The sequence below is a fragment of the Nicotiana tomentosiformis genome, chromosome 9, assembly GCF_000390325.3.
Source record: "Nicotiana tomentosiformis chromosome 9, ASM39032v3, whole genome shotgun sequence".
NCBI lineage: Eukaryota > Viridiplantae > Streptophyta > Magnoliopsida > Solanales > Solanaceae > Nicotiana > Nicotiana tomentosiformis.
Window position 1 is genome coordinate 65267316 of NC_090820.1, and position 72089 is coordinate 65339404.

General features: G+C 39.0%; 1 protein-coding gene and 1 long non-coding RNA gene across 2 annotated transcripts; both read right to left on the reverse strand.

The window, feature by feature from the left end:
• Positions 1-9811: 9811 nt before the first annotated feature.
• LOC138899388 (uncharacterized) lies at positions 9812-33593 on the reverse strand. The gene is made up of 2 exons (XR_011410871.1): positions 29176-33593; positions 9812-10081 (listed from the first exon to the last, which is right to left on the reverse strand). It is a non-coding gene; the product is annotated as an uncharacterized lncRNA (long non-coding RNA).
• Positions 33594-67458: 33865 nt separating this feature from the next.
• On the reverse strand, positions 67459-67971 carry LOC138898905 (uncharacterized). The gene has a single exon (XM_070185013.1). It carries the CDS (start codon positions 67969-67971, stop codon positions 67459-67461), a length of 513 nt encoding a protein of 170 aa, XP_070041114.1.
• Between the last annotated feature and the right edge of the window lie 4118 nt (positions 67972-72089).

Genomic DNA, 72089 nt, shown 5'->3' on the forward strand with positions numbered 1-72089 from the left:
AGTTTTGTGTTCTTTTAGAAGATCAACTAGTTTCCAAACTTGATTGATTCTTTTAAACTCCTTTTATTCTTTCATTACACCTATCCATTTATCCTTTGAAGGGAAAGAAAGAGCCTTTTTAAATTTCTCATTTCCATATTTAAGGGTACCACATTTTGGTAGAGATTCATTTAATCTCTTATTGTTCCCGTTTGAATCAATTTTCCTCTTACTCGGACCAGAATTTTTCATTTTCTCCCTCTTGGAACAGGAAAAAAAGATTTATATTTTCTCCCACTTGGAGTAGGATCACTTTCATTCGCATCCAGTAATGAAGGTGGATCTTGATGTGAAACTAATTCATCATCACTAAAAATTCTCCCACTCGATTGAAGGGATCTTATTTTATCCGGGTCCTTAATTTCATAAGGAGATAAGTCTTAACTTATCTCGCTCTTCTTAGAAAATTCATTCTCTAAGAATGTGACATCTTTATTCGATTTAGTTACGCTCCTAGTGTCTTGCAACCCCATGAACACGTAACCTTTTTCAGGCTTTAGAGTATCTCATATAGACACCCTTGATTCCTCTCTGGCCTAATATTTCATGAGATGAGTGTCCACATATGCTGCATATCTCAAAGTCTCAAAACACTTTGAGCTGGATTTCCTACAAGTCCATAACTGATTATGTTGGCACATGGTTATGAACATAGGCATCAATCATTAATGCATCTCCACAATGGGAAATTAGCAACTTTGCTTGAACCATCATCGATCATACCTTTTCGAAGAGCGTCTTATTTCTTCTCTCTATAACACTATTTTGGTGTAGGGTATTAGAAATGGAACTGATGAATAATTCCTTTTACATCATAAAAACTCGTTTAATAGGGCCAAAACGTATTCATGGATTTGATTGGTTCTCAATACGTTTATTGATTCTCAGTCATGTTCACATATTTCTTAAAGCAAGTCATTGCCTCAGATTTATGTGACGTCAAATAGACATAACTAAAACAAGTAATTTTATCAATTTAGAAGCTCAGTTTCATATGTTCACATTCATCGGAAAACAAACATCCGAATAAATCAATTGCAATGGAAATTCAGTCCTATATTATTGTCAAATGATTTTCTATTAGATTTTTCCTAACGAGCTTATGTTCACAAGTATACTTATCTACATGGTCAAAGTTAGCCAACAAAACTTTTTCTAGCATTTGCATATCCATAGGCTCATACTAACCAAGTCTAGCATGCCAAATTTCACATTATCCTCGTGATTCTGTGACAAGACAAATATGAAAAGCTAACATGTGGATCAAAGGAACTAATATATCCAAATTCATTTAAAATAAATTCATTTATGATAAGACTAGAACAAAGTACTTCTTTAGACTCATTGCGAGGAGCTTTCTTAGGCGTAGTGCAATCACTAGCACAGTGACCCAGGTGATCACAAATAAAGCATTTCACGTTGGTCATAATTTTTCTTTCTTTCTCACTTTTTATCTTTTGTTGGTTATCATTTTAGGATTTTATTGGTTGAGCCTTCATTTTTTAGTTTTGTCGCAACCCTAAAATCCTATCAAGTCGTGACGATACCTAACCCGACCCCTTGAGTAAGCCAAGCAGTATAAGTTACAACTATAACGAGAAATCATCAATATTAATAATAAAGACTGAAAAAGAGTTCAAGACAATTATCCCAAGCACTGGTAGTACAAGTCATGAACCACAAAAATTTAGATTTACAATTGATGTGAAGAATAAATACAATATCTGTTGAAGCTTACATAAACAAAAATGAAGTCCTTAACTACATGAACAAAAAGGTAGCTAGAATTCTGTCACGACCCAAATCTCACATGTCGTGATAACGTCTATCGCAATACTAGGCAAGCCGACAATCACAATAAATCACACATCTTTAAATTTGAAAACATAGTAAAATAAGCTCAAGAGTAAAAATCTCATAAATATTGATAAGAAAATACCGCGACTCAATACAATATCCCCCAAAATTCGGGTGTCACTGAGTACATGAGCATCTAAATGACAACATAGTCTGACTGCTAAAAATATTGTCTAGAAAGATAGAACAATACAAATAAATGAAAAGAAGGAGGATGCAAAGGCAGCTACCTCGATAGTCTCCAACAGAAAGCTAGCAGCCATCGTACCCGAAATTACATGAATTTGCACACGAATTGCATAGTGTGGTATGAGTACAACCGACCCAATGTACTTAATAAGTAACAAGACTAACCTTGGGCTGAAAGCAGTGACGAGCTCAACAAGTACAGTCCAAATACAGAAATTTAACAGTACAGAAATATAGACATGCTTTCAAGTTTAACAATTTACGTTCAATACGGATAAATATGCCAAGTGTGACTGAAATGAGGAATGATACATCACTATATCTACATGTCAATTATGCATGACAACTGTAATACAACATAGTGATAAAATCATATGCATACTCTCGGAGCATCAATTCACTTAGTCCTCCTAGTGACTCAGTCCTCACAGTCACTCAGTCCTCCCAATCGCTCAGTACTCGCATTCAGTATGTACTTGTGCTCACTGCTGGTAAGTCAGGCTCCGGTGGGGCGAATCCTGCCCAAGCGCTAAAATAAGTCAATCATGGCATGAATTAATAAAGCATGTTGCGGCGTGCAGCCCGATCCCATAAACATCCTCAGCATCAGGACCGCGGCCTCACTCAGTCATCAATCTCTCCAGTCTATCGGGCTCACGAATATCATGACAATCAGCCCAAACAATGATGATATGATGTATCAATATATGGCAATAAAGACTGAGATATGATATGCAAATGATAGGTATGTATGAGTACATAATTGTAAATTAACTAGTAATTCAACAACAACATGACCTCTGTGGGTCCCAACAGTACCAGTATATAGCCTAAGCATGATTTCTAACATGAATCACAGCTCAATTCCTCTAACACATGGAAAATATATGGATAATAACAAGATTATTTGACTACACAGTTCCACAGAATCGACCGAGTCACAATTCCTATAGTGAACGCCCACACGCCCGTCACCTAGCATGTACGTCACCTCAACACCAACCACATAACACACAATTCAGGGATTCATACCCTCAGAACAAAGTTTAGAAGTGTTACTTATATCAAATCGTGCAAATCTCTACTCCAACAAGCCCTTGCCTCGCGAATCGGCCTCTGAACGACTCGAATCTAGCCACAAACAACACAAGCTATAGGAATCTATTCCATATGATAAAGCTAAGTTCTTAAGCAAAAGTCAAAAATTCAACCTCAGGCCCACGTCTCGGAATCCGACAAAATTAACAAAATACGAACACCCATTCAACCACGAGTCCAACCATACTAAAATTATTCAATGTATGATTCCATTCAACCACGAGTCCAAACATTCGTTCTCGAACGGGTCTAGAATCATACTTAGAGTCTTAAATAGGCATGGATATCTGCTCCGCATCTCCCGCCCGGTCTCCTAAGTAGACTCCTCGACTGGCTGACCTCTCCACTGCACCTTCATTGAAGCTATGTTCTTTGACCTCAACTTTCGAACCTGCCGATCCAAAATGGCCACCGGCTCCACATCATAAGTCAAATCACCATCCAACTGAACTGTGTTGAAGTCCAAAACATGAGACAGATCGCCGACATACTTCCGGAGAATGGAAACATGAAACACTAGATAAACACTCGATAGACTAGGCGACAATGCATTCTTTTAAGCCACCTCTCCAATCCTCTCAAACACCTTAAAAGGCCCAATATACCGAGGGCTCAACTTTCCCTTCTTCCCAAACCTCATAACACCCTTCATGGGTGAAACCCTGAGTAGTACCTTCTCTCCCACCATGTAAGCAACATCACGAACATTCCGATCGGCATAGCTCTTCTATCTAAACTGCGTCATGTGAAGCGGATCCTGAATCAACTTAACCTTGTCCAAAGCATCCTGAACCACGTCAGTACCCAATAGCCTAGCCTCACCCGGCTCGAACCAACCCGCCGGAGACCGATACTGTATCCCATACAAAGCCTCATACGGAGCCATCTGAATGCTCGATTGGTAGATGTTATAGTAGGCAAACTCTGCAAGCGGCAGAAACTTATCCCAAGAACCCCCAAAATCCATGACACAAGTGCGCAACATATCCTCTAATATCTGAATAGTGCGCTCGGACTGTCCGTCCATCTGAGGGTGGAATGTTGTGCTCAACTCAACTCGTGTGCCTAACTCTCGCTGCACTGCTCTCCAAAACTGCAATGTAAATTGCGTGCCCCGATTTGAAATGATGGACACCGACAGACCGTGAAGGCGAACAATCTCGCGAATGTAGATCTCAGCCAACCGCTCCAAAGAATAGGTAGTCCCAACTGGAATGAAATGCGCGAACTTAGTCAACCGATCCACAATCACCCAACTAGCATCAAACTTCCTCGAAGCCCGTGGAAGCCCAACTACAAAGTCCATGGTGATACGCTCCCACTTCCACTCCGGAATCTCAAGCCTCTGAAGCAAGTCGCCCGGTCTCTGATGCTCGTACTTCACCTGCTGACAATTTAGGCACCGAGCTACAAACCCCACTATAACTTTCTTCATCCTCCTCCATCAATCGTGCTGCCTCAAGTCCTGATACATCTTTGCGGCACCCGGATGAATGAAATACCGCGAACTATGGGCCTTCTCAAGAATCAGCTCACGTAGCCCATTCACATTGGCCACACAAATCCGACCCTGTATCCTCAACAACCCATCATCCCCAATAGTAACCTCCTTGGCATCACCGTGCTGAATAGTGTCCTTGAGGACAAGTAAATGGGGGTCATCATACTGACGCTCTCTGATGCGATCATATAAGGAAGACCGATAAACCACACAAGCTAGAACTTGATTGGGCTCCGAAACATCTAATCTCACGAGTTGATTGGCCAAGGACTGAGGATCTAACGCAAGCGGTCTCTCACCTACCGGAATAAATGCAAGGCTACCCATACTCACTGCCTTTCTACTCAAGGAATTGGCCACCACATTGGCCTTCCTGGGATGATACAAAATGGTAATATCATAGTCCTTTAGCAACTCCAACCATCTCCGCTGCCTCAAATTTAGATCCTTTTGTTTGAACAAGTGTTGGAGACTCTGGTGATTCATAAATACCTCACAAGACAAATCATAGAGATAATGCCTCCAAATCTTCAATGCATGAACGATGGCTGCCAACTCCAAATCATGAATAGGGTAGTTCTTCTCATGAGGCTTCAATTGGCGGGAAGCATAAGCTATCACTCAACCAATCCGAGAAGCATCAGAACACATTGTATAAGAGCCTGACGCTGAAGCCAAAACTAGAATTGGAGTTGTGGTCAAGGCAGTCTTGAGCTTCTGAAAGCTCTCCTCACACTCATCCGACCACCTAAATGGAGCAACCTTCTGGGTCAACCTGGTCAAAGGCGCTGGAATGGACAAGAAACCCTCCACGAAGCGACAATAATACCCAGCCAAGCCGAGAAAACTCCAAATCTCAATAGCTGAAGACATTCTAGGCCAACTCTGAACCGCCTCTATCTTCTTTGGATCCACCCCAATCCCCTCACTGGACACCACGTGCCCCAAGAACGCTACTGAACTGATCTAAAACTCATACTTGGAGAACTTGGCATAAAGTTTCTCCTCCCTCAACCTCTGTAGTACAATCCCCAAATGTTATGCATGCTCCTCCTGGATGTGTGAGTACACCAGGATATCATCAATAAATACTATGACAAACGAATTAAGATATGGATGGAATACATTGTTCATCAGATGCATGAATACTACTGGGGCATTGGTTAGCCCAAAAGACATCACAAGGAACTTATAGTGACCATAGCGGGTCTTGAATGCCATCTTCAGAATATCCGAGTCTCGAATCTTCAACTGGTGATACCCAAACCTCAAATTAATCTTAGAGAACACCCTCGCTCCCCGAAGCTGGTCAAATAAATCATTAATGCACGACAAAGGATACTTGTTCTTGATTGTAACTTTGTTCAACTGCCTATTGTCGATGCATATCCGGATAGTACCATCCTTCTTCTTCACAAACAAAACCGGTGCACCCTAAGATGACACACTAGGCCTAATGAACCCCTTATCAAGAAGCTCCTGAAGTCGCTCTTTCAATTACTTCAACTCTGCTGGTGCCATACGATATTGAGGAATAGAAATGGGCTGAGTGCCCAGCACCAAGTCAATACCAAAATCAATATCCCTGTCGTGTGGCATGCCCGGCAGGTCTGCAGGAAACACATCCGGAAAATCTTGCACCACCGGAACAGAATCAATAGTAGGAGTATCCGCACCAACATCTCTCACAAAGGCCAAATATGACAAACACCCCTTCCCAACCATCCGTTGGGCCTTCAAATATGAAATCCCCCTGTTGGGAGCATAATCCAAAGAACCTCTCTACTCGATCCTCGGCAACCTCGACATCGCCAACGTCACGGTCTTAGCGTGACAATCCAGAATAGTATGACATGAAGACACCCAATCCATACCCAAAATCCTGTCGAAATAAATCATACTAAGTAATAAAAGATCAACTCTAGTCTCCAATCCTCCAATGGTCACCACACATGACCAATACACACGGTTCACAACAATAGTATCGTCCACTGCGTAAATACATGAACAGATAAAACTAAGGACTCACGGGGCATATCCAAATAACAAGTAAAATAGGATGATACATAGGAATAAGTGGAGCCAGGGTCAAATAATGTGGAAGCATCTCTGTGGCACACTTAAACAATATATGTGATCACTGCGTCTAAAGCAACGGCCTCTGGTCTAGCAGGGATAACATAGAATCGAGCATGACCGCCACCGAATCGGCCTCCCCCTCTAGGGCGACCTCTAACTACCCGAGCCCCACCCCGAGCTGGCTAGGAGGATGGTGATGTAACTGGTGCGGAAGTCATAGCTTGACCCCTCTGTTGAACTGGACCTCCCAAGCGAGGGGGACACTATCTCCACACATGCCCAAATCCCCCGCACTCGAAGAAACTCCCCACTGGTGGTGGGGACTGAATCGGGCCCCGAGAACCAGAATAACTGCTAGAAGGACCTGGCACAGATAAACCTTGAATCAATGGAGAACAGGATGAACTATGAGCTGGGAGAGCACTGAGAGATGACTGACCCGGACGAGCACTGTATGAACTATGGTTAGCTGATGCACCACGATGAACTAGACGAGCCATCTGAGCGAGCTTGTAAGGACGACCCATATTGTGGTAGGACTGTCCCCCAGAAGGAACACCGTTGAAATTGCCCGAACCACGAGGCCTCTTAGCCTCCCTCTCCTCACACTCCTGACTACAGACCAATTCTAACCGTCGAGCAATATCAACCACCTCGTCGAACCTAGCACCTGATGCAATCTCCCGAGTCATAACAAAACGCAGTCTATAACTGAGGCCATCAATGCACCTCTTAATCCTCTACCTCTCTGTGGGAACCAACCAGATCTCGTGACGAGCCAACTCTAAAAATCTCATCTCATATTAGGTCACGAACATACCCTCCTGGCCTAGCTGCTAAAACTGTCTGCGCAACTCCTCCCTGCGGATCGGTGGCACAAACTTCTCCAAGAAGAGAATGGAGAACTCGTGTCAGGAAAGTGGTGCAGCATCTGCTGGCCTGCTCCGCTCATAGGCCTCCCACCATCTGAAGGCTGCCCCCGCCAGCTGAAAAGTAGTAAATGAGACCCCACTAGTCTCCAGAATACTTGCCGTGCGAAGAATCCGCTAGCACCCATCCAAGAAGTCTTGAGCATCATCTGACTCCACCCCACTGAATGATGGAGTCTTGAGCCTCCCAAACCTCTCTAGTCTCTTCTGCTCCTCATCACTCATATTGGGACACACCTGGGCCTGAGCAACTGCAACCGGCTAGGCTGGTAGTACCCCCGATGTCTGAAGTCCCTGCACCATCTTCTCTAGAGTACGGGTGGCAAGAGTCTGAGCACCCCCCTCCCCGGCCTGAGAAGTGGCTGGCGCGGTCAAAACTGAAGCCGCCTGAGCAAGGCTTGCAAGCAGTCAATATCTGGGCCAGAGTCTCCTGAAGACCTGGAATCACAATGGGTACAGCTGGTACCTGAGCTGGTCCCACCGGCTCAACCACATCTGGAATCTGCACCTGAGCTAGAGCAATAGGTGGGTTTACAGATGCTGCTCTAGCTATTGCACGAGCTGCACCTCGCCCTCTAGCACGGCCTCGGCCTCTACCGCGGCCCTAACTGGTGGTACTGGTAGCCGTCCGCCCGATCCGGTAACATGTTTCCTCACCATCTGTGAGAGAATGGAATAACATATGTTTAGTTTCTAGAATCAACAAATTCGCACGACAAGAACACAAGAAAGTGAAGCTTTCCTAATGGTTCGGCAGCCTCTCGAATATAAGTACAGACGTCTCCGTACCGATCCGCAAGACTCTACGAAACCTGCTCATGACTCGTGAGACCTATATAACCTAGGCTCTGATACCAACTTGTCGCGACCCAAATCTCACATGTCGTGATGGCGTCTATCACAATACTAGGCAAGTCGATAATCACAATAAACCATGCATCTTTAAATTTGGAAACATAGTAAAATATCTCAAGAGTAAAAATTTCATAAATACTGATAAGAAAATACTGTGACTCAATACAATATCCCCCAAAATCCGGGTGTCACTAAGTACATGAGCATCTAAATGATAACATAGTCTGACTGCTAAAAACACTGTCTAGAAAGATAGAACAATACAGATAAATGAAAAGAAGGAGAGTCAAGGTCTGCGGACGCCAAGGCAGCTAACTCGATAGTCTCCAACATATAAAAGTTCCAAAGCTAGATGTCGTCGTACCCAATAGTACTTGGATCTGCACACAAAGTGCAGAGTGTAGTATGAGTACAACCGACCTAATGTGCTCAATAAGTAACAAGACTAACCTTGGGCTGAAAGCAGTAGCGAGCTCAACATGTACAGTCCAAATAATAGTTGAGTTTCAGAAATGAATATAATTTCGGGTTGTTTTTGAATTTTTGTGAGTGATCAGAAGTAACAATTTTGTAAAATAGCGTTTTGGAGTTTTTCAAATTTTCGAAAAATTCGAAATTCATCTTAAGTGAAAATCAAAAATTTCATGGCCAAACAGTGATTTCGAAAAAAGTGAAAAAGAAATTTTTAAAAAAATGAATTTTTCTTTATGGCCAAACGGGCCCTTAAACCCTACATTTAAAGTCCGGTTGGATTAACTGATTGTAAATAGCTGATAAGCATGAAGTGTTGAAGAGCTTTTGTTGAAACTGATTTTTAAAATAAGCATTTACGTGTTTGGATATAAGTGCTGAAATTGATAATTAGCAGTTGATTTGTTTGATAAAAAAATATTAATAAGCTATTCTTTTATTAAAATGACTAAAATACCGCCCGATCCGGTAGCATGTTTCCTCACCATCTGTGAGAGAATGGAATAACAGATGTTTAGTTTCTGAAATCAACAAATTCGCACGACAAGAATACAAGAAAGTGAAGTTTTCCTAATGGTTCGGCAGCCTCTCGAAGATAAGTACAAACGTCTCCATACCGATCCGCAAGACTCTACGAAACCTGCTCATGACTCGTGAGACCTATGTAACATAAGTTCTGATACCAACTTGTCACGACCCAAATCTCACATGTCGTGATGGCGTCTATCACAATACTAGGCAAGCTGATAATCCCAATAGACCATGCATCTTTAAATTTGGAAACATAGTAAAATATCTCAAGAGTAAAAATCTCATAAATACTGATAAGAAAATATTGCGACTCAATACAATATCTCCCAAAATCCGGGTGTCACCGAGTACATGATCATCTAAATGACAACATAGTCTGACTGCTAAAAACACTGTCTAGAAAGTTAGAACAGTACAGATAAATGAAAAGAAGGAGAGTCAAGGTCTGCGGACGCCAAGGCAGCTACCTCGATAGTCTCCAACAGATAAATGTTCCAAAGCTAGCAGTCGTCGTACCCAATTGTACCTGGATCTGCACACAAAGTGCAGAATATAGTATGAGTACAACCGACCCAATGTACTCAATAAGTAACAAGACTAACCTTGGGTTGAAAGCAGTAGCGAGCTCAACATGTACAGTATACATAAATTTAAATATAGACATGCTTTCAAGTTTAACAGTTTACGTTCAATACAGATAAATATGCCAAGTGTGACTGAAATGAGGAATGATACATCACTATATCTACATGTTAATTATGCATGCCAACTGTAATGCAACACAGTGATAAAATCATATGCATACTCTCGGAGCATCAATTCACTCAGACCTGCATCAATTCACTCAAACCTCCTAGTCAATCAATCCTCATAGTCACTCAGTCCTCACAGTCACTCAGTACTCCCAATCGCTCGGCACTCGCGCTTAGTAGGTACATGCACTCACTGCTGGTAAGTCAGACTCCGGAGTAGCGGATCCTGCCCAAGCGCTAAAATAAGCCAATCATGGCATGAATCAATAAAGCTCGTTGCGGTGTGCAGCCCGATCTCATAAACATTCTCACAATCAGGCCCTCAACCTCACCCAGTCATCAATCTCTCTGGTCTCTCGGGCTCACGAATATCATGACAATCAGCCCAAACAATGATGATATGATGTATCAATATATGGCAACAGAGATTGAGATATGATAAACAAATGATAGATATGACTGAGCACATAATTGAAAATTAAGCTAGTAATTCAACAGCAACGACGACCTCTATGGGTCCCAACAGTACCAGCATATAGCCTAAGCATGATTTCTAACATAAATCGCAGGTCAATTCCTCTAACACATTGATAATATATGGATAATAACAAGATTATTTTACTACACAGTTCCACGGAATTGACCGAGTCACAATTCCTACGGTGCACGCCTACACGCCCGTCACTTAGCATGTGCTTCACCTCAACACCAACCACATATTACGTAATTCAGGGATTCATTCCCTCGGAACCAAGTTTAGAAGTGTTACTTGCCTCAAAACGTGCAAATCTCTACTCCAACAAGCCCTTGCCCCACGAATCGGCCTTCGAACGACTCAAATCTAGCCACAAACAACTCGATACAATCAACACAAGCAATAGGAATCAATTCCATATGATAAAGCTAAGTTCTTAAGTAAAAGTCAAAACATCAACTCAAAAAGTCAACCCCGGACCCACATCTTGGAATCCGACAAAATTAATAAAATCCAAACACTCATTCAACCACGAGTTCAACCATACCAAAATTACTCAATTCCGATCACAACTCGACCTTCAAATCCTCAAATTAAAGCCTATGAAGTTTTTACACTTTTTTCCAATTTTTCCAACCCAAAATACTAATTAAATGGTAAAAAAATTATAGATTCATGTATATTAACTAAATCCGAGTTAGAATCACTTACCCCAATCACTTCCTTGAAACTCTCTCCAAGAATCGCCTTAATCTGAGCTCCCAAAATCAAATTATGAAATATAACTCTGACCCTCATTGTTGAATCTTTTATTCTGCCCAGGTGCCCTTCTTCGCGATCGCAGGAAATGTTTCGCGATTGCGGGAAATGCTTAGCGATCACAAAGTACAAATCCACAAGCTGCCAAAATTACTCTCCGCGAACGCGGAACTCCACACGTGAATGCGGCACACAGATTCCTCAACCTACACGATCGCGGTCCTCTTCACGCGATCGCGAAGCACAAGTTGCGTGGACTTCCAGCCCCCTCCTTTCTTCTTCGCGGACGCGACCACACAGACGCGTTCGCGATTCACTGAATGTCAAAGCCCCACGATCGCAGATCTCTTCTCGCGATCGCATAGAACAATCCTCCACCAGTCCCAAATAACCCTTCGCGATCACGATCTCCCACTCACGATCACGTATAAGGAAACCAACAACAGAAAATCAACAGTCTTCCAAGTTTCAAAATGCCCCGAACATGATCCGAATCACACCCGAGCCCCCCGGGACGTCAACCAAACATACCAACAAGTACTAAAATATCATACGAACTTGCTCGAAGCGTCAAACTACATCAAACAATACTAAAACCACGAATCGCACATCGAATCAAGCAAAATGAACTTATAAACTTCTAACTTTCAAAACTAATGTCGAAACATACCAAACCAACTCCGATTAACCTCAAATTTTATACACAAGTCATAAATGACACAACGAACCTATTCTAACTTCCGTCTTCAATTATACCATGTTTTCGTTTATTACATGTTTATACTCGTTGCATGCTTTACTTGCTACATGTCATTAATTTGTTAAATGTATGACTTCGCATGTTACATGCCTCTATTTGCTACATGTTTCCATGTATCCATGCCTTAATTATTGTCCGCATTTACTTGTTCTCTACTCTTGCATGTTAATAGATGTTTTTACTTGTCTCATGCCTTTACTTATTTATCCACCTCACTCGCTTTTTATTTCACCATGCCATGTTATACTGGATTGTTTTAGAGAATTTATACGTTTTGGTGTCCTTTTACGTTACGTTATGAGATACGCCGTAGATGGTAGTTATTATTATTATATATGTGGATCGGATTGCACGCCACAATAGTAATATATATATATATATATATATATATATATATATATATATATATATATGTGTGTGTGTGTGTGTGTGTGTGTGTGTATGTGTGGATCGGGTTGCACGCCGCAAAAATATATTATAAATGTGAAAAAGGTTGTACGCCGCAAAAGCATATTATATATATGCAGATCGGGTCGTACGCCGCATTAGTATAATATATATGTATATATATATATATGGGGGGTGGGGATCATGTTGTGTGCCGCGAGGAATATGTTATATTGTGGTTAATCTTGGCTGTTGATTTCCGTTACCGTATTGTGTTGCGAGACTGATAAGTGATGATATTCTCGAGCTCTCTGTCTTTTATTCTTATTTCGGTTTCCATGTTAATTAGTTGTTTCTCTACTTCTTTATTGATTTTCTACTTATACTCACACAAGTTTATAGTGAGTGTCTGGTCATAGCCTTGTCATTACTTCGTCGAGGTTAGACTCGGCACTTTCAGAGTACATGGGTTCGGTTGTACTCATACTACACGTGTGCACTTCTTGTGCAGATCGAGATGTTGGTCCCAACGGCCCGTAGCGGATATTTCTTGGACCCATCCTTCTAGGAGACTTACGGTAGAGCTGCACAGCGTTCGCAGACCTTGAAGTCCCCTTCCTATCTATATTACTGTTTATTTCATTTCAGGCATTTGTATTTCATTTCATACTCTGTTTGTAGTAATCTAGTAGCTCATGTACTTGTGGATTTATTATATATTTCAGAGTGTTGTGTATGGATTTATTATATATTTCAAAGTGTTTCCGTCATATTTTCCTTAAAATGTTGCTTTTAAATTGTAAAATTGATTAATTGCTTAACTAATGTTGGTTTTCCTAGCAAGTGGATATTAGGCGCCATCACGTCCCCGTGGTTGGGATTTTTGGTCGTGACAGACAGCTAAGAGTTGCATGTTTTAGGGTTAAGGTTGCAAATGGCACTGTGAGTGGGGATCTGAGTGGAAAAAGAAGGAGAGCGGCGAGATTCGTGGCCTAGTTAGACTGAGAGAAATGAGTGATATGAGAGAAAAAACGACAGTCAACATAACATTATTTGTGCTAGGGTTTGGTTGCTGACAACAGTGATAGAAAAGATGAGAAAAAAAGGAATGACCGGTGAGACTCGCAGCTATGAGGGTCTGCCATTGAATGGGACAAAGAAAAGAGGAACGATAGTCGATGTAGCATCGTTTGGTGCTAGGTTTCAGGCGAGTACATAGGTGTGAGAGACAAAAGAGATGAGAGAATTGGGAAAGTGGGGGCGGCTAGTTTAGGGTGAAATGATTAGGTTTTGGGGGTGTTTGGTCAATTAAAAAGGTGGGGTGAATCTGAGTCGTTGGATGGGTTTGATCAACGGCTCAGGGATTTTCGGACAAAATAGATTTTTGTTGATCCAATGGTTAGGATAAAAGCTTGGAGGAATTAAAATTATAATAAGAAAGGGCGACTAATCTCGACCGTTGATGAATTTGATCAACAGTGACCGATGGGTGTGTTTCATTTGTGAGGGATTTGAACGGCTGACGTAATGCAATGCCATTGGCGGAGATAAAGTGACATAGATTGCCATGTAGATTGGGGGGAGGTGGATTTGATCTTGGGCCTAGATGGGTGAGGCGTGTATTGGGCCATTTTATTGGGCTTGTTAGAGATGGTTTGGCTGGAATATGGCTATTGCACACATAGCCACTTTGATTAAGGTTGACAATTGCAAGCATAGCGTATTGAATATTTTTGCCCCTTTTTAAAATCAATTTAACTAAGCTTCCATAATTTTAATAATTAATAAATTAACTAACATATATATACGTACTTATGTACTAATTTTATATATTGAGGAAGTTAAAGCTTGTACACATATTAGAAATTACGCAAATGACCAATTGATTAATCTATTTGAAATTAAAGGTTCTATAACCATAATATTTATGATTAGCTGCTTTTTAATAATAATAATAATAATTATTATTATTATTATTATTCTATTATATATATTTTAGCTAAATGTGTAATAAATACTTCAAATAATTCTTCTAAAGATAATTAAAAAAATCTACTTTGTTAAACTATTATTGATCAGGGAGCTTAGTAAATTAATTGTAAAAAGGATGGGCCAAAATTGGTCGTCAATAGCTGCCCCTCTTTGACCAGAGGTGATGAAAGAGTCTGCGGGCAAAGAAATTGACTCAGTGGCTAATTTTGGCCCAACTTCAGGCCTACACTGTGAAGAGGTATATGGATTTATGAAATAGGGAACCCTAAAGTTATGGCCGAATTCGGGTTTTGAATCGCCTACATACCTCGGGCTAAACGAAGATCAGACCATATGTAGTTCTGGAATAATGTTTGAAAATAATTAACTTTGCAGGGATTGCTCCAGTGTCGTGTTATGATGATTATGCAAGACGCAAAGATTATGAGATTTATGGGATGATCACTGAGTCGGATCTAGATGAAGATTTTGAGAGATTTTGATGATTCAGAATTTTGCTGGTCGAGTTGAGTTGGAGACCGGACCCTTGACTCGCTTATGAGTTTGATGTCCCTCATTAGCAACATGCCCCAGTTTGCTGCCTAGAGATAGTTCCACATTGTAGCATTTGACCTGCAAAATAAAAACACAAATATACCCAATATATTGTTTAAGGCATAATGCATAAAGCATTAAATAAGTGGAAGGACTTGCTTGGCTGCCGGTAAACCTTTATTTGGGGAACTCTATGGGTGATGGGATGTTTGAGTTTGAAGTCTCCGAGCTGCGGAGCATTATTTGGGATTCTCCAAGGATGGGGGTGTTTGAATTTGAGGCCTCCGAATGGTGGAGTGTTTGACTTTGAATCTCCTAGCGACCGAGTGTTTGACTTTGAATCTCCAGACGACGGAGTGTTTGACTTTGAACATCCAGATGACGGAGTGTTTGACTTTGAATCTTCGAGTGACCGAGTATTTGACTTTGAATCTCCGAGTGACGGAGTATTTGACTTTGAATATCCAAATGACAGAGTGTTTGACTTTGAATCTCTAGGTTGCAGAATTTTGACTTTGAAATCTCGAATTACGAAGTGCTTGAATTTGAAGTAAGCGAGAGCATAAATGCGTTTGTACGCTGCACAATAAAAACGTCAAAACATCAAAGTAAACTAAGGATAAAAGAGAGGATGCCCAAGAATATTCTTGACTGCAAAACCACTTTCTGGGCTTGACTCCTTTGGTTGGTGGAACCAAATTGCGGTCGTCGATCAGCAAAATGTATGGTGTAGTTTGAACAAACAGCCTCTGATTGGTGGAGTTAGCGACGAAATTCTGCAACGATCTAATTTGAAATCTCGGATTGGCGGAGCGACGTGGTAATTATGTAACCGATGGTGCATTTGAGTGATGTGTTCCGACATGACGGGGGGATGGTGCGACTGTACAATAGCTCCGATTGGTAGAGCGAACAACGCGATCTGTACAATAGACTCTGGTTAGCGGAGCTTATGGAGTGACTGTACAAGGTGTTCCGCTTGGCGGAACCGTTGGATGAGTCCAATTGTATTAGAGGAGTCATCCTTTCGGGTAGCCAGCTTGGCTTTAGCTTCGAAGTACCTACAAAGACTGAAGGTTAGTATTTAATCTTGTAAGGGCAAGATAAATGGTGTGATGAAATAGAGAGGGGTCGAAAGCTCATGATGTTATGGTGAATCTTGTAGCGCCACTTATTTTGACTATAAGCTTGGCATAATGTTGTTTTATTTTCCGTCAATCCTGCCGTCAAAGCAAGATTTTTAGTTTGGAGGGGCATTAATTTGTGTTGATTGTGAATATATCCTTGATGACGAAGTCTCTTTAATGTAGAGGTCACTTCCTAATATAAGCAATACATTACATTTGAACGGCTTTCCTAGGGTTCGACCGAACCCTTTTAGATTACCTGCGTATCCCAAAGGAATCATGTCAAAACATAGTTCGAGGGTGTGAATGAAGAAAAATATCAAAGTGACCGGGCCTGACTCAAGCTTCCTACATTTCCAAATGGAATCAAGTCAAAACGTAGTTCGATTACAATAAGTGCAAAATGAAGAGATAAAATTTAAATATAATGCGACTGAGCCCGACTTAGACTGCCCTACCTGTCCAAATATAGAATCAGGTCAAAACATAGTTCGATTAAAATAAGTGACTGAACCCGACGTGGATTCCCTACGTATTCCCACCGAGGGAAATCAAGTCATAGCGTAGTTCCATGTAAATGAAAATGATATTTGGATTTTCTATTACAAATGAGACCAAACCGTATGTGGGTTGCCTACGTACCCCGCCGTGGGAAGTCAGGTTGAGCATAGTTCTGTGTACATAAGAGTGTAACAAAATCTAACTTGATTATCTTCAAATGTAGTACTTCTTGATTGCGTATGAATTTATGGGCTTCGTGCTTACTCTGCCATCCATTTCTGCTAGAATCAATGCTCCTTTTGAAAGAACCCGATGGACCATATACGGACCTTGCCAATTTGGTAGGAACTTTTCCTTGGCTTCGTCGTGATGGGAAAATATCTTCTTTAACACAAACTGCCCTGGTGCAAATTGCTGAGGTTTCACATTTTTGTTGAATGCCTTGGTCATCCTATTCTTATAAAGTTGACCATGAAAAATTGCATCCGTTCTCTTTTCATCAATGAGCATCAGTTGTTCCTGCCAAATGCGTATCCACTATGCATTGTCTAGCCTGGTTTCCTGGATAATCCTCAAGGAGGGTATTTCGACCTCTGCATGTATTACAACTTCCGCACCATATACCAATATGTATGGCATTGCCCCAGTAGATATTCTCATTGTAGTGAGATAGCCAAGTAACGCAAATGACAGTTTCTCGTGCCATTGTCTATGATTGTATATCTTTCGAAAGATCCTCTTGATATTTTTGTTGGCTGCTTCAACTACTCCATTCATCTGCGGTCTGTATGACATGGAATTGCAATGAATGACTATGAACTTTTCAAAGATTTCCTTCATGAGGTCACTATTAAGGTTGGCTGCATTGTCGGTTATGACTGACCCTAAGATCCCAAATCGGGAGACTGTTGTTACAGACAAAATCTGCTACCACTTTCTTTGTAACGGCTTTATGCGTTGAATCTTTGACCCATTTAGTGAAATAATCAATGGCCACTAAGATGAAATGATGTTTCTTTGATGTGACCGATTTTATGGGTCCTATTACATCCATGCCCCAAGCGGCGAACGGTCAAGGAAAACCCATCACATTAAGCTAATTTGGCGGAACGCAAATGAAATCCCCGTGAACCTGACACTGATGACACTTCTGAACGTAGCGAATGTTATATCCTTCCATAGTCATCCAAAAATATCCTACCCTCGGAATCTTCTTAGCTAAAGTGAACCCATTCATATGAGGTCTGCACGTTCCTACATGTATTTCTCCCAACAAATTTGTTTTTTCCGCAACATCCACACATCTTAACAGACCCAAGTCTGGAGTCCTCCTGTATAGGACTTCCCCGTTGAGAAAGAATTGATTTGCCTATCTCCTTAGCGCCGGCTTCTAACCACTAGTAGCATTCTCTGAGTACTCTCTTATCTCAAGAAACCTTTTGATGTCATAATACCAAGGCTTACCATCTGGTTCTTCATCTACATGAAAAATATATGCATGTTGCTCTCAGATTTCTACCTTGATAGGGCCAATACAGATAGATATAGCAACAACGACTTTCCTGGTTCAAGAGGGACCACCACTGGTGGGCTAGACAAGTACTCCTTTATTCTGTCAAAAGCTTGTTGGCAATCCTCTTTGCATTTTGTGGCAGTGTCTTTCTTCAATAGTTTGAAAATTAGTTTGCAGATCACCGTTGATTGGGCTATAATTCGGCTGATTTAGTTTAGTCTTCCGAGGAAACGTATTACGTCCTTCTTGGTTTTAGGAGGAGGCAGATCTTGGATGGCCTTGATCTTCTAAGGGTCCAACTCTATTCCTTTCCCGCTGACGATGAAATCCAGCAGTTTCCTAGCAGGAACTCCCAATGCATATTTTGTAGGGTTCAACTTCAAGTTGTACCTCAACAACCGCTCAAAGAACTTTCGCATGTCATTTAAATGGTACGCACTCTTGCGTGACTTAATGATGACACCATCCACGTATACTTTCATTTCCTTGTGGATCATATCGTGAAAAAGAGTAATCAGAGCCCTCATGTAGGTGGCACCGACATTCTTGAGGCCAAATGGAATGATTCTAAAACAATAGACTCCCCGTGGTGTGGTAAACGCAGTCTTCTCAGCATCCTTCTCAGGCATCAAGATCTGGTGATACCCGGCGAAGCAATCCACGAACAACTGTAAATCATTCATTGCACATTTGTCAATGAGGATGTGGATGTTTTGGGAAAGGAAAGTCATCTTTGGGACTGGCTTTGTTAAGGTCTCGGTAGTCCACACATTTCTTGATTTTCCCATCCTTCTTAGGCACTGGTACTATGTTGGCCAACCAGGTGGGTAACGTGACCCGTACCACATTCGCCTCGATTTGCTTGGTGAGTTCTTCTTTAATCCTCGGGCTTAAATCAGGCTTAACCATTCTTGGTTTTTGCTTGACTGGTGGTCTAGCAAGATCGGTAGGCAGTCGATGTGAAATAATATTAGTACATAGTCTGAGCATATCATCATACGACAAGGCGAAAACATCAATGTATTGCTGGAGTAGTTCCATGAACTCTTGTTTCTTTTCCGCTTTAAGTTGAATGCTAATTCGAGTTTCCTTCACTTCTTCATTTCCCAAATTGACTATCTCTGTTTCTTGAGATACACTTCTTCTGACTTTCTAGTTGTTCAATTTCTTATGGCAGATTCTTGGGCATCATGCTTTCATCATATTCCTCATAATCTGGCTCGTTGTTTATGCTTTGTTCGAGGGTTTCATTACATTTCATAATCGTGGGATGAGGTTTTTTATTAATTTGATCACTGAAAAGAAAATATGTGTATAAATTATAATAAAGACACTTTATGTGATATTTAAAGAGAAGTGAAAGCTTTATTTCATTGAAAGGAACGTCTTATCGTTCAAAGAGGCGGTCTAACAAAAAAGCATAGGCATCATTTAAGCCTCATTTGACATGTAATTTCAAAATAACTACAAATCCACACTACCAAACTCACGGCGAACCAGAAATGGACTGGAGGTCCAGTTCTATAAGATCTCCCCTGGTTCGGCATCCCGAATGGTTGGTGCCTTGATATCAGCTTTACTGCAACATTCCTCGTAAATTGCCACAAATAACTTCTCAATCCCATCGACGATCTCTTCTTTTGGTGTTGAGCCTTGACCCTGGCTCGGAACATGATCTGGCACGAAAACCTTTGTCTCGGGGTTGCTATTAAGAACTTTTCCGATTGCAGACTGGTATCCCAAATCGGTGGTATCCTTCTGTTTCTTCTGTTGGATTGGCTCAATTATCCCGTTTAACCTGGCTCCTAGCCCGAATCCCAGCTTATACCCATACTTCATCATCTTTCTGATCGCCTTCCCGGACCCATATGGTGATTCTGCATTGTGGAACCATTCGTTCTTTTCCATCTTCACTGTCTGCATAATCTCGGCTACATGCAAGGTGACTCCATCGAGTCCCTCTATGAAAGGAACCATATGTTCTGAGTAGGCGGGGTGACTCCATTCTCCAAGAATCATGTTTACTTGGCAGTACCACTCAAACTTCATGCATTGGTGTAGGGTGGAGGGGACTCCTCTTCCCATTTTATATCCACGACCTTCCTAGTAGCAAATTATAGGAGGACGAGATATCCATTACTTGAAATAACGCCGGGAACTCGACGGGTTAGACTTGCAAAGCCATGTATATTTCTCTAATGATATCCTTTTGCGATCCATCGAAAGCTCTGACCCTCATATGGCTTTCCCTTATCTCACCATTGTGGTTACCTAGTTCTCACAATATGGAAAGCAAATGTTCGCTCTAGATCCTCCGTCAACTAGTACTCTAGATATGACCTTGTCGCCACACTTGACGGCAATGTGTAGAGCTTTGTTGTGATTCACTCCCTGTGAAGGACGCTTATCCTTTGGAAAAGAAACCTTATTGGCCTCCACCATCTTCCCGATAGTCACAGCCAGCGCCTCACTAGTAGTATTGCTCAACACGCTTACCCCACTCAACACCTTCATTAAAGCATCATTCTGGCTATCAAAACTCATAAGCAAATCCATGATAGATATGTGCGCATGAGTCTTTTTCAATTGTTCTTTAATTAGAGTATTCTTTGGTCGGCATCCTTCTCTAGAATTTTGCCGCTTCTACATCAGTTACGTTTCTCCTTTGGTTCTGCTCTCTATTTGGATTTCCCCGATTCAAATCCTTAGGAGCGTAGCATCTTCCTGACCGAGTCATCCCATTAGTTGCTGCAGTTTCTGTCAGTTTCCCTTCAATTGATAGACACATGCGACTTCCTTGTAATCGTGATTCAATCCTTCTCTGATAGTTGTGGGTGGCCATGGTTGATACGTTTGGATGATTGCTGGTGGCTTCAACTGCACAGTAATCGATGGAGAGATATGAGGAGTTGCCCTTGCTGCTTTAGTGTTTTCAATTGTAACGATGGTTCCCCTCAAATCATAGTCTTCTTCCAGGATGATCATGTTTATTCCTTGGTTTATGTGGTTTGGTAGTGGGTTATGGTTCACATTTTGTGGAGCTGGGGTGCATTGAATTGCTCAACTTTTGATTAACATTTCAATCTTGTGCCTCAGACTATTGCAATCTTCATTGTCGTGTCCCTGGACACCTGAATGGTATGTGCAACTTGCGTCAAAGTATTTGGTAGGTTGGTACGGGATTCTTCCTTCGACCGGGTGTAGCAAACCTGATCTTCTCATCCTTTCAAATAGTTGGGCCAAAGGTTCAGTAATTGGGGTGTAATTTCTAAGATTTCGTGTTCCAAGGTTAGGGCGTGGTCTTGGGGCATAAGCCGGTTTGTTTTGATGAGTTGCTGTTTGAGAAGGGGCATATGGTCGTGGTGGGTTTGGACATGTGTTGGCTCGGGTAGATTATAATGTGGGTGGGTATTGTAAACTAGAGTATAAGTAGGGCAGGCTGGGGTGCGAGAGTTTGTAGGGTATTGGTTGGCTCGAGGAGGTGGGCCTGGTAGATAAAAAGGACAATTGCCGACACCTCTTCTTTCCTCTGCTTTGCACTACCAACAAAACCTGGTTGTATGGCCTTGCTAGTAGCTTATAATGCGGCCATGAGTTGTATTTTCCTGGACTTGATGCCATCTTCTAAGAAGTCTCCCATCTTGACCAATTCAGGGAACTATCATTCCCATCATTTTTTCAAAATAAATGCCTTCCTAGGCACGAATGAAGTATTTAGTTGATTCATTATCATCCAATGAAAGTTGTGCCCTAGCTGCCTCGGTCCTCCAACGACGGGCATATTCCGGGAACGACTCAAAAGATTTCTTCTATATATTCACTAAGGCAAATCTATCAGGTGTGATCTTAGTGTTGAATCAGAAATGATTCATGAAGTCTTCAGTCGTATCCTGCCATTCCCTTTAATTTCGGGGATCTTGTTTGGTATACCAGGTGAGTGCCTCTCCGGTCAAACTCCTGAGGAACAATTTCATTCTTAGTTTCTCATACTCTACTCCTACCATCTTGTCACAGTAGGCCCTCAAGTGGATGTATGGATCGCCCGTTCCATAGAAAATATCAAATTTCGAAGGCTTGTATCCTACCACCATGTCGACATCTAGATGTATGCACAAATCTTCGTAGTTTAGGCTCTAGCTCCCTCGAGTGACCTGCAGCATTTGCTTCCTCAAGACACGCAGTTTTTTCCAACAATGATTCATCTTCTTTAGATCTTACTTCTTATCCATATCAGCGCATTGGTCAATCTCGTAAGGCAATTTGATCGTGACAGGCGCAGTGAAAGTTGGTTCCGCTACAACATATATGAGTGGAACATACCACTCATGTGTGGCGATGTGTTACGCGGGTATATACTATGTATGCTTGCAGGTGTGACAATATCACGAGGGGGAGTTTGGACCTAGTTGGTTGTGATCGGGGGATTTTGTGGAGTTTAGACGTAGTTAGGGACGCAGGGTGTATGTATGGGAAGGTTTGGTGGATTAGCAGGGGTAACTGGTGGTATGGCTTGAGATGTGGCGGGGATTGTGGTGCACGTAGCAGTAGTTGGGGTACTGGTAGGTTGCCTGGTTGATGAAGGAAAATGGTCAGGGATAGAATCTAGTGATGGGAAGCGAGGTGGTTGTGGGAGCATGTCACGGACATATGTACCAAATCTCGGATCTGCTATACTTTCCCTCTCAACAATTTCATTTCTTGTTCTTAACTAAGCGACGTATTCATCATTCTGTGTTTCGTCCCTTTCTTTTGAACCCCCTGGGACATCAATTATTGCCAGAGCATTTTCGGCATGGTTATCAACGGCGGGCATCTTTCCTTTCGACCTCAGGTTATACGATGGCTCGACCAGTTTAATTGTCTAAAAAATCAACCTCTATTCGGGGGTAAACAATAAAGTGGACAAGAAAGAAAGTAAAGCAAGACAAAATAGAAGTTAGTTCGGGAGCAAGACAAATAGAATGACACAGAGCAATTAGTTCACATATTGTATGAAAACGCGTCCTAAAGGTATTGAAGGGACCTCTCTTTGCCGGAGGTAGTCCTACTTCATTATTATTAACAAAATATCCAAATTATTTTGACACGTTTGGATTTGGAGCGAAACTGGATTTCATTGATAATAGATTCTAATGGATACAACATAGTGTGGTATGGAAATGGGATTACAAAGTTTTAGCCAAATGATACAAGAGGTAGAAAGATAAGTTGTCAAATCCTACAATACGGCCCCCTGAGGTCTTTACAAAGGCTAACACGAAAATGGGCTTATAAGATCACCCTTAGAGAATTTAGAAAGTACAAGATGAAAACCAATAGCAACTCACTTGTCTTCTGCTGAATCCTCTCCCAAGCTTTCTTCCTCTGGATCTTCCGCATGATCCTCTTCAAACACCTCATTGATGTCCTCTCCTTGGTATTCAAGTTCTTCCTCCGGAATCTCTTCTGGCTCATCGGCATGCACATACTCAACTACATCATCGTCATTGTCTGGTGGTGGAAGCATGTAATCAACCGATCCTGGTACAACTTGCTGATACATGGTGGGGGTGACAAGGTAATGGGGCAATATCTCATGATATACCTGCACAGCTGCCCTTGAATCCTCCAGTCATGTGGGACCCTCTCGGCTGCGACTAGCCAACTGGTCCTCCTCGGAGATTCATGCAAAGTATTTCGGAGTGCACCATGCATTCTATCCCATGCTCATTGTGACCAAATCGCTCCACTCTTTTTTGGAGTCGCCTCACTCTAGGGATGAAGATCTAACTGTTGTAATCATCCTCGAATAGGGCCATTTCGGACTACAAGGGTACATCTTGTAGAAGACCAAATTGCCTCAGGACTCTCAAGGTGCGTAGGGCTAGATCCCATCTAGTCCCATCAGCTTAATAAAGTACTTCTCTGGTCCCCTCACTATAGCTCTGCCACTTATCCAGAAAAGCTTCCATTCGATGAGATCTCATGTAAGGTGGGTTAAGAAAATGTGTGGTTCCTCCTGTCCATGATATGCTTCCTAATGCCTCATCCGCTCTTCGTGGCTCCGTATCATGTTGCCGGTACCGACAAAATAGTCTATGGTTTGCTCTCTCTGGAAGAAATGCTTTGTTGCCCACACTTGTAGCAATAAGTTTCAACCTTTGAAGAAGTCATAGCCCCTGGAACATGCCGACAAAACCCTAAACATTTTCGCTAGTAACATCGGGATGAGGGTGAATCTCAAGTTTATGCGAAATGTGGCTAAAATCAAGGGCAACACGTTGACATTGACCTCCCCCCCCCTTGTTGCGGAAAGACCAAAAGTCCCAATAGTGCAAGGGAGAAGGCCAAAGGGTGGAGGCTTTCCCATGTCTCTCTGTTGCATAGGAACTCTTCGTGATGCAACAATTCGTAACTCTCCAGATATCCGAACTTTTCAAACAATTGATCCATACTTATCCATCCTTCCTCGACATTCCTTAAGTTTCGGTTGTTGTTCAATCCCAAAGCGTATAGGAACCTGTGGCCTGGCATGGTGACCAGTAGTATTGGCATTCGTCTGGTAAATGGCAATTCTGTGAAGTTGGTGATCTCTTCAAGTGTGGGTGTTACCTCGGAATCAACTAATTTGAAGACTTCCTTGGCGGGGTCCCAAAATTCGACCAATAGCTCTGTAAATACCCTGTCCACACGGACATTCATCAGTGTTGTTAGCTCTTATAGATGGCTCCTAATCCCATCCCCGTGTGCCCTCCGAATATTCTTCCATCATTGCTTCAATTTGTGAGGTGCTCCTATGACTATGCCAATGGCAGGAATGTTGTGATTGATTTCCTTCTATAAGTGAAGAAAAAGAAAAAGCTAGGTGAATTTGTTGCTTTGAATCCTTAGTGTCTTAAATTTGAATTAATTTATTATTTTCACAGAAAACATGTCGTTAGGTGCATAACCTGCTAACATTTCAGGGAAGTTTTTCCAATTTGTGAGTCAATGACAGGGCTCACAAAGGATTTATGCAGCATGACCTACATTTATTAAGAGTGTTTCAAAATCATTGAGAGTGGGATTGAATAAATGCAAGACATGTTAGTTGACCTTACATGTTGTTCTCTGAAACTAAAGAGTTTTTGAAAGAATTTTTAGAGGGGTGAAAAGACAACCCTCGCGTGACTTGTGTGTGATTGTGTACGGCCAAGACTCGATAGGAAAGTGAAGTAACAGTGTATAAAGCAGTAACAAGTATCGAACCGATCGGTCGTTTTGTGTAATTGCGCCCCATTACCCCTATTTATGCTTCACACATATGTGTTTATGGTTTAATGAATTGTGGGGTTGGTTAGTCCGTTCCGGTAAGCTTTCGGGTTGATTTGAACCTTGATTCTTGACTTAGAAGTTTAAATTAGAAAATGTTGATCAAACTTTGACTTTTGTGAAAAACGACCCCGAAACTGTGTTTTTATGACTCTGATAGCTACGTATCGTGATTTCGGACTTGGGCGTATACCTGAAATTGATTTTTGAAAGTCCGTAGGTGGATTTATGTTGATTTGTCAAAATTTGGCAATTTGAAGTTGAAAAATTTGACCGTAGGTTGACTTTTAGCTATCGAACTCAGAATTAGATTTTGGGACTTGTAATAGGTCCATTATGGTATTTAGAACTTGCCTGCAAAATTTGGTATCATTTAGAGTTGATATCCGGATGCTTAGTTGCAATTCTAGAAGTTCTTGAAATTTAATTTGAAATTCACGCATTTTAGTGTTCGAATCGTAGTTCTAGATGTTATTTTTATGTTTTGATCGCGTGAGCGAGTTCGTATGATGTTTTTAGACTTGTGTGGAATTTGGCTTGGAGCCTCGGGGGCTCGGATGGGTTTCTGACATGTTCTGGAGTGTTTTGGACTGAAGTTGGCAAAAATATGGTGTCTAGTGCTCTGGTGTCGCAATTGTGAACACCAGGGTCGCATTTGCGAGCTTAGCAGGGGTCCTCAGGTGTCGCAATTTCGATGCTAGGCTCGCAATTGCGAAGTGGTCTGGATTTTGGGTAGTTCGCATTTGCGACAAAAATGTCGTTTTTGCGAGGGCAGTAGGGTTCGCAATTACGAACCCATCTTTGCATTTGTGAAGATCTTCCTAGGTCTTCAATGTCGCAATTGTGAGGCTTTCTTCGTAATTGCGAACCCTAACACAATTGCGATAACTGCAGCTAAACATAAAGGCTGAAAGACGGGATTTTATCCCTCATTCTCTCATTTTTGAACCCTAGACTAGGTAGGAGGCGATTTGGAGAAGGGGTTTTCACCCACAAACGTTGGGTAAGTTATTCTAATCTATTTTTAATCGTATTCCATCAACATATCTAAGATTTTAACATCAAAATCTTGTGAATCAAAGTGAAAATTTGTGAAACTTTATCAAGTTTTTGAAAAATAAGAAATTGAGTTTTGAAAGTCGATTTGGACTCGGATTTGAAACTAATCACATATATGAACTCGTGGGATCATGGGTAGTCAGAATCTACCATTGGACCCGGGTTTTGACCGAGCGCGCCCCAGGGTGACTTTTGTTGACTTTTTGAAAAAATTTGTAAAGATTAGCTTTATTATCAATTGCAATTGAATTTGAAGGCATATTGTAAAGGAAAAGTTATTTTTGAGTATTGAATTAGCTTAGTTAAGGTACTCTTGCCTAACTTTGTGTGGTCACTACCCATTAGGATTGGTATTGATTGATTCAATTGTGCTAAGTGAAATCCGTGTACCGAAGGTGACGAGTGGGAACACGGGTTGTACGTGGTATTTAACCGGTTTAGGCTACTTAAACTATTTCCATGCTTTAATAGAAATGCCATATTATGTTCCAAATTCTCCTAGTCAATCTATTCTTACCTGTAGTAGTCTATCCTTACATGCCTTAACCGATTTCATTATTGATAAATTGTTCTCATGCTTTAGTTGAACTTGATGCCTCTTTAATTGTTACGTGTTATCTCTTTCATTGTTGACTATCATTATTGTTCATGTTATCTCTCTCATTGTTGATTATTGTTATTTGGTGTTTTTGTTCATGTTATTCCTTCCCTTGTTAATTTCCATTATTTGAAGTCATTGTTACACGTTATTTATTACATTGTGAGTTATTCTTATTTGACATCGCGGTTATATATTGTTTCTCATTGTTGAGTTATTGGTGTTGAAGTTGTGAAGTTGTTATAACGTTGAGGCGAAATTGTTATTGTTGAAACATCTTCTTGTTGAACATTTTACATTCATTGTTGTTGTTGATATTCTTGTACACATTATGGTGGAGCCGTGGGCTATTGTTGTGAAAATATTGATATTGTTGATTGTTGGCAAGTTGTGATATATGGGCACTTGTGGTGCGAGTTATTATTATGATTTGATATTGACGCGCATGTGGCGGTATAAGACTTGGGGTTAATGTGCATTTGGCGGTATAAGGTGGGACTCATGTGTGTGTTGCTTGTAGGGGAACTACGTGAAGCCACACAGCGTCATAAGGTGGGCTAAAGTGTGTGTAGCTATTTCGGGAAAACTGTTGTTAAAACCTATTTCAAATGTAAGGCTCACGCGGCGGTATAAGGAAATATTGTAATTGAGATTTTGAAATGTGTATATGAGGTTGTACCTCAGTTGTGATTCTTGATTTATACGAGGTCGTACCTCAATGGTGATTCTTATTGTACACGAGGCAGTATCTCATTGTGATTCTTGTATTTTGCAAGCAGTTTTGGTGGGAACATTTCTGTTGTTTGTTCTTCCTTGTTTAGCAGTTATTGCACATACCTGATCATTTTGGCTCTCTCTTTAGCTGCTTCTTTTATGTTACTTTCATGTCTAATTTTCGGTATTAACTCATGTAATACCTTCTTTCGTTTCGGTTATTTCTTCGCTTTACATTATTTATTCTTATTACATTTCCATACTACTTATTTATTCTAGTATCTTGACTCATGTCTAATTTTCGGTATTAACTCATGTAATACCTTCTTTCGTTTCGGTTATTTCTTCGCTTTACATTATTTATTCTTATTACATTTCCATACTACTTATTTATTCTAGTATCTTGACATGGCCTCGTCACTACTCTACCGAGGTTAGGCTTGATATTTACTGGTAGGGGTGTTTGTCGGTCGGTACGGTACGATACGGTATTTAGTCATTTCGGTTCGGTATTTTCGATATTCGGTTTACCAATACCATACCTAATCTCGGTATGGTTCGGCTCTTGTCCTTTCGGTTTCGGTTTATACGGTTCGGTAATTTCGATTTATTCGGCTTGAATATTAACTAGTGCATAGAGTCATCGACTGTAATATTTTTAATTAAAGTACTCAACGAAAACGTTCTAAACACACCTGACTATTGACAAAATCTTTGTCCAAAACCATCAAGTATCAACTAAGAGAAAAAAGGTACATAAAGGAATACACTTAATCAATTGGAAATATCATGTTACTTGCTTAGAGTTCATTGTTAAAATTAGAGAATACAACATGGACTAATCTAACATATGCTACAACAATACAAGAGTAACGGAATAAGAAACACCCCAAAGCCGTTGAAATATTACATTAAATTGTTTGGCAACCTAGAGAATAAGAATTAAAATTTGCATCCTACCTTGTTCCTTCATTTTCCTAAAAAAGTACATGGGCTATATTTTGGTACGGTATCGATATTTCGGTATTATTTTTTTAAATACCAAATACTACCTAATACTAAATTATTTTAAAAGCTTATACCAAATACCAAATACCGTATACTAAAATTTTCGATTTAAGCACAGTAATTCGGTATTTATCATATTATGCACAACACTACTTACTGGGTATCGATGTGGTGTACTCATACTACGCCTCTGTACAATTTTTGTGCATATCCAGGTACGTCTATTCGTGCCAGACGATAGAGTTGATTTGAGTTGCTGCTTGGAGACTTCAATATATACCTGCTCCACGTCCGTGGGCCTCGGAGTCACCTTCCCTATTTTACTTCCTGTTGTATTTCTTTCAGAAAATGATGAATTCTACATTCTAGTTTATGACTCAGTTCCACCGGTTTTAGGGAGTGTATTGATGAGATTCTGCTTTGTTTAGGAAGTTTATATCACTTATCCAGCTTTATTTTAGTATTTTGATAAGTGTTTCTGCCAAGTTATTGTTATTTGTTAGACTTACCTAGTCGTAGAGACTAGGTATCATCACAACATCCTATAGAGGGAAATTGGGATTGTGACAATAAGAAAAGTTATATTTTAAGGTCACAACCTAAAAGTTATATTTTGTTTTACATGAGTTAAAACAAAATACAACTTATGGTTCTTCTGTGGTTTGTAAAAATGAAAAGTCGACAGCTAATATTTAAGATATACTAGGGTACCTATAGGTCAGATATAGATCGATATCTTAATAGTCTGCTAACCAGTGAGAATCTAGGTGAAAGTTCAAGTTATTCTAAGGGGAAGGTATTAGACATCCCTTAAAATATGCTTAAAAGTAGTTCCTTAAACTTAGTCTAAAAGTGGGGAGAATTCATATATTCCAATCATTTGTTCATCAATTTTTAGGTCAACTCTAATTATTGGCAAAGGAAGTTTATGTGTTAGAGTTGTTTAGAAGTAAACTTAAATGAAGATTACAAGTATTGTTAATAAAATATTGTGATTCCTTGGAAAAGTATAATTTGAAAAAAAATGTGAATGCAAGTATAATTTAGGCTATACTAGCATATGAAATATTTAAGAGAATGTGAATGAAAGGTAGAAGAAGATGTCATATTTAAAGCTTCACTTTTCGGAGGAAAGGGATTGAGCCCCCTTTGAAATAACTCATTGGGTTTGAAAAAATGCATTAGGCCAAAGGTCCATGTCTTACGGATCTATTTTAGATAAAATCAATTTGTACGAAGTTACTTGGGACCGAAACCTTTCTTCTTAGGGAGGCCATTTGCTGTCCTTCTGCACTTTAGAAATCGATTCTGGGTTTCGAAGTATCTTCCTTGTTTCCAAATTCTTTTACAAACCAATTCATCTTAAATGTTTGCCTCTTAGGAGAAAAATCTGTTTCTGCAATCACTTAGTTTATATTAAAGATGACTTTAAAAATAATGACTTGTATTGCTTACAGTATGAAATGGAAAAAGGTCAAGACTTACTCAAGTTCTAGTTTTTCCTTTACCTATAAGTAGTAATTAGTTAGGTTAGCTCCCTACCCCTTGCACTAAGAGAAATAAAACATCCAATAACATCGTTAATGATATACAAATATGACATATACATAAATAATAGAAAGACATGTAAGAGATATTTAGAGCCCGTTTGGACATAAGAATTTTTTCATATTTTTTCAAAAACAATTCACTTTTTTTCGAAATCAGTGTTTGGCTATCAAATTTTCAATTTTCACTTGAAGATAATTTTAAAAATTTTTGAAATTTTGAAAAACTCCAAAAAGCTATTTTTCAAAATTCTCACTCAGATCACTCACAAAAATTCAAAAACAACCCAAAATTTTGTTCATGTCCAAACACAACTCTAATTTTCAAATATCATTTTCACTTTGAAAAACAAATTCACTTTTTTTTTTTTGGAATTTTACGATTCTTATGTCCAAGCGCCCACACTTAGACTCTTGTTGGGCCGATAAGGATCTAGCCCTTTAGCTCTAGGGAACCCTTAAGAGTTGTAAAAATAACACGGGCTATTCGGACTGGTAATTCAAAAATAATCAGCGTTTGTAAAGTCATTGAAAAATAGCCACTATTTTGCTGCAACACGGACCGATCCAACATAAAATACTAGAGATTGGTGCACATGTGTATGAACTTCCAGCATATTATGTTGGAACTCCATCACGCGAAAAGTTCCAGCATAATATACTGGAGATTGAAACACTTGTGTATGAACTTCCAGCATATTATGCCGGACCGATATATTATACTGGAACTCTAGTATATTACTGGAACTCCGGTATAATATACTGGAAATATATTGAAACTCCAGTATATTATGCTGGAATATTTTCCGGATTTTGAACAGTGTTTTCGTTCAGATTTATCTTTACATGAAAAAAGTGACTAAATTTCGATTACTTTTAAAACTGTGGCTATTTTTCAATTACCACTTGTAAATCTAGCTATTTTTGAATTTCTCCCTAACGACGAGAAATAGAGCAGGCCCAACGGTGTAGCGTCAGTAGCCTAGTCGTTGGGACTGGGCCAGAGTTCGAATAAACTCAAGCGAGCTCATGAGAAGTGTTCATGCAAAGAAAGAAAATTAAGTATTAGATCATACTCACCTTAACCATAAATAAAAGATAAAATAACATTATAAACATGTAAATATGATAGCAACGGCCCCAAAGATCATTTGTGAGTGATTTTCCCAAAGGATTAATAGGAACCAATTCGTTCTAAGTTTCACCCAAAGGTCTATGAGTGTCAGAGGAATTCCCATTCCTAACACTTTAAAGTTCGTAAAGGCTTCATGGATCCCGAGCCGTGCTTGTGCCAGGGAGGGATTCCCTCAAAGTAAAATCGACCCGAGACCAACTTAAAAATAACTGGTTTCCTACTCTTCCAGTGGGAAAAGCAAACACAAGTGACTACATAGATCAGTATCTTCTTAAGAACAAGTTATCATGCAGTAGGCACCTTCATCATGGCTTATTAGCACCATTAGCAACTATTTAGTCATTTCCTGACTGTAGGCATAAGACATGGTCACTCAGACCGACTTTAATCTACAGCAAATGTTACTTTGTAATGAAAATCAAACAGACATGGCTTCCTAACACTTGCTTAAGTTCCCCAAGACATGGCTGACATGGTCCTTAAGACATGGTTGACATGGTCAATCAAACTGTAGGCATAAGACATGGTCCTTAAGGCTTCCTTCTTAGTTTTTTTGATAAGGAAGGCTTCCTTCTTAGTTACAGTTACAGTTATTAACTTGCTTAAGTTCCTAAATGGTACTAACATAAAGTTCAGACTTTAACAAAATTGACATGGCTTCCTAACACTCAATTTGCTTGTAAAACACCCTTGCCATTACATCCATTATGCTCAAAATAGATTTAATAAACCAGATTCATTAATCTAGCATACAAGTTGAGAAATACAGATACACACATTCCAACCAAACTAAAAGAGATAAGATACCTATAGCATGATCTCTATTCAATCAAGGAATAATAGAGCTTACAGCTTACAATGATATTTGGAGCCTAATACATGTTTTCTAATCCTTTCCATGAAACAGAATGTAACTCATCATTTATAAACCTGATTATCATCTTGCGGGGAACGATAAAACATTCAATGCAATGATTCTCATAAGTATGGTATCTAAACAAAGGGAGACTCTAGATCTTAATTTATAGATATTATAACACACAAATTCTGCTACGAGAATAGTCCTTAAAGCAATTCCAGGTTCGCGATTATCAACTCAGAAAATATAAGTTGCGGCATTTGAAACGAGAGACATAAAGTGGTCAAATTAACATATCATTTAATCAAAAAAAAGTATATCCATAAAGACATCTTATTGAATATCTTATTTTCACTTAATTTCCATTCAGCTAGTACTCATATTCTCACGATTTCAACATACTAGCTAGTTCTAGAATCGTGACTTCTATAGGTAACAAACTGCAATTTCTTTTAGACAAAAGATATAAGTACTTCAGATATTCAAAGAAAACAACAAAAGAAAAGAAAAGAAAGATTTCAGAGTTACTGACCTTTTTGCGGGCACCGAACCGAGGCGCAGATTCTTAGATGCACTATTGAACTCCAACCTCGAACCCGCTTCTATAAACAACTAATAAACGTTGAAGCGAGTAAATTAACGGATCTGTTATGGCTAAAAGAGAACCAAATAGAAGCTGAAAGGTTGCAAAACGATAACACTAGATTTTAGAGTAATTTTTCAGAGTATTGAAAGTAGTAAGCTTCTGAGAGGCGGAGGCTGAAGCTTAAGGATTTTTAGGGGGTAAAGGTGCGGCTGAAGCTTTTTCAAACCCAAACGCTGGTATTTATAGAGGAAACTCTAGGGTTTCAATTGTTGAGCGGGATTTGAAATTTAAGCCACAAAGAACGAATTGATTTAAACGTTGGAAAGAGCCGTTGAAGTGGCAAGGATGACAGCCTCATTTTCACCATTTTTGGTGATTCCCTTCTGCTAAAGAAAAGTACAGAGAAGACGAAGCAGAAAAGGGAAAGATCTTGAAAAGTGAGGAGACTTTGTGCTATGGGGTCTTGGTTGGTTAAAAGTATGGCTGGCAAGTGGGCCGGTCCCGGTCCGGGACTGCGGGCCAAACGGCTAAACGAGTCAGGACCGTTTGGTCCTGTTTTAGCGGGCCCAGTCCGGTTTCGTGGACCGGTCCTATGATTGGGCCCGTCAGGCCCGGGACTGTTTGGCCCGCCAGGGCCCGGAACCGGATCGGGACCGGTCCGGTCCCTTAGCTGGCCTAGCGGGCCCAACGGCTATTTTTTTATAAAAAAAAAATTTTTTTTTATTAAGAAAAAAAATAGCCGTTGGGCTGTCAAATAACGCATTGATTTAAATATCTCTTTACAATATTTTTGTCTTTTTATATATCTTAAGCTATACATATAGTATAGTGTATATATAATATATTATATATACAACTTAAGATATATAAGTTATATTCGATTTACATATATATATATAGTATATTTTAAGATGTATACTATGTATATATATTATAGTATATATATATATATTTTAAGATGTACATATAGTATATAAATCGAATATAACTTATATATCTTAAGATGTATTATAGTATATATATTACCATTTTAACAGGATCAAGTGGCGGGCGGTAATCCGCCATGCCTTCTCAATTAAATTAAAACAGAAATCACCGTTTGACCGGGAACTGGACTTGTTTCACACCTCACATCTGGCTTTTATATGCCTGGAAGGTTTCCACCAGTTAAAGATTTCTATTTTAACATATTTGAGAATTCTTAATCTAGCTAATTCAGTACCCTTATATTTAAAGACTGGCGGTAATCCGCACAATCAGTAAGGATAAGAATTGAAATATACTTGAATTTTATATATAGTTTAATGACTGTATGGAAGGTTAAAAACCTTTACTCAAGCAAGGGGTCTGTCATAATATAATACATACTTTTATTGAGCCCATGTGTCTAGCAGTTCTAACCGTGAAAGAAGATGCCCTTTTAACTCCTTTATCGGGCTGAGGTTCACGGCTGGCTAGACGGAGCCACTAAGGCAAAGCCAATAAGAGCAGTGTTATATCAGACTGTACCAACCATCTTGACACCAAGTCAAAACTCTATATATAAAACTCATTTATATTTTAATAGATGTCGTCGCTTTCATGGTGTATATAGGAGAGAAGTTAGATACTCAACATAGATATGAAGTCTCTTAGCCGGACATCGTCACGGCCAGAGAGGAGAGACTAGAAGAAAATCTAAACTAAGAAAGACAGAATTATGTACCTTGTGGCTAAGAAGCAAGGCCCTGAAGATGAAGAACTGAAAACTTTTATTTATTTGTTCTTCTATTACAATCTACAAACTTCAAACTAACTCTTTACTTACACTTAGAGAGAGAGAGAGAGAGTTCTAGAGAGAGGGAGTCTTAACGTCTGCCTCTGAAAAATGAACGAATGACTTCTATAAATAGAAAAAGAAAAGGAATCTATGACCAGTAAAAGTGGGTCCCCGTGGGTCCCTGTAACAGTGTTTCTACTGTTGAAACAGTGTATTTACTGTTGATGAACAGTGTATCTACTGTTTGAGTGGGTCCGGCGGCTTCACTATGCTGTAGGTCCGGCGGCTTCACTGTTGAGTAGGGTCCAGCTGTTTCACTGTGCTTGTTTCTTTTCCGCTTTTTTCAATTTGCGGATGAGTTCTTCTGCATCATGTAAGTCTTCTTCAGATAATATCCTTTCTGCTTCAATGGGCTGAGAATCTTCAGCAATATCATCGTTGCTTGTTTCACTTTGCATTGACGTATCTGACTTTTCATATTGATTAATGGAAGACAGTAAATTTCTTTTAACCTCTTCCAAGTAACTGTTAATCATCTCTGTTTTATCTCCTTCTTGAAAGGAGATCCTTCTGGCAATATGCCTCACTGAACTGTCATCAATTACCTCTTTCTGAGGTTTACTGGAATATTCTTAGATCTTCATCTCGATTGAATCCAAGAGCTCTTGACCATATAAGGTCTTTGTTTTGGGATCCTTCTTCATTAACTTGTCCCAAAAATTGTTGTAAAAAGTCCTATATAAGCAGGGGACTTGTTCTTCAGTGAATCCGACTTCCGGATTCCATTTGTGTATCCAAGGGATAGAAAATTCCAGAAAGAAATATATTTGGTTAATTTTTTCTGGATAGCAGATATGATCTACGTGATATAGATCGTTAATAAAAGGAGAAATTTTTATCCATTCTTTGTATAACATGAGAAATGGATCTGGTAAAATCTTTATTGTTGGACCGTGGTATGACCACCAGTTTAGAAACCAATTAGGAACAGTTGTTGCAAATATCTTTGCACATACTTTTATAAACCAAGTATGTTTGTGTCTATCATTATTGTAGTATAATACTTTATCAAAAGCTTGGATATAATCCCAATAAGTAAAATTCATTTTATTTTTGTTAAGGCTTATCTGCCTTTCCTTCATTGTGGATATACCCCAGTCTTCAACAGATATAATCTGTTTAATTATAATCTTTGAGAAGTTATAAACGTTCTCGTCTGTGCTATACCCAGAAAAGTGCTGAAAATCTGCACTTCCAGTACTGGTTAGTATCGTTTCATAGTAGGAACGGGTTTTGTATGACTCACCCGGATAATATAACCCATTTATCAAATACCTTTGGAATATCTTCCACGGTTCTTCTTTTCTCTGAATGTCAGAGTTTTCTAAGAGAAATATCATTTCTCTTTTTGGCACTTTCTCGTATGACTTGATATCATCATTGTCATCTTTAGTAATGGAAACAAAAGTATCACTTTGCTTAACGGAAGTATCTTTCTGTTTTTGAGCAGTCAAATATGCCTGCAAATGTGCGTATAATGGACTATCTTCTGGAATATCTTCCAGATGGACGGATGGTCCAATCGATGATTCTTCTCTGAGAGATATCCTCTCATTGACTAAACTCATTTTTCCCATTTGTATAACTGGGGAGTTTGATGAGGATCCGTATGACGATCCCGAAGGTGATGCCCTTCCTTTGGACTGTGGGGATGATCTTCCCCAACCTCTACCTCTTCCCCTACCCCAGGGGGGTTCCATCCTATAAATATTCACGAGATAAGAAATCTGGCAGAGAATTATCAATTCCCTTTTTATATTGTATTTCAAAATCAAAAGGGGCTAACTGAGCCTGCCATCTTGCAAATATCATTTTCGAGGTATCATGTTTAAAATCTTTGTTAAACATATATTTAACAGATTGTACGTCAGCTTTTATCAAAAACTTTTGATTGTATAAATCGTCCTGAAATTTTAAAACACATTTTACTATGGTTAACATTTCATGTGCCACAGTAGCGTATTTTCTCTGGGCTTCAGACCATTTACCAGAGTAAAATCTAATCAGATATTCATGTTTATTATTGGGATTAATTTGTTTTAAAATCCCTCCGTAACCAATATTAGACGCATCAGTCTCTATAATCTTTTTCCATGTAGGATTAGCAAGGGTTAAGCAAGGTAAAGATTTAACATGTTGCTTAATATTTTTTACTAAGGTAGTGTGACTATCAGTCCAAGGGTTTTTATAATTCTTTTTTAACCTATCATATAAGGGGGCTAAATCACGTGACAGATCTTTATAAAAAGGTGAAATATAATTTAAACTTCCCAAAAATCTTTGTAACTGAGTTCTATCAGTAATAACATCGGGAAATTTTGAGGCAAAATCAATCGATCGTTGAATAGGAGTAATCTTCCCCTGACAAATATAATGTCCTAGGAATCGAATGTTAGTTTGAAATAAGCTCATTTTTTGTTTTGAGATTACCAAACCATTTTGTATAACAATTCTTTTGAAAATATCTAAATGCTTAATATGCATTTCAAGTGTTTTGGAAAATACCAAAATGTCATCGATATATACAATGACGAAGTCTAGATAAGGGTTGAAAATATCATTCATAATTTTTTGGAATTCTGAAGGGGCATTTTTTAAACCAAAAGGCATAACATTCCATTCATATTGCCCAAATGGAACATTAAAAGCAGTTCTATAAGTATGCTCTTTAAATATTTGAATCTGCCAATAACCAGATTTTAAATCAAATTTTGAAAATATATTGGCGTCATATAATCTAGACAATAAATCTCTTTTATTAGGAATAGGATACCTAACCCATTTCAAATATTTATTCAAGGGCTTATAATTAATGACTAGTCTAGGAACACCACGTTCCTTTTCAGCTGCGTTATTCACATAAAAAGTTGTACAAGACCAAGGAGATTTTGAGGGTTTTATCAAACCCTTTGATAGCAGACTATCAATATCCTTTTTGCAAAATTCTACCAATTCTGCATTCATCTAACAAGGTCGAGATTTAGTAGGAATATCATCCTCAGTGAAATTATCTTCATATGGAAGAGTGACAATATGCTTTTTTTGATTCCAAAAAGCACTAGGATGCTCAGCACAAATATCAATAGCAATCTGCTTGGAAATCAATTTGATTTTTTTTTCCTGTACTTTAGTAGAATTCAAAGTGTCAAATATATTCATACTAAACATCTCTAATTGCAAAGAATCAACATGTTTTTGCTTCATATCAATTAAAGCATTAATATCTCTAGTTACTGGATCTGTAACAAAAGTATAACTTATCTCTTTATCCTTATAAGTAGCAGTAAAACCTTTCGAGTCTATGCTAGTAAAAGGATAAACGGAGTTCCAAATATAATTGGAGGGTATAACTGGTTTTTTACCAAGAAAAAGAAGTGAGGAATACATACTTTATTCTGACAAATACCCGTATTAGGAAGTTTATACTTTATATCTAAAGCATGTCCGGATGCATATCTAACCATATGAGTAGTTTTTTAGAAATATTTCGTAGGTACTAAACCTTCTTGAATGTAGCTAACATCTGCCCCACTATCAATCATGGCAATGGTTGTAATTGAGAAACTATTATTAATGAGAATGGTACATTTGATATACCATTTATGAGCAGTAATAATTTGCATCATTCCTAAAAACATATCATGTTTAGGATTAAAACTAATAGGTTTTTCTTCAATATCATTTTCAAAAATACCTTTGTTTTTATCATTAGATTTCTCAGCTGGAGAATTGATTTTCTCAATCTGAGTAATCCTATGATCACAAATCATTTGATTTTGTTTAAGAGATTTGATCTCTCGTTTTAAGTTTTCAACTTCAATTTTTAAATCATCGAAAGAAGAATCTCTTGCTGGAGATGCATTTTTGTTTAACAAACGGTTATTAACCTCTAGTAAGGAATAAGGTGGAGAATATTCAAATTCTTTTTCAAAAGGTTTTGTAAAACTAGTACTCGAATTAGAACTTGAACTAGCAGCTAAATTAATAATTTTTTCACGAAGTTTTTCATCAGTAACTTCTTTTAAAAGTTCTATTACATTATCAGATGTAATAGTTTTCATGTTTAAATCTTCAAATTGTGATTGTAATTTATAAAATTCATCATCACAAGCACATGTATCACCTTTGCAAGTTGTACAAGTATTATTAATATTTTTATCGCTATCAGATAAATCAAGCAAATCAATTTCAGCTTCGGATTCTGATTCAGAATAGTAATCAGATTCCGATCCAGAAGTGTATAACAAACTATAAACCTTATCACGTAGTTCATCGTCTAGTCCTAAGGTTTTCAGCTTTTGAAGCTTATAATTTGGAGCTATATGGCCAAATTTACCACATTTATAACACTTAATGTCAGCAAGATCTCGCTTAGACCTATTTTTGGTATATCTAGTAGACTTGCGATGTGCTTTTTTGGCTTCTCGTTCTTCTTTGGATCTATAACTAGATTTCTTTTTCCTATAAGGACTGTCTTGGTTGGGGTATCTATGATACTTATGTTTCTTCTTCCTATGAGTAGAAGTCTCGGGTAAACCGAACTGGGTGCAAAAGTCCCCTAACTGGTTTCTTTCCTTAAGCTTATCCATCTTAAGCTGTCTAGACAATCTTAATTCATTGCACAGGTTTAACCCTTCTTGTGTGCAAATTCCTATTAACTTACCATAGGTATAATCTACGTATGGGATTTCACCATAATTGCCTCTTAAAACTTTTCTAACTCTTTCGGCAAATAAAGAAGGAAGTCCATCTATGAACTTAGCTTTCCAATGTTCAAACTTGTTTTCCGGTAGTTCCATCACTCTACTCATGAAGGTGTCTTTATACCACCTAAATTCACTTAAAGTCTTACATCTAAGGCTATTAAGGAGAGTACGAACAGTCTCATTCTGGTTGGTAAATCTACCATTGAAGTGTTCTAATATAGTAAGAATAAGGGTATAAACGACATCTTTTCTATTTGCCACTAGGGCCATGCCTATGTTATCAAGACCTTCGTCAATGGCTTTAGCGTTAATAACCATTGCCCTTTCGTCAACAGATAAATAATTGTCCCACCAGCCACGAAGTTGGCCAGTAAAACCTGCAACAATCATTCTGCAAATATTCCTATCTGTATTCTTTACACTTTTACAGATAGTTGCATACATAAGCATTCTATGTACTAGAATAGTTAACTGCCTATCAGTCAATCCATCAAGATTCCATTCATATATTTCGGAACCACTGTAAGACGTATTAGTCTGATTCCAATCACGTTCCTTTATTAAAACATCTTGAGGAGTAGGACGATTGTAATAATAAGTCTGCATTCTAGGTTTATCAGCATATCTGCTATCTGCAAACTTACTATTCTTTTTGGGGTAACTTCTGAGTTTATTAAACTCTGACAAAACATCCTTTTTATAGTCAAAAGTAGAATCTATTTATCAGCAAAATCATTTGATAAATCAATGGGTTTGATATTCAAACCGAATAACTTTTTATCAAGAAGTTCTTCTAAGTCTCCAAAAGATTTAAATTTAAAATCCTGAATATCAGGAGGTCTTTGAATATGAGTAACAACAATTTGAGGTTCTGATTTGCTTCCTGAAGAAGAGGCAATATCAGTCAAAGTCTTTTTAGTATTCATATCCTTAATCAAGACTGTTAAATCTTCAAGTTTTTTATTAAGAAAACTAACGTTTTCACCCAAAACTTTAACATATAAACTCAAATAATTATTTTGAGAAATTAGTTTATTAATTTCTGTGATGCTGACTGCGGCAACATCTTCATCAATAAATTTTTGAAATGCAGTAAAAGTAATACCTGTATTATTAGGTAAAACAAAAGATGATTGAGGAGGGTAAATGGCTTTAGTAATATTGCCATTCCCGTCTTTATAAGATCTTTCCAAAACTTTTATAAAAAGTGGTAAATATGTGGTTATAAACCAAGGAACAAAATACATAATTTGATTATGTAAAGCACAAGTTTCATAAAACTCTTGTGAAATATTGTTTAAATCTTCCTTACTATAAGTATCAAAAAACCAAGTTTTAAACTGGTTCCATTTATCAGTAAAAAATTCTTTTTGAATATAACCTCTAGCTTGTGACCCTGGACTAAAATCAATTTGGTGTGGAATCATTAAGAATCATTGGGGTCAAAATCCATTTCGGACGCAGAAGGAATATCCTTATCAGAAATATTATCACTATCCTGAACAATATTTGTTTTGGGGTTAATCTTAACCCTTTCAACAGCTTTATCACCTACTTTAGTAGAAATTGTGTGTAAAGATGCAGCACGATTTCTAGCTAGTCCATAGACTGGTTCAACAGGAGAAATGTGTTGAATATCAGGCAACAGTCTACGACTAGTAAAGGAATGTCTGTTATAACTAGAACTAATAGTAGGCAACAGTCTATTATTAGAAAATGACTGTCTACTATAAGTGGAACTATTATCGTCAAACTGAATGCAAATCCTACCATCCGGATTTTGAGTAATATGAGAATACTCAGTATTACTAACAGTATCAGTTATCTGACTGGGGGATATAACCGAATCCAAAGTCCATGTGGTTGGAAAATTAATTTCTTCCCACTTAATAGGTCTTCTCGTGGTGACCTTAGACTTTGCAAAATTCGTTTCCACTAGAATAGTCTGATCAGATGTATCATATAATTTACATCTGGGGTTTAACGTAGATAGTAATTTAAAATATATTCTATATGATAAACATATCAGTTCAGAACCAGGCGCATAATTATAACCATGCGTTTTCACATTTAATGTTAATGCATCAAGTATATTAACATCAGATAAAGATAATTGCAAATTGGGTTGAGTATTAAAATATACTGGGCCATAGGCGACAGTAGATTCAATAGAACCCATCAGAGACTGTCTAAAATTCAAATTTCTGGCATCTCTGAGAGCAGCCAAAAATGTCTCTGGTAACCCTTTAAGGGTTAAAGGCTTAAAAGCAATTTGAACCATACCAATATGCAAATAATTATACTGGTGTTTATAAACATCTACATCATGCTTGTTTAACAAACGAATAGTCTGTTCAGACGAATTTAAAGCTAAAGATTGCTCAGTTGTTTTAACAAGTTGTTTAGAAGAGAGTTTATCAAACCATCCATAATCATAGATTGTTCTAATAGGGACTTTAGGAATAGTCCATTTGTTTAACAAATCAAGGTTTTGAGGTATATCTACCTCTTCCAATCTAGTATTTTTCATACTAGTTTCTCCTAAATCCATATTTCAGAAACATATCTATGTAGAATATTTCATATCTATCTTATATATACCATGAAAGTGCCTAGGCTCTGATACCATTTTAACAGGATCAAGTGGCGGGCGGTAATCCGCCATGCCTTCTCAATTAAATTAAAACAGAAATCACCGTTTGACCGGGAACTGGACTTGTTTCACACCTCACATCTGGCTTTTATATGCCTAGAAGGTTTCCACCAGTTAAAGATTTCTATTTTAACATATAAGAGACTTCATATCTATGCTGAGTATCTAACTTCTCTCCTATATATACCATGAAAGCGACGACATCTATTAAAATATAAATGAGTTTTATATATATAGTATAGTATAGTACATATATATATATATATATATATATATATATATATCGAGTATATCGAATATACTATGTATATATAGTATAGTGTGTGTATATATATATCTTAAGATGTATATATATCAAGATCTACTATATATATATATATATATAGTATATCTTAAGATGTATATATAGTATATTTTAAGATGTATACTATGTATATATATAAGCTTAAAATATATATACATAGTATACATCTTAAAATATACTATATATACATCTTAAGATATACTATATATACATCTTACTATATATATATATATATATAGCTTATATATCTTAAGATGTATATATATATATATATAGCTTATATATCTTAAGATGTATATATATATCAAGATCTACTATACTATACTATATATATATATATATATATATATATATATATATATATATAGTATATCTTAAGATATATATATAGTATATTTTAAGATGTATACTATGTATATATAATATAGTATATATATATATATATATATATATATATATATATTTTAAGATGTATATATAGTATATAAATCGAATATAGCTTATATATCTTTATTACTATTTTTGTTTCTCTAACTTCTATATAAAAAAAAAATTAAAAATACAAAGTTTCTGTTGGGCCCGTTTAGGCCCGTTTGGGCCCGGGACCGGCCCACTTAACCCGGGACCGTTAGTTCATGGTCTCGGTCCCGAGCCGGTTCCAGCAATTAGCCCGCGAAGCCCGGAACCGTTTAGGACCGGACCGCATAGGCCCGCCCCACTTAGGACCGGGCTCGCGAAGCCCACTTAGGACCGGGCCCGGCCCACTTGCTACCCTTAGTTAAAAGTAAGGGTGGCAAATGTGCCGGTCCCACGCCTAAATGGGCCAAGACCGTCCAAACGGTTTCGGGCCGATTCCAAATAAAACGGGTCAAACGGTTCTAGGCTAAATGGTTTTTTTGTATGAACTGGCCCGGAACCGGGACCGTTTGGTCCCGGGGCTAAACGGTCTCGGCCCGCGGGCTAAATGGGTTAAGTGGGCCCAACGGATTTTAAAAAAAAAATTAAATAGAAATTAGAGACAAAAGGAAGTTAAAAATAATATCTAAGGCAATGCCTTATAAATTTTATTATAGAATTGTGACCTAAATTTGTTAATATTTTTTAATTCAAATTTAAAGTCTAAAGACAAAAATATTGTAAAGAGATATTCAAAGAAATGCCTTGTAATTTTATTATACCATTAAAAAAATATGGTAATATATTTCTTAATCTTCATCCCCCTATGGAATGAGCACAACAAGGTGCTAATACCACCATTGAGAAGAAAAAAGAAACTAATCAAGATGTGCCAAAATACAAGTTACGTAATACATACTAATTTTTGTTCATACAAGTTACATGGTATCTCTTACAAACTTCATAAATCCATCAAGGTCCGGAGGAATTTCCGTTGGTGGTGGCGGTAAAGTAGCTTGGTCATCGCCACTTCCGGGCGAAGCAACATCCTCCGCAAGTTCAGCTAGCATTTCTTCGTAAGCTTCGTCTTCATCTGGATGTGATTAAGCAAGTCCAAAATTTCTTCTTTCCGACCGGATCCAATCTCTTAAAAGTACTGATTTTTCAAAGCTCTCCCTCATAGACGCTCTATAATCACCGAGTTGAAGTCTTGCTTGACTGACAGCGCTCTCTAATGCCACTGTTGAAGCTTGAATAGTTAAAATATCTCGGGCCATCCTTGAAGAATCGGAAAGTATTTTTCTTTGTCCTTCCACCGTTCCAAAAGATTAAAGGAGTCGTCGGGATTCACTTCCTCAATTCCCTACGACAAATAAACTTCAAGCTCATTTAGTTGTGAAAAAAACACTACTACTAGAACCTTGAGAACCCCTATACCCCGCCCAAGCACAAAGCCACCAAGGACAAGTGGAAGCTATATCCGGAATACACGAACATCTTCAGGGTCAGCTCCCGACATCACTAGCAGCTCCGCTCCAAAAGTCTGCACGTAAGGTGCAGAAGTGAAGTATGAGTACAACCGACCCCATGTACCCAGTAAGTATTTTGTCTAATCTTGTCGAAGTAGTGACAAGGCTTTTTAGTAAACAGATGCTCACTAATAAAAATCCGTACCGAAATCTAGCAATAAAACTATACTACAGTATAACAGTATAGAATACACGAAGCGAATGTACAAAACAATAACAGAGTACTAAAAGAGATCACAATTCAACAGTTTCCAATATCTCAACCAATCTATTCCTTAGAGAGAAACCAATAAACCACAATAGTCACCCCAAAACTTTCATAACGTGAGGAATATACTCTGATATCAAGTCAATTGCACAGCAACACCCTTCGTGCATTTATCTCATCCTCACCAAATATGCATACAACAGTACTAACCGGATGGCAGAAATGCCGATAACATTAATGACAAAGTAGAAAATACGCAAGTAGCAATAATGAACGAGAATGTACATAAGGGCATCAGTGACAGACTAGGCGGAAAGCATAGAGGTGATGACAACAATCAGGAAAAGGAATGTAACTTCAACTAACTAGCATGGTGGAGGCATAAATACAAATATAACGAATTAGAGGGGAACACATGATCTTTATGCGTTAACAAGTAGAAGCATGAGTGACTGACACGGTAGAAGGCATGTACTAAGTGCAACCAAAATAGATACGACAAAGATATAATTATGACATCAGGAAGTAGGCATGGTATTTGCAAGTTTAGCAAGTAGAAGGCATGAGTGACACAATAACAAATAAGGTAAAGAACAAGAACATGGAATTAACGACAAGTCACATAAGAACCATAAATACAACAATAACAGCTCAATGTAACGGCATGAACGTATACACAAAGGAAAGATATCACAACTTAATGCATGTCCCTCGTCCTCACCTGCACGAAAACACCCATCATGCCATGAACTCATGATAATTTAAAGCATGATAATATAAATAAAATGGCACGACATCACCCTTAGTGCTTTACACTCACATAACATGGCACGACATCACCCTTTGTGCTTTTACTCACAAATGATATGGAACGACATTACCCTTCGTGCTTTTACTCTCAATAATATGGCACGGCATCACCCTTCGTGCTTTTGTACACTCAATAATATGGTACGACATCACCTTTCGTACTTTTACTCTCAATAATATGGCACGACATCACCCTTCGTGCTTTACACTCTTCCTTACCAAGCATATGTATATCAATGACAAACAAGATAGGAAGCCTAAATAACGTCAAGGAGAATGTTTAAACGAATATTCCAAATGAATCTCAATCACAACTTTCCAAGCCAAAATAGTTCAATAAACCCGCAAGAACCTTTTTATTCAAGTATTTCAACAAATCTCACAAATGATCTACAACACAAGTATAGAATCTAATATCTCAAGAATATCGGTCGTAGCAGTGTATTAATGATTATGCATATTGATGACCGAATTAAACACACCAATGTATTCTCAGAATTCCATCAAATTTGATCAAGTTATAATAAGCTAAGTCTTAGTTTCTAACATTTAATACTATGTTCTTAGTATCTAGGAGTCAAGTAAGGCATGAGGTAAGAAGGTCACGTGATTTTACAAAACATAATTTTATATTATAATTTACTCCTGAGCATGGTTAATCCTGGCACATGCATATATGCTTGTCACCTCATATATGTATCACCCCCGCATGTAGCAAACAATGTCAAATAGTAGGAAAAATTCTCTTAACAAAGTTAGGCAAGACACTTACCTTGCTCCAAAGATCAACTCAAAGCTCAACCACAACCTTTTCCTTTCAAACAAGCCTCTGAACAAATAGAATCTTGCAATTTACCAACCAAACGATTCACATTAAGCCTTAGGAACTACCCACGATTGCAAAAGATTCAATTTAGGTCATTATTGAAAAAGTCAACTCCCGAACCCGCTTGGTCCAAACCCGAAATTCGGACCAAAACCCGAGTACACATTCACCCTCGAGCCCGGTTATGTAATTTGTGTTAAAATCCAACCTCAATTTGAGGTCTAAATCCCAATTTTATAAAAATCCCTAATTCTACCCAAACCCCCAATTTCCACCATGAAAACATAAGATTTTTGATTGAAATCTTAGGAAATGTAGTGAAAGATTGAAAGAAACTAGTTTAGAATCACTTACCAATGATTTAGGAAAGAAATGTTCTTTGAAAAATCGCCTCTAGGGTTTCTTGTTTTGAAAATTTGAGAGAATGAACCAAAATCCCGTCTAAGTCCTATTTTGATCAGTTGCCGATGTCGCATTTGCGAACCCCGCAAATGCGAAGACCATCACATCACTACATTCATCGCATTTGCGATGAATTGTTCGCAAATGCGAACTCTAATCTTCCGCAAATGCGACCAACTGATTGCAATTGCGATCCTGTACCCCCCCACGACCCACTTCGCAAATGCGAACATAAGGTGGCCCAGCTACTCTATTTGAATAACAGGACGTCAGAGTCACGTCAAACCAACTCCGTTTCTCACTAAATTTGACAAACAAGTCATAAATATAGCAATGAACCCATATCGGGATCCAGAACCAAAATACGGACCCGATATCAACAATTTCAAATATCGATCAAACCTTTAGATTCATTAAGACTTTAAACTTTCAAATTTCAACAAAATGCGATAACTCGAGTTAGGGACTTCCGAATTCGATTCCGGGCATACGCCTAAGTCCCAAATCACGATACGAACCCATCGGGACCATCAAAATACGGATCCGAGTCTGTTTGCTCAAATCGTGGGTTTTAAGGCAAATATTTCATATTTTTATCAGTTTTTAACATAAAAGCTTTTTGGAGAAACACCCGGACTATGCACGTAAATCGAGAAGGCTTAAAATGAGGTATTTGAGGCTTCAAAATACAGAATTAGGTTCTAAAACATAAGATGACCTATCGGTTCATCACATAATACATCATAACAACCAGTCGGGTCGTTACATCCTTCACCACTTAAACATATGTCCGTCCTCGAACGTGCCAGGAGTCATTCCAAAGCTATCAAATCACGGTGTTACCTTACTATGCATATACCCGGGGGTGATCCCACGCCACCCTGCTCCATATAAGCCTGCCAGCGCAACATAACTAGAGATCCTTACTGCAACCTTGGTCCTTAAATCTTAGAACCCAATCTCTAACATCCCGAATTCATTACAAGACCCGAATCTCACATCTACACAATGTATTGGCCTGAATAAGCTGCATTAGGTCATAACCACAACCCCAAGATGTAATCACATGGTACACCCCATCACTCAGACACTCACAACAGGAGATGCTGACCACCATTACTGCCCAAAAACAAATTCGGTGCCGGTAGCAAACCTCATATCGGTTAGAGCCTCATTCAAAACCTTCATACCCTGTCGATGATGAAAGAAACACGCATAACCTCTTAACCACTCATCTGATCAATAAGCTAAGAAACTTACGCATAACCTCCAAACCTTCCTCATCCCAATACAATAGTGCAAATCTCAAGTCTAGAAACCTCATCTCAGCTAATACAAGCAGCCCACCGACAAGTATCAACAATAATCATATGGAGCCCCACACAACACGGTCCCGGACACCAACAAGTAATAATTCATACATGACAAATAACAATAAGAGAGTTAAATAAGAAGACTACTAAACAAGTTAAGCAGGCATCGAAATTTTAGCATTTTCCTATGAATTATTTTCAACAAGGTGAAAGCAAAACTACACGAAGTAAGTATTAGGAGTTATATTTCAGCACAGTACTGTTGTGGCGCGCAACCCGATCCCATCATATCAATCCACATACGGTACCCATCGAGCCATAATACTCGGTCTCACTGATCACATGTGCGTCAATATCAAGCACAATAGAGTGCACAAAATATAACTGTGGGAAAATTATTAGGAACAAACAACACTGAGAAGGACAAGCACAACTATGGTGCAATAAGCAAATCAACATCACGAAGGCCATCTCGCCTATAGCGCCATGAGGCCTAAATTGAATTACAATATGCGTGCGAAGAACCATGTAACCCTTACAACCCGTCATAGCATAAGAGAGGGGCACATAACACAGACCAAGGCGTGAATAACATCTATTCCGCCTGACGATATAACAAAATTTGAATCTCAGTAGTCAACTAACCAGGCGAGCACCACAATATCAATGCTGCATCCGTAAGTCAAAACACAATGCGTCTTCTGAAATGCACAACCTTCTCAGGCAACACCAAGTAGTGATAGCATCCATCTAGACATCTGAATTCGTCTGTGCTGTCTAAGAATTCATGAGCTTCCCTTCAAAACTGAACCGTGACCCTGCATATGCAAAACTCAATCCCGATCAGTCAGAAACTTTCTATTTGATCTCATCTAGGAGGAAATCCAAATATGTAACATGTTCCTCACACCAGTAGGAATTATGCACCTCAAACCATGATAGAAATCATCAAGAACCCCTTGGAATCCGTTTGCACATAACCAAGCTATCAGAACCGAATCCCTCTAACTCAACCAAGCCACGCAGTTGCCCAAAACCCATGTGCATTGCCATGAAACACCTGTGGAGACCCACCACATCATAAGTACCCAAAGAACCGATCATATCATTACAGTCTTTATCCAATTTACTATCAAACCGCCTTGTTTCCTCTGAGTTCCTTCCAAATTACGCTCAAGTTGATACCCCTCCTTGAGAATACCATGTTCCTTACCCCAAGCTCGCCATAAGAGATTCTAGTATAAAAACCACACCGGGCCAAGGCCCATAAGCCGCTGCATTCCTTCTTAGCACCCCCAAAGTACCACAACCGAGACACCCACTCTGAAGAGACATTCTTTGAATCTAAAGCCGTTTCCTCCACCACTTAGTCTTCCTGATACTGAAATACATAATCCACAATGATATAGAAATACCGCGAGCTTTGACACCATCTAATGTAAACCTTAAACTCTAGCCACAACTACTATGCCACCACTTAATCTTCCTGAGTCTGAACTCATCAATAAGGCATGAGAATCAAATCCTTTCCACAATTAAACAACATGGAAAACCTTCCAACATACTCATAACTCGGGACTACAATGCCGCATGATAAGGATAGAAAGATGGGAAGTTTATCCTAAATGACCTGCAGCCTCTCGAAGATAGGTATGGACGTTATAATACCGATCTGCAAGATTCTACTAGACACTTGCTCATGACTCGTAGAACTTATGAACCTAGAGCTCTGATACCAACTTGTCACGACCCAAATATCACTAGTCGTGATGGCGCCTAACTCGACCCGCTAGGTAATCCAACTAACATTATTAGTAAAAAGAAAGGAGGGACAAAATTGGATGTCAACATCTACCCCTCTTTGACCGGAGACGATAAAAGAGTTTTCGGGCAAAAAAATTGATTTAGTAGCCAATTTTGTCCCAACTTGTAAATGCGAATCAAAGTGTTGAAAGGATTATGAAAGGAAGTTTGGAAGGCTTATGAAACGAAAGAAAATTTTGGAGAGTTATGGCCGAACTCTGGTTTTTGAATCGCTTTCATACCTCGGTATTCATGAGGATTAGGCCATATGTAGTTCTAGAAGACTACTTGTCACCACCCAAATATCACTAGTCGTGATGACACCTAACTCGATCCGCTAGGTAAGCCAACTAACAGTCAATACAAATCCAAATGAAAATGTAGGAAAATAAAGAAGAATTATCTGAACTTTTACAAATTAACCCAAGAACTACAAATCATGAGCTTCTAAGACTTAGAATTTACAAAGCTGATACAAATAATTACACGATAAGTTTGAAAGCTACATAAACAGGTTAACAAAATCTAAAGCCACCAAGGACAAGTGGCAGCTATATCGGAAAGCACGAACATCTTCAAGGTCAGCTCCCGACATCACCAGCATCTCCGCTCCAAAAGTCTGCACGCAAGGTACAAAAGTGTAGTATGAGTGCAACCGACCCCATGTACCCAGTAAGTATTTTGTCTAACCTCGTCGAAGTAGTGACGATGCTTTTTAGTAAAAAGATGCTCACTAATAAAAATTCGTACCGAAATCTAGCAATAAAACTATACTACAGTATAACAGTATAGAATTCACGAAGCGAATGTACAAAACAATAACAGAGTAATAGAAGAGATAACAATTCAACAGTTTCCAATATCTCAACCAATCCTTTCTTTAGAGAGAAAATAATAAACCACAATAGTCACCCCATAACTTTCATAACGTGAGGAATATACTCTGATATCAAGTCAATTGCACAGCAACACCCTTCGTGCATTTATCTCATCCTCACCAAATATGCATACAACAGTACTAACCGGATGGCAGAAATGCCGATAACAGTAATGACAAAGTAGGAAATACGCAAGTAGCAATAATGAACGAGAATGTACATAAGGGCATCAGTGACAGACTAGGCGGAAACCATAGAGGTGATGACAACAATCAGGAAAAGGAATGTAACTTCAACTAACTAGCACGATGGAGGCATAAATACAAATATAATAAATTAGAGGGGAACACATGATCTTTATGTGTTAACAAGTAGAAGCATGAGTGACTAACACGGTAGAAGGCATGTACTAAGTGCAACCAAAATAGATACGACAAAGATATAATTATGACATCAAGAAGTAGGCATGGTATTTGCAAGTTTAGCAAGTAGAAGGCATGAGTGACACAATAACAAATAAGGTAAAGAACAAGAACATGGCATTAACGACAAGTCACATAAGAACCATAAATACAACAATAACAGCTCAATATAACGGCATGAACGTATACACAAAGGAAAGATATCACAACATAATGGATGTCCCTCATCCTCACCTGCACGAAAACACCCATCTGCCATGAACTCATGATAATTTAAAGCATGATAATATAAATGAAATGACACGACATCACCCTTCGTGCTTTACACTCACATAACATGGCACGACATCACCCTTCATGCTTTTACTCACAAATGATATGGCACGATATCACCCTTCGTGCTTTTACTCTCAATAATATGGCACGGCATCACCCTTCGTGCTTGTACACTCAATAATATGGTACGACATCACCTTTCGTACTTTTACTCTTAATAATACTATGTTCTTAGTATCTAGGAGTCAAGTAAGGCATGAGGTAAGAAGATCACATGATTCTACAAAACACAATTTATATTATAATTTACCCCTGAGCATGATTAACCCTGGCACATGCATATATGCTTTGTCACCTCATATTTGTATCACCCCCGCATGTAGCAAACAATGTCAAATAGTAGGAAAAATTCTCTTAACAAAGTTAGGCAAGACACTCCCCCTCGCTCCAAAGATCAACTCAAAGCTCAACCACAACTTTTTCCTTTCAAACAATCCTCCGAACAAATAGAATCTTGCAATTTACCAACTAAACGATTCACATTAAGCCTTAGGAACTACCCACGATTGCAAAAGATTCAATTTAGGTCATTATTGAAAAAGTCAACAAAAGTCAACTCCCGGGCTCGCTTGGTCCAAACCCGAAATTCGGACCAAAACCCGAGTACCCATTCACCCCCGAGCCCTGGTTATGTAATTTGTGTTAAAATCCAACCTCAATTTGAGGTCTAAATCCCAATTTTATAAAAATCCCTAATTCTACCCAAACCCTCAATTTCCACCATGAAAACACAAGATTTTTGGTTGAAATCTTAGGAAATGTAGTGAAAGATTGAAAGAAACTAGTTTAGAATCACTTACCAATGATTTAGGAAAGAAATGTTCTTTGAAAAATCACCTCTAGGTTTTGTTGTTTTGAAAATTTGAGAGAATGAACCAAAATCCCGTCTAAGTCCCATTTTGATCAATTGCCGATGTCGCATTTGCGAACCCCGCAAATGCGAAGAATAAATCGCAAATACGAAGACCATCACATCTCTGCATTCATCGCATTTGCGATGAATTGTTCGCAAATGCGAACTCTGACCTTCCGCAAATGCGACCAATTGATTTCAATTGCGATCCTGTACCCCCCCTCCCCCCTCGACCCACTTCGCAAATGCGAACATAAGGTGGCCCAGCTACTCTTCGCAAATGCAATGAGTTGCTCGCAAATGCGAACCCATCAGACATTGCAAATGAGATGCGTGATCTCGCAAATGCGAGATCAGAGGCCTGCACCAGAACTGAAACACCAGCCGAGGTTTTCTAAGTCCAAACCACTCCGTAGCCTATCCGAAACTCACCCGAGCCCCCGGGGCTCTAAACCAACTATGCACACAAGTCTAAGAACATCATACGAATTTGCTCGCGCGATCAAATCGCCAAAATAACACCTAGAACTACGAATTGAACACCAAAATCAAATGAAATTTTCAAGAAAACTTTAAAACTTCTATTTGAATAACAGGACGTCAGAGTCATGTCAAACCAACTCCGTTTCTCACCAAATTTGACAGACAAGTCATAAATATAGCAATGAACCCATTCCGAGATCAGGAACCAAAATATGGACCCGATATCAACAATTTCAAATATCGATCAAACCTTTAGATTCATTAAGCCTTTAAACTTTCAATTTTTAACAAAATGCGATAACTCGAGCTAGGGACTTCCGAATTCGATTTCGGGCATACGCCCAAGTTCTAAATCACGATACGAACCCATCGGGACCGTCAAAATACGGATCCGAGTCTGTTTGCTCAAATCGTGGGTTTTAAGGCAAATATTTTATATTTTTATTAGTTTTTAACATAAAAGCTTTTTGGAGAAACACCCGGACTGTGCACGTAAATCGAGAAGGTTTAAAATGAGGTATTTGAGGCTTCAAAACACAGAATTAGGTTCTAAAACATAAGATGACCTATTGGTTCATCACATAATACATCATAACGACCAGTCGGGTCGTTACATCCTTCACCACTTAAACATATGTTCGTCCTCGAACGTGCCAGGACTCGTTCCAAAGCTATCAAATCACGGTGTTACCTTACTAAGGCATGCCATCACCCTTCGTGCTTTACACTCTTCCTTACCAAGCATATGTATATCAATGACAAATAAGGTAGGAAGCATAAATAATGTCAAGGAGAGTGTTTAAACGAATATTCCAAATGAATCCAAATCACAACTTTCCAAGCCAACAATAGTTCAATAAACCCGCAAGAACCTTATTATTCAAGTATTTCAACAAATCTCACAAATGATCTACAACACAAGTATAGAATCTAGTATCTCAAGAATATCGGTCGTAGCAATGTATTAATGATTATGCATATTGATGACTGAATTAAACACACCAATGTATTCTCAGAATTCCATCAAATTTGATCAAGTTATAATAAGCTAAGTCTTAGTTTCTAACATTTAATACTATGTTCTTAGTATCTAGGAGTCAAGTAAGGTATGAGGCAAGAAGGTCACGTGATTCTACAAGACATAATTTATAACATAATTTACCCCCGAGCATGGTTAACCCTTGCACATGCATATATGCTTGTCACCTCATATAGGTATCACCCCCGCATGTAGCAAACAATGTCAAATAGTAGGAAACATTCTCTTAACAAAGTTAGGCAAGACACTTACCTCGCTCCAAAGCTCAACTCAAAGCTCAACCACAACCTTTTCCTTTCAAACAAGCCTCAGAACTAATAGAATCTAGCAATTTACCAACCAAACGATTCACATTAAGCCTTAGAAACTACCCACGATTGCAAAAGATTCAATTTAGGTCATTATTGAAAAAGTCAACAAAAGTGAACTCCCGGGCATGCTTGGTTCGAACCCGGGTACCCATTCACCCCCGAGCCCGGTTATGTAATTTGTTTTGAAATCCGACCTCAATTTGAGGTCTAAATCCCAATTTTATAAAAATCCCTAATTCTACCCCAACCCCCAATTTCCATCATGAAAACACAAGAGTTTTGGTTGAAATCTTAGAAAATATAGTGAAAGATTGAAAACAACTAGTTTAGAATTACTTACCAATGATTTGTGAAGAAAGGTTCTTTGAAAAATCGCCTATAGGGTTTCTTGTTTTGAAAATTTGAGAGAATGAACCAAAATCCCGTCTAAGTTCCATTTTGATCAGTTGCAGATGTCACATTTGCGACCTGGGGTTCGCAAATGCAAACCCCGCAAATGCGAACCCCGCAAATGCGAAGAATCAATCGCAAATGCGAAGACCTTCGCATCTCTTCTTTCATCGCATTTGCGATGAATTGTTCGCAAATGCGAATTCTGACGTTCCGCAAATGTGACCACCTAATCGTAATTGCGATCCTATACCCCCCTGACCCACTTCGCAAATGCGAACATAAGGTGGCCCAGCTACTCTTCGTAAATGCGATGAGTTGCTCACAAATGCGAACCCATCAGAGGTCGCAAATGTGATGCCTGATCTCGCAAATGCGAGATCAGAGGCATGCACCAGAACTGAAACACTAGCTGAGTTTTTCTAAGTCTAAACCACCCCGTTGCCTATCCTAAACTCACCCGAGCCCTCGGGGCTCTCAACCAACTATGCACATAAGTCTAAAAATATCATACGAACTTGCTCGCGCAATCAAATCGCTAAAATAACACCTAGAACTACGAATTGAACACCAAAATCAAATGAAATTTTCAATAAAATTTTAAAACTTCTATTTTAACAACCGGACGTCCGAGTCACGTCAAACCAACTCCGTTTCTCACCAAATTTGATAGACAAGTCATAAATACAGCAATGAACCCATACCGAGTTCTGAAACCAAAATACGGATCCGGTATCACCAATTTCAAACATCGACCAAACCTTTAGATTCATTAAGCCTTTAAACTTTCAAATTTCAACAAAATGCGATAACCCGAGCTAGGGACTTCCGAATTCAATTCCGAGCATACGCCCAACTCCCAAATCATGATACGGACCCATCGGGACCGTCAAAATATGGATCCGAGTCTGTTTTCTCAAAACGTGGGTTTTAAGGAAAACATTTCATATTTTTATCAGTTTTTAACATAAAAGCTTTTCAGAGTTGAGGTATTTGAGGTTTCGAAATATAGAATTAGGTTCTAAAACATAAGATGACCTATCGATTCATCACATAATACATCATAACGACCAGTCAGGTCGTTACAATGCTGGTGCTATGGAGTAGGACTTAGTAATTGATGTGGATCCTAAAATGATGCCCCAGTGTCGAATTATGGGGACACTAGGTGTCATAATTGAAAGAAAGGATATTTGAAATAAGGATTTTGATTAGGAATTTTAAGAGTTGGGCCGAGTGGAGTTCGAAGTAGATCTTTGACCTTTGTTGGAGAGTTTGGTACTCCTCCCTAACAAATAGCCTCAGTTCACTTCTAAGACATAGTTTCACGCTACGTTATGTTTCCTGCAAAGTTTCTGCATACTAAATACACTCATTAGTCAACTGTAGATACGTCTTAAAATTTAATAGAGATACCATAAAAATATTTCCTTATAGGCTCTATGCGAGTAATGTCTTGGAGGTAATACACAACTAATGCCCTCGAGGCCATATTTATAATGTCTTACATAACTAATGCCTTCAAGGCTCTATGCGAGTAATATCTTGGAGGTAATACACAACTAATGCCCTCGAGACCATATTTATAACATCTTACATAACTAATGCCTTAGAGTCATTCAAATGACGTCTTTAAGACGTGAAAAAATGCCTTAGAGGCCACATAAATCAAGTAACATCGTTAGGACATCAAAATAATTCCTTTGATGCCATATAAATTAATCAACGTGTCTGGGGCATGTAGATAAATCACTCGATACGATATAATTAGCAAATAAAATAATATCATAGATCAAATAATGTCACAAATTAAATAATATCATAGATTAAAGAAAATGCCTTCGAGGCCACATAATTCACATAACACTACTAATCAAATAATGTATTCAAGGCCATTCGAATTAATAATATCACACATATCAAGTAGTGCTTTTAAGACCACACATATCAAATCATGCCTTTGAGGCCCTACAAATCACATAATTGGCGCCACAGAATCAAATAGCGTCTTTGAAAATAATAAAGAACAAATAATGCCTTTCAGACCATAAAAATCATATAATGTCGTTGAGGCCCATGCGAAAACATAATACCTTTGAGACCATATGAATAAAATAATATCCGTGAGGCCATACATATCACATAATTGAAATAGACAAATCAAACATTATTGTCGAAAAACAATCAAGAACAAAAAATACCTTTGAGGCCATACAAATAATACAATGTCGTCGAGGCTACACAAATGAAATAATACTACAAATCAAGTAATGCCTTCGAAGCCATATAAATCAAGTAATGCCAACATTAGTAACACGTTTGGCGCCACACAAATCACATAATTGAAGTCACATAAATCAAATAATGCATTTGAAGCCACACAAATCAAACAATGACTTTGAGGCAACATAAATTCACATAATGCCTTTTGAAGTCACATATCTTAGATTTTAATACTAAAAACTTTGGGTAAGTGATTCTAATCATATTCCATCAATATATCTTAGATTTTAACATCAAAATCATGTGAATCAAAGTAAAAAATTGTGAAACTTTGTCAAGTTTTTGAAAAATAAGAATTTAAGTTTTGAGAGTCTATTTGGATTCGGATTTTGAAACTAATCACATATATGAACTCGTGGGGTCATGGGTAGCCAAAATCTACCACTGGATCCGGGTTTTGACAGGGCGAGCCCCGGGTTGACTTTTGAGAAATTGTGTAAATATCATAGCTTTATTCATTGGAATTGATTTCTCTTGCATTATTTAATGTTATTAAGTCGGTTTTGATTAGATTTGTGCCGAGCGGAGGTGAATTATATGGGAAAAGCTATTTTTGAGAATTGATTGAGGGCTTTTGAGGTAAGTATCTTGCCTAACGTTGTGTGGGGGAACTACCCCATAGGGATTGGTTTGTTTGTACTATTTGAACTACGTGAAAGATGTGTTCACGAGGTGACGAGTGTGTACATGGCTTATATGTGAAAATTTGATTGGCTTAGACTCTTAAGTTCTTATGTACATTAAAATGAAGTTGTCTTAGCATGTTAAATCCCCCATTGCTAAATTTACCCTTACGTATCTTATTTGAAGTTGATTGGTTCATGTTCTACTCTTTATTGCCAAATATACTCTTATATGCCTAAATTGAAGTTGTTGCCTCTTTTATTTCCATGTTATCTCTTCCGTAGTTGATTATCCTTAATTGAAGTTATTGATATCTCCTGCATTGTTGACTTATCCTTATTTGAAGTCATTGTTATATATCATCTCTCTTATCGTTGATTTGTACTTATTTGGAGTCATTATTACATGTTATCTCTCCTATTGCTGTGTTACTCTTACTTGGAATCATTGTTACATGTTATATCTCCCATTGTTGAGTTATTCGTATTTGAAACCATCATTACTTGTCATGTCTTTCATTGTGACCTCGTTCTTCCGTTTCTTTGTGGTTTGTAATTCTTGTGTTGATTTACTTGTCATACTCTCATGTTATTATTGTTGTTGTTGCACTCCGTGTTGTTGAGACGAGGGCTATGTGTGGTTGTGGTTTTGGAATTATTTCAAGAAATGTTGTGGCATATGGGTACATGTGGTGCGAGTTGTTATATTATGTTGTTATGTTTTTGGCACACGTGATACTGTTGAGAGGATTGTCGGGGTGTTCGCATGTGAGTTATCCGTGCTATTATTATTATTGATATTTGCACAAGCGGAGTGACAAGGCGGGCTATATATATGTGGGTTTGCGCATGTGGGGAGGCAAGGCAGAAATATTATTATGCGCGTGTGGAGAGACAAGGCGGGCATTTACTTTATTGTTGCGCACGTGGCGAGACAAGGGGGGCTATGACGGGGGTGATTTGTGATGGCTTGGGGCATTGTTATTGATGATATTAGTGTAGTGGTATGCCTACCTTATGTGAGTCATGCATTTTACATTTTGTTGTGTTGTTCCTATGTGCCATTCGTTGTCTGTGCTCTTATTTGTTGACTCGATTTGGGATAGAACACCTGGACAAGCATACACATAATTATTCACTCATATCGGTTTAAGAAGATGAACCCTGATGTTTATTGACCATTTACATGTATTCTCGTATACTTGCCTTCTATGTGAGCTGTCTGTGCGGAATAATTATGATATGAGTGAATAATTACGTGTATGGTTATGCAAGTGTTCTATCCCAACTCGAGTCAACAAATAAGAGCAGAGACAACGAATGAAAAATAGGAAACAACATAATAAAACATAAAATGCATGACTCACACAAGGTAGGCACACCACTACACAAATGTCATAAATAACAATGCCCCCAGGCCATCACAAATTATCCCCGACATGGCCCTCATTGTCTCTCCATGTGCGGAACAATAAAATAAATACCCGCCTTATTGTCACGACCCAAACCGAAGGGCCGCGGCAGGCACCCGGTGCCTTACTCAACCGAGTACCAACGTAACATATCTTTCTTATCGTACTATCATGGGTAAATGAGCCGAAAAGGGTGTCATGAGATAACCAGAATAAAACATATGAGGATACTCGATATAGGATGACCCGACATGATATACAAACTTATACATGTGACATACGAGCTTATAAGGCCGACATGATCATTTGTACACTCAAAATATATGCCGACAAGGCCATACAAGTATTCATATATATGACATCTGTCTACAGGCCTCTAAGAGTACATAAACATTATAATGGTCGGGATAGGGCCCCGCCATACCAATCAATACATGTCCAAATCATACTGACCAAATATGCAACTCTGGAGCAAGTGGAGTACACCAACACCTTCCGTTGAGTTGATAGACTACTAGGAGGACATCCAACCTATCTATCGGGACCTGCGGGTATGAAACGCAGTGTCCCGAGGCAAAAGGGACGTCAGTACGAATAAAGTATCGAGTATGTAAGGCAGGAAAGAATAAATAAGAACAATGATGTAAAAAGAGATAGAGGAGATACAACATATAGCATCTGAGTGCCTCTGCAGGCTACTGACATGAAATGCATGATACATATATACACATAAACTTTTAAAAACATACGCCTCTGTGGGAATCATCATCATCATCATATCGTACCCGGCCGTAATGGACTAGGTAAAAACGTACCCGGCCATCATAAGGATCGGTAGAATCGTACCCAGCCACATGGAGCTAGATAAAACCCAATTGATCAGTGGTTGCACAATAGGTGCCATACCCAGCCGACTATAGCGCGGCTCGGTAGAGTAAAATAAATACACATATAATGCATGTTGGACTCATAGAATCATGTTCTAAACCCTTCGGAGTGATGTAAGGTTGTCACACCTTCGATTAAGATTATTGAGATCCATACCATCAATATGAACCTCGATAGGATTCAAGGACCATACATACTTGCTTAGAATAACTTTATAAAGAAAGAACAACATGGACAACCTTAGTTGCTAGGAGTAGATATGTTATGAAATAGCATATCATTTACGTTCATTACACTTTAGATCATGCCAAAAGAAGGAAGGAAGTGCCTTAACATACCTTTGCGATATTCTATCCAATCATCAACCAAGCTCAATATAATCTTCTTACGTCTACAATGAGTAAACTGACTTCGTCGTCATTATATAAGCATTGTAAGTCTCATATATCAAAACCAATATTCTACAAGAAAATGGACATCACCTTCCCTATTTTTAATACATCCCATAAGTTAGTAAAAGTCACCAAACAACCCAAACAAAAACCAGTAGATATATGGAATACAACAAACACAATAACAAATCGAGCGGCAAGCTCGGTTCATGTCTAATAACACTATATTTTGAATCCTTTCCCTCTTATTTATATTCAGGAAAATGTTTATAATTACAACACAATATACTCAGGTTATTCCATAAATTTTCCAGCCATAAAATGCTGCAAGAACACCTCCCAAATAGTCTAACAATCAACAACATTACTAACAAGCCATTCGATCGATATCTTACAAGTTCTAGCTTCAACGAATTAGACGTAACTTGGATAAGATTAAATACATGTAGAGTAATAGGTTACTTAGCTTTAAACATGTATAACAACTCCAATTTGAGCTTGCTTTACCACGAAATATCCTTCCAGTGCAGCTACAAGAACAAGGAAGCGAAACTAGTGATCAATTCGGATTTCTCAGCATTAGAATCACTTTGGAAGACTTGAAATCACCTAGGGTTGATATGAAAACCTTGGGAGTGTATTTTATAGAACTTAAATCACTTTAAACAACTCCTCACACGAGCTGGAACCACACCAAAATTTAGCAACCACAAGAAGAACAAGAAACTCACTAGCGCCACAGGATTCCCAATACTTGATTTGTGTTGTTTGCCCTTGGTTTGGGTCTTAGATCATGAGAGAACTTTGACAGAAATTTTTTAGGTGTCTATGGTCTGAAGAGAGTGAAAATAATGAGTTAAAACGGGCTTTAGGCCTCACATATATATATATATCAAGATGTCTCAACCGCCTAAATGGGTCCCATAGGGAGCTACTTGCGCAGTCTCGTAAAAATATAAATATCTCTCTACTCCGATGTCATATCGACAAATGGTTTAATGCGTTGGAAATTAGACTCGTAGAACTTCAATTTCATAGGTGGATCACCCCGTAATTCTTATTATATTGAGAGAAAAGCTCTGCTATATTTGACCTAATGTTCAGAACATTTATGAATGTAACTTGTGATGACCTTTGTCAACTTTTGTTCTACAACTCGCTTGACATCAAAACTCAACATACAACTATCATACGAATATAATAACTCATAACATAACCTACTTATCATGTTAAGCACCCTAATCTCACCCCAAGAGTATATGTTATACCATTCCTTACTTGTCGACTTCCGACAAAACTTATTTTCTTCAATTCGTTTAGCTTCTAAGCCATCCAACCCACTTGGTACTTGTTATTCATGATCTTAAATATTTGTAGCCTCCAAGGTAATATGATTAAATCACTTTCTGTACCTTTAAAGATGATCTCATTTCTGAGCTTACATCAAATGACTTATGACGTACTCTCACGTACGAAAACATGGGGTGTAATACTTGTCTCGCCACATACGCATAATAATATTCCATCCTTGTTTCGCCACATGCGTAAACCCACATATATATAGCCCGCATTGTCATGCCGCATGTGCAAATATCAATAATAATAATAGCACGGACAACTCACGTGCGAACACCCCGATAATCCTCTAAACAATATCATGTGTGCCAAAAACATAACAACACAATATAAAAACTTGCACCACATGTGCCCATATGCCACAACATTTATTGAAACAATTCCAAAACCACAACCACACATAGACCTCGGCTCAACAACACGGAGTGCAACAACAACAATAGTAACACGAGAGTACGACAAGTAAATCAACGCAAGAATTACAAACCACAAAGAAACAGAAGAACGAGCTCATAATGAAAGTCATGACAAGTAATGATGGTTTCAAATAAGAATAACTCAACAATGAGAGAGATAGTGTGTCACAACGATATTAAATAAGAGTATATCAACAATAGAAGAGACAACATGTAACAATGTTTCCAAGTAAAAGTAACCCAACAGTAGGATAGATTACATGTAATAATGACTCTAAATAAGTACAACTCAATTATAAGAGAGATGACATGTAACAATGACTTTAAATAAGGATAAGTCAAGAATGGAGGAGATATCAATAACTTCAATTAAGGATAATCAACTACGGAAGAGATAACATGGCAATAAAAGAGGTAGCAACTTCAATTTAGGCATATAAGAGTATATTTGGCAATAAAGGGTAGAGCATGAACCAATCAACTTTAAATAAAACACGTAAGGGTAAATTTAGCAATGGAGGATTTAACATGATAAGACAACTTCATTTTAATGTACATAAGAACTTAAGAGTCTAAGCCGGTCAAATTTCCACATATAAGCCATGTACACACTCGTCACCTCGTGCACACATCTTTCACGTAGTTCAAATAGTACAAACAAACCAATCCCTATGGGGTAGTTCCCCCCCCACAACGTTAGGCAAGATACTTACCTCAAAAGCATTCAATCAATTCTCAGAAATAGCTTTTCCCATATAATTCACCTCCGCTCGGCACAAATCTAATCAAAATTGACTTAATAACATTAAATAATGCAAGAGAAATCAATTCCAATGAATAAAGCTATGATCTTGACACAATTCCTCAAAAGTCAAAAAACAATTAACTCAGGGCTCACCCGGTCAAAATTCGGGTCAAATGGTGGATTCCGACTACCCATGACCCCACGAGTTCATATATGTGATTAGTTTTAAAATCCGAGTCCAAATCGACTCTCAAAACTCAAATTCTTATTTTTCAAAAACTTGACAAAGTTTCACAACTTTTCACTTTGATTCACATGATTTTGATGTTAAAATCTAAGATATATTGATGGAATATGATTAGAAATAAATTAGAATCACTTATCCAAATTTTATAGATGAAAATCCCTCTTCAAAATCGCCTCTTACCGAGTCTAGGGTTCCAAAATATGAAAATGAGATTAAAGATCCCGTCCCTGAGATTTTTGTCCCATCGCAGGTGTCGCAAATGTGACCTGGGGTTCGCAAATACGAACCCCGCAAATGCGAGAAATAAATCGCAAAATCGAGGAACCTCATATCCCTGCTACAGTCGCAAATGCGACATAATGTTTGCAAATGCTAACCATAGACATCTCGCATATGCGACCTGTCTGATCGCAAATGCGACCTGTCTGATCGCAAATGCAAAAAAGCTTGCCCACCCCCATCTTCTCGAATGCGAACCTAGTAGACTAAGCCAAACAATGCAAATGTGACGCATATCTTGCAATTGCGAGACCTGAAGCGTATGTGCAAAAGCTAGTAGTACTTAAACTCTATCAAACACTCCGCAACGCGTTCGAAACTCACCCGAGCCCTCGGGGCTCCAAACCAAACATCAACACAAGTCTAAAAAATAATACGAACTCTCTCATGTGGTCAAATCATTTAATAACATCCGAAACCACGAATCAGATTCCAAAAACCATGAAATCAACATGAAACTCAAGAACTTCTAAAAACACAATCGCGCGTCAACTTGGAATGACGCCAAACTTTGCAGACAAGTTCCAAATGACGAATTGGATCTATTTCAAGTCCCGAAACAGAAATCCAAACACGATAGCTACGAAGTCAACCTACGGTCAAATTTGTAAAAGTTCTAAGCCTTTAAATTGGCAACTTTCGGCAAAATAACACAAATCAACCTACGGACCTCCGAATTCGATTTCGGGCATATGCCCAAGTATAAAATAATGATACAAACCTATTAGAGCCATAAAAATACCGTTTCAGGGTCGTTTTCACAAAAGTAAAACCTCAGTCAACATTTTCAACTTAAGCTTCTAAAGTGAGAATCACTCATCCAAATTCATCCCGAAACATCCTAAAATCAAATTCGATCATGCACGCAAGTCATAATACACAATATGAAGTCATTCAAGAACCTGAACCACTGAACGGATTGCTAAAGCTCAAAACGACCGGTCGGGTCGTTACATCCTCCCCCTCTTAAACAAACGTTTGCCCCGAACATGCTAAGAGTCTTTCCCAAACCATCAAATCACTGTATAAAATCACTATACACATACTCACGGGTGATCCTATGTCACCCCGGTCCACAAAATCCCAACAACACCATCTCAACCGTAGATTATTCCTTCCACTCATGCCGATAAGCCTTAGAATCAGATTTCCACATCTATCAAGTGCCCTATTATAACTCAACCACACTGTAAAATCCTCAGCTAGCTATAACAGCTCATGCATACACCCACAAGGTATAACCACACGACATCACTCATCATCAGTATGCCTATAGCAATAACTCTGACCACAATAATTGCCCATTACCAAGCCCGGTATAGGCAAATAGACTCATATCGACTGGAATCTCATTCCAAACCTTCACAACAATGAAAACTAAGTCCATGAAATTGAAGCTACATCGGCTGGGCTACCCTCCTCGTAAGCCCCGCCACCACTGATAAGCTGCTCCCGACAGTTGGAATGTAGTAAAATCAACCTCGCTCGTCTCCACAATACCCATGGTATGGAAAATACGATGGAACTCTTCTTGAAAACTGTGTGCATCCTCTGAAGCTAAGCCACTGAAAGTAGGAGGGTGATACTTCTTGAATTTCTCAAGTCTCAGCTACTCCTTCTCAAATGCCCCTAGCTTGATCTCAGGCTGAACTGAAATAATAGGTTGTGCTAGCATGACACCTGGAACTTGACCAATGTGGACTCGCTGCTCTGGAGTACGGGTGGTAAGAGTCTAAGCTCCTCCCCCCGTCTGTGAAGTAGCTAGTGCAACCGGAATCAATCCCGCCTGAGCCAATGTACCAAACATGCTCAGGAACTACGCTGAAGTCTCCTAAAGTCCTGGGGTAGGAACAAGCAGCTCTGATGCCTGTCCCCTAATATGAGATACTGGTGGCTCCTCAACTGCTGCTCTGGTAGGTGCTCTAGCTGTAACACGTTCTCCTCCTCGGCCTCTACCTCTTCCTCTGCCCTGGCCCCTAGTAACACCGGATCTAGGGGTAGCGTCATTAGTAACTGCAACTCGTGTTCTCACCATCTATGAGAGAATAGAATCACAAAGGCTCAAACTCCAAAATCAATAAACTCGCACGATAGGAATGAAAGAAGTGAAGTTTCCTAATAGTTCTGTAGCCTCTAGAAGATAAGTACAGACGTCTTTGTACTGATCTGCAAGACTCTACCAAATTCGCTTATGAATCATAACACTTAGGAACCTAGAGATCTAATACCAACTTTTCACGACCCGAAATCCCTCCTTAGGGGTCATGATGGCACCTAGTCTCTAAGACTAGGCGAGCATAACATTTTCTAAATTTAATAACAGAATGTAACCAAGACAACTAATAAACATGAACCATATATTTCTATATAAGCCAACAATCCCAACATGAGATACAATATCCCAAAACCGGTAGTACAAGCCATAAGCTCTACTAAGTTCATTAGGAAATTTCTAAGTACAACTGTTCTGGAATGGAAATAAATTGTAAAAAATAAACTTCAAAAGGTGACTCCGAGGCCTACGAACGCGACGACAGGTATACCTTAAAGTCTCCACCGCAATATCTGATCAGCTATCTAATGATCAACAAACTCCAAAGTATCTGGATCTGTAATAAAATGTGCAGCAAGCGTAGCATGAATACACCACAACGGTACCCAGTAAGTATCAAGACTAACCTCGGTGGTGTAGTGACAAGGAATAGTCAATACACCTACTAGACATAATAACATGTACAAGTATGGATGTGAAACTAACAAGGGATAATATCAATATAAAGCTAAGAACTCATGCAACCCATTTACATTGGGCACACAAATATGACCCTGCATCCTCAACACGCCATCATCTCTAATGAAAACTCCTTAGCATCACCGTGATGCATCGTGTCCTTAAGGACCAGCAAATGGGGGTCGTCATACTGACGCTCTCTAATGTGCTCATACAAAGAAGACCGAGTGACCACGCAAGCAAGCACCTGACTAGGCTCTGGAACATCTAACCTCACGTACTGATTGGCCAAAGCCTGACCGTCCAGAGCCAGCGGTCTTTCACCAGCTGGAATATATGCAAGGCTACCCATACTCTCCGCCTTTCTACTCAAGGCATCGGCCACCACATTGGCCTTCTCGGGATGATACAAAATGGTGATATCATAGTCTTTTAACAGCTCTAACCACCTCCGCTGCCTCAAATTTAGATTCTTCTGCTTGAACAAGTGTTGTCAGCTCCGATGATCTGTAAGTACCTTACAAGACACGCCATAGAGATAATGCCCCTAAATCTTCAATGCATGAACAATGGCTGTAACTCTAAATCATGAACGAGCTAGTTCTTCTCATGGGTTTTCAACTGGCGCGAAGCATAAGTAGTCACCCTACCCGCATGCATCAAGATATATCCAATACCAATCCGAGAGGCATCACAATAAACCGTATATGAACCTGATACTAAAGCAAAAACTAGAACTGGAGTTGTGGTTAAGGCAGTCTTGAGCTTCTGAACGCTCTCCTCACACTTATTAGACCACCTGAATGGGGCACCCTTCTGGGTCGATCTACTCAAAGGTGTAGCAATAGATGAGAAACCCTCCATGAAATGGCGATAATATCTGGCCAAACTAAGAAAACTCCGGATCTCAGTAGCTAAAGACGGTACGGGACAACTCTGAACAACTTCAATCTTCTTCGGATCCACCTTGATCTCCTAACTGGATATCGCGTGCCCCAAGAACGCCACAGAATCAAGCCAAAACTCACACTTGGAGAATTTAGCATAAAGCTTCTTTTCCCTCAAGGCCTGTAGTACAATCCTCAAATGCTACTCATGCTCCTCCCAGCTGCGTGAATACACCAGTATATCATCAATGAATACTATGACAAAAGAATCAAGATATGGTTGGAATACATTGTTCATCAGATGCATAAATGCTGCTGAGGCATTGGTTAGCCCAAATGACATCATAAGAAACTCATAGTGACCAAAGCGGGTCCTGAATTCCATCTTCATAATATCAAAATCCCGAATCTTCAACTGGTACCCAGACCTCAAATCAATCTGTCAAGACACTATAGCTCCCTGAAGTTGGTCAAATAAGTCATCAATGCGTAGTAAAGGATACTTGTTATTAATTGTAACTTTTTTCAACTGCCTGTAATCAATGCACATCTGCATAGTACCATCCTTCTTCTTCACAAATAGAACTGCTGCACTCCAAGGTGACACATTAGGCCAGATAAATCCCTTTCAAGTAGCTCCTGAAGTTGTTCTTTCAATTCTTTCAACTCTGTTGGTGCCCTACAATACGGTGGAATAGGGACGGGTTGAGTGCCTGGAACCAGATCAATTCCATAATCAATGTCCCTATCAGGTGGCATGCCCGACAGGTCTACAGGAAACACATCTGAAAAGTCTCTCACTACCGGAACTGACTCAACGGTAGGAGCATCAGCACTAACATCCCTCACAAAGGTTAAATATGCCAGACATACCTTCCCAACCATCCGTTGGGCCTTCACATATGAAATCAATATACTAGGAACATAGTCCAGAGAACCCCTCCACTCAACCCTAGGCAATCTCGGCATCGCCAACGTCACAGTGTTAGCGTGACAATCCTGAATAGCGTGACATGGTGACAACCAATCTATGCCTAATATCACGTCAAAATCAACCAAGCTAAGTATTAAAAGATCAACTATCATCTCTAATCCCCCAATAGTCACCACACACGACCGATACACACGGTCCACAATAATAGAATCACCCACCGATGTAGATACACGAACAAGCATAACTAAAGAATCACGGGGCATATCCAAACAACAATCAAAGTATGATGACATATATGAATAAGTGAAACAAGATCAAATAATACCGAAGCATCTATGTGGCATACCGAAACAATACATGTGATCACGACATCAGAGGCAACTACCTTTGACCTGGTTGGAAATGTCTAGCAATGGTCCTGACCACCACCTGATCGACCTCCCTCTCTAGGGCGGCCTCGAGATAACTGAGCCCCACCCCGAGCTGGCTGTGTGGGTGATATAGCTTGTGGTGCTGGATTCATAAGCTGAGAACTCTGTCGTGGAACCCTACCCAATTGTCTAGCGTAATTCCTCTTGAGATGACTCAAGTCCTCGCACTCGAAACAACCTTTTCGCAGACGAAGCTGCTGGCCCTGATAGTTTGAATAGCTGCCCGAGGAACCCTGTTTAGATAAAGCATGATAAAAACTCAATGCTGGAAATGCACTAAATGATGACTGAGTTGGGCGTACACTGTAGGAACTGTGGCTAACTGAAGAACCACGAGGAACATGGTGAGTTGCCTAAAGTGGTCCAGAAGAATGGCCTTTGCTGTAATGGTACTGGCCTCAAGATGAGGAACTACTAAAACCACCTGAACTACGAGGCCTCTTGGACTCCCTCTCCTCACGCTCCTACTTATGAACCAACTCTAAGCATCTAGCAATATCGATCACCTTGTCAAACCTTGCACCCGTCGCAACCTCACAAGCCATAATGAAGCGTAATCCATAGTTGAGGCCATCAATGAACCTACTAATCTTTTCCCTCTCAGTGGGAACCGACCATATCGCATGACGAGCCAACTCTGAAAACCTCATATCATACTAAGTCGTTGTCATACCCTCCTGGCGTAGCTGCTCAAACTGCCTATGCAACTCCTCTCTACTAGTCTGTGGGACAAACTTCTCTTAGAAGAGAACTGAGAACTCATGCTATGTAAGTGGCATTGCATTGGCTGGAATGCTCAACTCATAAGCCTGCCACCACTGGTAAGCTGCCCCGTCACCTAAAAAGTAGTGAATGAAACCCTACCGGTGTCCAAAATACCCGTTGTGCAAAGAATCCATTGACACCGGTCAATAAGATCATGTGCATCCTCTAACTCCGCTCCACTAAACTCTAGAGGCTTAAGCCTCCCAAACTTCTCCAGTCTCTTCTGCTTATCATCACTCATATGTGGGCCAACCTGAGCTCGAGCAGTAGTAACCGGCTGGGCTAGTAGTACCCCTGGTATCTGGGGTCCCAAAACTACCTACTCTGGAGTATGGGCGGTGGGAGTCTGAGCACCTCCCCCAGGTTGTGAAGTGGAAGGTGCAACAACTGCAATTGAGACTGCCTGGGCCAGACTCATGCACACAGTCAAAATCTGGGCTAAGGCCTCCTGAAGGCCAAGAATCACAATGGGCACTATTGGTGCCTGAGTTGGTCCCACCGGCTCAACCACATCTGATACTTGATCCTGAGCTAGAGAAACTGGTGACTCTACATGTGCTGCTCTGGCTGTAGTGCGAGCCACACCTCGGCCTCTACCGCGGCCTTGACCTATCGCTGCCCTAACTGGTGCTACTGGTGGTCATCCGCCTGATCCAGTCGCACGTGTCCTCACCATCTGTGAAAGAATAGAAGAGTCAAGTTCAAGTTTCAGAAATATCATATTCGCATGACAAGAATACAAGAAAGTGAAGTTTCCTAACAGTTCGGTAGCCTCTCGAAGATAAGTATAGACGTCTCCGTACCGATCCGTAAGAGTTTACTAAACTTGCTCATGACTCGTAATACCTATGAACCTAGGGCTCTGATACCAACTTTTCATGACCCAAAATCCCAATCCGTCTTGATGGCGCCTAAAACACCGGCTAGGCAAGCCGAATCTTAACAATAAAGAGCCAAAACAACATAAATTATAGAAATAACATAAACTTGAAACCTCAGTGTAACAAAATACTGTCAATACAAGAACAATCCCCTAAAAATTGGTAAATACGGAGTCATGAGCTCTACAATGGAATACAATTCTAAAACTGAACAATAATAACATTGTCTGAGCTGTAACAATAGTATGTAAGGAAAAGACAAATCAAAATTGTGACCAAGGATGCAGCTCTACCTCGCCTCTCGAAGATAGTCCAATAAGCAAGCCTACTGCTGATAACCGGTCCCCACACGCGGATTTGCACAATTAAGTGCAAAGTGTAGTATGAGTACAACCAACCTAATGTACTCAATAATTATCGTAACTAACCTCGGCGAGGTAAAAGAAACAAGAATTATAAATGATACATGCTATAACCTGTGCAGTTTCCTAAAATCCAACAAGTACATAATAGTAATGTGAACATGTATAAGATACTGAAAGGACTATCTGTGTGTGTGTGTACAATTACTAAAAATCTATGTTCAGTCACGGGTACAACTTATAAGATGATATGTAGATAATCAGATAATAAACTATGGAAGTTGTAAGTAAAGATGAAATGCAATTACAAAATAACACTGGCTAGACTTTCCTCAACCTTTCCATATCCATACCAAACCATTGATCAGTTTTCCTCAATAATCGCGTGTACACCATCAAGAGAGAAACATGAGAGGGTGACCCTAGGGGGATGGTTCCATATCCATATGCTGCACAGATAACTCATGTGCTGCATGGAAAACTCACGTGCTAATAGAATCAACCGCACGTATAACTCATGGGCTGCACGAATAACTCAAGTGCTGCATGGACAACTTACGTGCTAATAATATCAATAACTGGATCCGCACAGACAACTCACGTGATGCATAGACAACTCACGTGCTAATAAAATCAATCGCATGGACAACTCACGTGCTAATAATCACAATCCGCCGGCGTGGTCATAGGCTACCAGTCCAGTTTATAACACAAAGAAAGCAAATATGAAGGAATACATGAACATGATTAATGATTATCATGTTTCATAATCCTGGACTAGTACAAATAACATGTTATAGTGTAGGCATGTGCAATGCGTGCTATCATAGGTAAAGTAGACAATTTCCATCAAGAAATAGCAGTCTATCAGGTTCAACCAGAAGAATAACCTCAACGGAATCTCAAATATGGTACAAATAGCTCACAAAGGGGTACAAATAGGAGAAACATCTCAAATTGAAGCTTATCAATCATTTCATGTCATGTCATAGCCTAAGCACTACCCCAAGCATGGAAATAATACCCCGGTACACACGTATGGGCTCAACCCCACACATACGCGCCACCAATAGCACGTAGCTATCCCAAAAAGTTTAGGCAACTAATGCCTCAACCATGTTTAGATAATATACTTACCTCTAGCAAACCAAATCACTCCGCTAACAAGCCCTTCCCATGTGTATCAACCTCCAGAAGGCTCGAATCTAGCCAAAATAATGTAATACTATAGGAAGTGATTTCAAAAGATAAAGCTAAGATCTTTAACTCAAGTCAAAAAGTCAACCCAAAAGGTTAACCCTAGGCTCGCACCTCAGAACCCGATAAAATTCATAAATTCCGGACACCTATTCAATTACTAGTCCAACCATACCAAAATCATCCAATTCCGACCTCAAGTTTCCCCAAAATCCCCCATTTCTTCACTTTAATCCACTAATTAAATTCTAAAACAAATATGGAATAATGATATAACAATAAATCCGAGTCAAAAACACTTACCTCAATCCAACACGTGAAAATCCCCTCCAAAATCACCCATAACTGAGCTCTACAACTCAAAATGTGAAATAATACTCTAACCCTCAATTTAGGATTTTAAAACTTGCTGCCCAGTCATTACACTTCACGATCGCGAAGAACAAAAATCTCCAGTAGAAAAAACCTCCTACACGAACGAGCTCACCAAGTCGCGAACGTGATGACCAGTCACCAGAACCTACGCGATTGCAGACAGCCTCACGCGATCGCGATGAACAACGCGTGGAAATTCTCAGGTCTCCTCTTCCTTCTTCGCGAACGCGTCTCTCTCATACGTTTGCATAACACAACC

Coding starts and splice junctions, on each gene's coding strand:
- LOC138898905 (XM_070185013.1), bottom strand. CDS start 67,971: ATGATAGTTGATCTTTTAATACTTAGCTTGGTTGATTTTGACGTGATA.